General features: G+C 44.9%; 1 protein-coding gene across 2 annotated transcripts; it reads right to left on the reverse strand.

Annotated features, from left to right (window-relative positions):
* Positions 1-1026: 1026 nt before the first annotated feature.
* LOC135054497 (zinc finger protein ZFP2-like) lies at positions 1027-42008 on the reverse strand. 2 transcript variants are annotated; one of them, XM_063957614.1, is made up of 7 exons: positions 41921-42008; positions 41263-41409; positions 31870-32061; positions 30547-30625; positions 29675-29772; positions 28847-29534; positions 1027-2861 (listed from the first exon to the last, which is right to left on the reverse strand). In XM_063957614.1, the coding sequence occupies exons 2-7, from the start codon at positions 41338-41340 to the stop codon at positions 1540-1542; spliced, it is 2457 nt and encodes an 818-aa protein (XP_063813684.1). In that variant the 5' UTR covers positions 41341-41409; positions 41921-42008; the 3' UTR covers positions 1027-1539. The 2 variants fall into 2 exon arrangements, with proteins under 2 accessions (XP_063813684.1, XP_063813682.1); XM_063957612.1 differs by having other exon boundaries at positions 1027-2864.
* Positions 42009-72089: the final 30081 nt, after the last annotated feature.

Consider the following 72089-nt stretch of genomic DNA (forward strand, 5'->3'; position numbering starts at 1 on the left):
TTGAAGAGAGTGAGCTGGATATGGTCGGCTTGTCTATTTATGCCCCACACACAATACAATTCAATGGTCCCTACAATCTCATTGTTCATTGGACACAGGAATTCATCTTTGCATTATAACAAAAGGTCATAGGTTGATTCATACAGGTGGGCTGTGTCTATTCCCAACTGCTCAGGTGGGTGGGAAACTAGGTTTCCCGCTGCATGGCTAAGTAAGTGCAAATAATAGTAAATGGACATAAACTTCTTATGTCCATAACTATTCGCACGAGCGATAGTTAAAATATGTAACGATTGAGTCGCACGCTATGAACACATAAACTCTACCGTAAATGCGCACACCGTGCGCCTGCGGGTGCACGTGACAGCGGGTATGCGCACGCAAGGGAGAGCGTACGCATGCGCAGCGCGGACATGTATGAGGTGCAAAATATGGCAGTGTGCATAGTGATATTTTTCTGACTTTGACACCACCATAAAGTAATCACCACAGCGCCACACAGTAATCACGCCACCGTAAAGTAATCACACTGCCATACAGTAATCACCACACCGTCATAAATAATCGCACCACCATAAAGTAATCGCCACACCGTAATCACACCACCATAAAGTAATCACACTGCCATGCAGTAATCACCACACAGCCATACAGTAATCACACGGCCACACAGTAATCCCTACACCGCCAGTCAGTAATCACTACACCGCCACTCAGTAATCACTGCACCTCCACACAGTAATCAATCACCACACCGCCATACAGTAATCACCACACACTAGTTTCCTAATATAACATTGCAGTGACGTTGGGATAGAGAGGTCAGTGTGATAGAGAAAAGGGAATGGTAGATAAGAAGTTACCTTCGCGGGCAGGTGTACAGTGCAGACTTGCTCACATGACTCCGGGAATGAAACAGGACTCTTAGAACTGAACGTACATTTCACATTTACTTTCTCACCAGTGACGTTCCCTCAGCAAACAATATTTTTCCTAAAACGTACGTTTCACATTCACTTCTCACCAGTGACGTACCCCTCAGCAAACAATATTTTTTCATAAAATATTTATTTTTGTTGTTGCATTGTGAGTAAAGTTTTTTATATATTTTACCCAGGTCTGAATAAGTTATAGTTTAACATTTTCTATACATATTATACAAAGTGTGCCCCCAAACTTCCCAACCTCTTCTACGGACAGTAACCTGTTTTGATTTTCTACTGGAGAGCCCTCAGCATCCTGGGAGAGCAGCTCAGCCTGTGCATCTTCAGAGGCACTCAAGACTCTCCAACATGGCCTAATTTGCAATGATGGTACCGATGTATCAGCAATTATACGCTGCTGGACGGAAATAATGCAACAGCACTGGGCGCCCCTATGCTTAGTTAGCATCTGCCCATATTAGCTTATACTTGCAATTGCATACGGCAAGATAGCAACAGCAAAAACTGCACCTGAATGAGCCACACAATGCTGTTTAATTTTTTAATAAAATATTCTCACTTGCAAACACACAAAGTACCTCCTGAGTAATTCCACTTACTCAGGACATGGAAATGGCTTCTCACCTGTGTGACTTCTCTGATGTGTAACAAGAGATGATTTCTGTGTAAAACATTTCCCACACTCAGGACATGGAAATGGCTTCTCACCTGTGTGACTTCTCTGATGTATAACAAGACATGATTTCTGTCCAAAACATTTCCCACACTCAGAACATGGAAATGGCTTCTCACCTGTGTGACTTATCTGATGTCTAACAAGATATGATTTAAGTGCAAAACATTTCCCACACTCAGGACATGGAAATGGCCTCTCACCTGTGTGACTTCTCTGATGTGTAACAAGAAGTGATTTCTGTCCAAAACATTTCCCACACTCAGAACATGGAAATGGCTTCTCACCTGTGTGACTTATCTGATGTCTAACAAGATATGATTTAAGTGCAAAACATTTCCCACACTCAGGACATGGAAATGGCCTCTCACCTGTGTGACTTCTCTGATGTGTAACAAGAAGTGATTTCTGTCCAAAACATTTCCCACACTCAGAACATGGAAATGGCCTCTCACCTGTGTGACTTCTCTGATGTCTAACAAGATGTGATTTCTGTCCAAAACCTTTCCCACACTCAGAGCATGGAAATGGGTTCTCACCTGTGTGACTTCTCTGATGTGTAAAAAGACTTGATAGCCTTGTAAAACATTTCCCACACTCAGAACATGGAAATGGTCTCTCACCTGTGTGACTTCTCTGATGTCTAGCAAGAACTGATTTATCTCTAAAACATTTCCCACACTCAGAACATGGAAATTGTCTCTCTCTGTGACATCTCTGGTGTTTAACAAGAACTGATTTATCGCTAAAACATTTCCCACACTTAGAACATGGAAATGGTCTCTCTGTGTGACTTCTCTGGTGTCTAACAAGATTTGATTTCTCTGTATAACTTTTTCCACACTCAGAACATGGAAACAGCCTCTTAACTTTGTGATATCTCTGATGTATACATAAAAATGATTCATATCTTAAGCATTCCCCAAACTGAGAACATTGAAGTGGCCTATTCCCTGGCTGATGGGTAACAGGCTCTGTGCTCTGTGTTGAACATTCAGCATCTATATTAGAGGGACACACTGTATCTACTGTCAGAGCTGTAACAGATGCATCAGAGATATCAGGAGAACATTCCCCAGGATCAGAGGAACCAGATGATATATCTGCACGGTGATGTTCCGGATGTGTAACTGGGGTAAGAGGGATTTCTTCCGTAGAATCTTGGGTGTCATTCTCTTCTTCTATTTCACCATCTGGAAATATAATCAGAGGATCCTCTGAGACATTCCGGCTGCTACATCCATCTGCTGGGAATAATATACATATATGGAAAACGTTTGTCCAAAAGTTGACATTTTTCAATACAGACTATGGTGAAATGTCACCAAATTGCCATCACATGGGCAGATGTTGGGAAACCATCAATATACATATATATATATATATATATATATAAATAATATTCTACTATGTATCCCGCACCAGACTGAAATAATTTGATTATATTAATAAAAGTACATTGAAAAACAAAAACCAGCTAGTATGTGTATTCCTCCTCTGGGGTTATGAACTTTAGGATGCTGGAGGTGCTCCTGCAACCAAGAAAACCAAACATTAAACAATGTGTTTGTTGCAAAGAAGCAACAAGAAGAATAGATTGCTTTTTGGAGCACTCTTTTATAACAATATTTCATTTGCAAATCGTATGATATGATTGTAATAGTTTAAAACGTAACCTTTAATTCATACTCCTAAAATAAACAGGGATTTTCTGAATAACATTGACTATTGTGTAAATGTCATTCTGTAAAGGCATTGAATTCAATTGTATCCCTTATAAAGAATAATGACATATCTTATATTAGATCTGTGTGAGAAATAATTATACGTCTTGTATTAGATCGATATTACACTTGTGGTAAAAATATTCATAAATCTCAATACATATATAAATATATAGATCGCAGCCATGAAAACCATTTGATATTACTATCATCAGCAAACAGATCAGTATCATTTCTTTTACTCTAGATCTGTATCCATAGCTATCAACATTCCATTCAAGTCTATTCTCAGCTATGTATACCAATATCATAAACCTGTTTCAAAAATGTATCACTATGTTCATCTGTATCATTCTCTGCCAAATTCCTAGATACATATGTTACATATCCAGCATGTTTCATTTAGCCACAGATTTCTGAACCAGTGTGTCAAAATTGTTCCAATCTGCTTAAAATCGCATTATTAGGATAAACACTTTTTATACAATATATCACTATGTTTTTCCTATATATATATATATATATATATATATATATATAATGTGTGTGTGACAATTCAGCACGTGGACTGTGGACTCCAACCTACACACCAGCCCGTCTCCTAGTTCTTGCAGTTCTCATGTTACTATGGTGATTGTTTTGTTTGGTTCAGTGGAATTAGCCAGGAACTTCGCAGATTCTTAAATGGTGCCCGGCCGTCAGGCTGATTCCCAGCAGACACCAGGGTGGGAGGAAGAAATTTCCCCCGGTAGACATCTGCAATATCCAGCCACAGTGTACAAGGCTGACCTGCCCATATTACATCATCAATTACATGACCCCTGACCAATAGCCATGCTCCACAAACCCAAGGCAGCAGTGGGGAGAGGAATAGAGGTTGAGTCATTCTGTGCACTGGACTGGAGGTGAGAGGTTGACCTCTCCCAGTTCTGGAGAAATGTTAGGAGATCCCGGCTGGGGAAGGACTTGAGCATGTGGGTAAAGCTGCTGTACCGCTGGAGTGAGATGTAGTGTGTACCTGAAGGAACCAGCAGGTGGATATAAAGCAGCTGTATACAGTACGATTGGGACAATGGGGGTAATTTAGAGTTGATCACAGCAGCAAATTTATTAGCAGTTGGGCAATACCATAGTGGTCATTCCGAGTTGTTCGCCAGCTGTTTTCATTCGCAGAGCAGTGCTTAAGCAAAAAAGCGGCGCATGTGCGACGTACTTTGACAACAGCCGAAGTAGTTTCACACAAGTCTAGCGAAGCTTTTCAGTCGCACTGCTGGCCGCAGAGTGATTGACAGGGAAGGGGCATTTCTGGGAGGTAACTGACCATTTTCAGGGAGTGTGCTGAAAAACACAGGCGTGTCAAATACAAACACAGGTGTACCTGGGGAAACGCAGGCGTGGCTGGCCGAACGCAGGGCGTGTTTGCGACGTCAAAACAGGAACTAAATAGTCTGAAGTGTTCGCAAGCTTTGTTCGTTCGCACTTCTGCTAAGCTAAGATACGCTCTCAGAGGGCGGCGGCTTAGCGTTTGCATGGCTGCTTAAAGCAGCTAGCAAGCAAACAACTCGGAATGAGGGCCCATTTGCACTGCAGGTGGGGCAGATATAACATTTGCAGAGAGAGTTAGATCTGGGTGAGCTATTTTGTTTCTGTGCAGGGTAAATAATGGCTGCTTTATTTTTACACTGCAGTTTAGATTTCAGTTTGAACACACCCCACCCAAATCTAACTCTCTCTGCACATGTTATATCTGCCCCACCTGCAGTGCACATGGGTGATCATTCCGAGTTGATCGCTCGGTATTTTTTTTCGCAACGGAGCGATTAGTCGCTAATGCGCATGCGCAATGTCCGCAGTGCGACTGCGCCAAGTAAATTTGCTATTAAGTTAGGTATTTTACTCACGGCATTACAAGGTTTTTTTCTTCGATCTGGTGATGGTAATGTGATTGACAGGAAGTGGTTGTTTCTGGGCGGAAACTGTCCGTTTTATGGGTGTGTGCGAAAAAACGCTACAGTTTCTGGGAAAAACGCGGGAGTGTCTGAAGAAATGGGGGAGTGTTTGGGTGAACGCTGGGAGTGTTTGTGACGTCAAACCAGGAACGAAACTGAGTGAACTGATAGCGGAGTAAGTCTCGAGCTACTCAGAAACTGCTAAGAAGTTTCTATTCGCAATTCTGCTAATCTTTTGTTCGCAATTCTACTATTCACTCCCAGTAGGCGGCGGCTTAGCGTGTGCAAAGCTGCTAAAAGCAGCTTGCGAGCGAACAACTCGGAATGAGGGCCTTGGTTTTTTCCAACTGCTAACAAATTTGCTGCTGCAATCAACTCTGAATTAGGCCCAATGCCCCTGGGTGAGACTGGACAGATCTGAGGTAACTGCCAGTGAAGGTTGGGGACTTTGTAGGGGCTGTTATGGTAAATTCCTGTCATGTTGGTAAATTCTCAAACCAATGTTAATATTGATGTAGAGTTATTAGTTGCGGTAGTGATAAATAATTTTTTTTACTCTGCAGTAAAGGTAGTTATGTAACATACGCTTGCATCTATCTATATAGGGTCGGATTAAGCCGGGGGGGGGGGGGGGGGGGGGGGTTGGGGGGGTAAAGGAGGCGTATATGAGATTGTACTTACCTCCCAACATGACATTCAAGGAGGGACAAATTGCTCTCTACCTGGACTTCCCTCTTAATACACGATTGGCGTCACCGGTGTTGAACTATTTTATTGATAAAAAACCCAGGTGATTGCAATCATAAATTAAGAGGGAAGTCCAGGTAGAGAGCATGTTGTCCCTCCTGGAATGGGTCATGTTGGGAGGTATGGATTGTGTATATAAAATGTAAACCAATGAAGTATATTAGATGTAAACCAATAGTGTAATAATGCCTGGGTGCTGTTTATAGCTCTACCTATAACTGTGTTATAAAGTTTTCTTGTAGTGAAACAAAGACAAATTAAACAACCTTAAATCACACATAGAGCAATAAAATCTCTAAGTTCTCTATCAGGGTCCACAGTGATCCACAGGATCTACCTTGGGATATGATGAAGTGACAGCGGATTGGGCACCAAACAGTTAAGCTTTTCAGACTCCAAGGATGCATCGGGCCAGCCCCCTATATGCCCACCTCCTGTCTCAGGTAATTCAGTTTTTTGCATGGTGCAGGAGCCAGTCACGTTGTACAGTTGAGCTGCTAGAATTTTTTTGCAGCCACAAGCTTTGTTTTGTTATAGTGCGGCGGGGTACACTGGTGCGTCTGAGTTTATCAGACGTTTGTTTGTCGCATGGTCACACATGGAAGTGGGGTTTAAGTCTCCCTGTATCCCGCTCTTTCTGAGGCAGGTGATACAGCACTGAGTTCCTACCTACCCTGGGCGGTACGAGTAGCGAGTAGGTGCCTGATGCAAATGAGCATTGTGAACTGCTGTATTATTAGCTGTGCATCTGAACACATGCAGTGTCCGGTTTAAGGTAATGCAGTATTGTTCTTCCTACCTACTTATATGTATTATGTAGTTGAAATGTTCTTATCTAGCAGTGTATATTAATGCATTCTTGTTTTTGAGACCGATTGCTAGTGTGATTGCTGACTCTAACTCTGTTATATGTTAGCTGTCCCTTGTGTTGTCATATCCTCAATGCTGGTGCGAGGCAGGTGGGATCTGATTTGATTTCACTTTAGAGTATTAAAGTGAATACGGTCACATTTATGCATATATTACACTGGTGTGGTTAATATTTTTGCTATGTCCACGAAAGGCAAAAGTGACGAGGTACCTACATTAATATCATGTTTGTCCTGAAAATCTGGGTTAACAACCCAGGATCTGGTACAAGATGACTTGTGTGCAAAATTGCTCTAGTCTGCATAAAAACCTTCTGAATAGACTGGCCCCTAGTCAGGGACCTTTTCAGTCACAACCTCCCTGGGCAGCTTTTGCACAGACGTTGTCTAACTTAGCAAACCGTATGACACCTGCTACAGTACCAGGGATGGTGTTCCAACTTAGCCCTTACATGCAACATCCCACATGGGTTATGCCACATCCAGTGTATGAGTTAGATCAGTCCTCAGCTGCTTTTCAGCAAAATTTAGCGGATAGGCCCAAGGAGGGGAAGTCAGATAGACAGGGTGCTTCGTCCTCAATGTCTACTCGATTTTCAGAATCAGATGATACTTCAGGTGATGAAGCTGAATCTTCCCATTCTGAATCTGCTTCTAGAGATAAGGAGCACTCCTCATCAGTGGATATACCTGATTTAATTCAGGCTGTTAAATCCATTTTGTCAATTGAAGAGGCAGCAGAGCCTGTGTTTTTAAAACTAAGTCCTAGAGGATGCTGGGATCCATATAGTATCATGGGGATGTACCAAAGCTCCCAGTATGGGTGTGAGAGTGCTGAGGTTCCTGCAGAACAGACTGACCAAACTTAAGGTCCTCAGAGGCCAAAGTACTGAACTTGTAGAACTTAGCAAACGTGTTCGACCCTGACCAAGTAGCTGCTCGGCAAAGCTGAATAGTTGAGACACCCCGGGCAGCCACCCAGGTAGAACCCACCTTACGTGTAGAGTGGGTCTGAACAGATTTTGGACATGCCAAACCTGTTGTAGAATAAGCATGCTGGATAGTAGGCATGATCCAGCGAGAAGTTGTCTGCTTAGAAGCAGGACACCTAATCTTGTTGGGATCATAATGTCACGATCCGGGTATCTGGACGCCATTACTTACCCTTCAGATGCCTCCTAAGGCGGGCTCAGCGTTCCAGGACCGGATTCCGCTGTTCCTGAGTTTCCACATGCAGAGTGTCAGAGTGGTGTTTTCATCAGCCGCGGCCTCCGCTGTGCCCGCGTGGTTAAATGTGCATGTATCAGCCTGGCGTCTCCTGTCTCCGGTGGCCGGCGCCGCCATTACTGTTTCCCAGACCACATGGATTACAAACCAAACTTCCCTCCAAGTGTCTGCATGGGCGCAGCCATCTTGGATTCTGTCATCTGATCATTTCCACCAATCTGCTGTCTGTTTTGTTGATTTGCATAATTGCCTAGCCAACCCCTTCCTTGCTGCAGGTATAAGTAAGCTGTGCCTGAGCAAGGAAGACGTCAGTGCTTTGGTTGTCAAACCTAGTTCCTGTTTGTCTCTCTCCTGTGATTGTCTTCCAGGTTCCAGCTCCTGTCTCAAGACTTCCACCATAGAGACCCGCACCAGCATTCCACCTGCCGTGTAGCCTGACTCTCCAATCCATTGTGGATTCATCTGTTTCCAGCTACAACATTACCTGCTTCCAGCTCAGCTTCCAGCAGAGTACAGCTTCCCTTAAAGGGCCGGTGTCCTTTCTACACTTTACCACTCTCCACCGGTATTATTATTTCTCCGCTCTCAAGTTCTACATTTCAGTTCATATTTCATCGCTCCCAAGTTCATTTATTATTTAACTGGTTCCAGCCAGTATCCACTCCGTGCTAACAACAGTCTGGTTCCAGCCAGTATCCACAGCAGCTGTTTTACCTTCAGCAACCCAGCTTTTCCTGGAACACCAGCTGGCACAATCCTGGGTTATCTCCACTGCTACAGTCGGGCCTGGTAAGGACTTTCCATCTAGAAGATCATAAGAACTATCTCACACTACCAGTGCCCTGTGGCTCCTGCCATCCTGTAGTACTCAGGAACTGTATTTATTCTTTGCTGACTTTCACGTTTTCTTTTACTGCTGCTGTGTTGCGGAGTTGTCATAATAAACATCATTGACTTTTATCCAAGTTGTCGTGGTCACGCCTTCGGGCAGTTATTATTCATGTTACTTACATGTCCAGGGGTCTGATACAACCTCCCAGGTTCCGGTACATCTCAGCCCCTACAACTGAGGCTGCCTCCCGTCAGCTCAGGCCCTCAGTTGTGACAGTAAGCACTGACCAAATGAATCCAGCCGGAGACCAGGATCAAGCGGCCAGGCCGATGCAAGAACTGGCAGCCCGACTAGAACATCAGGAGGCTGCACAGGGCCACATCATCCGCTGTCTCCAGGATCTCTCTACTCGGCTGGATGGGATTCAGACAACTCTCCGTGGATCAGGCGCGTCTGGTGCGTCAACCACAGTGACCAGCTATAACCCCACCCACCTTACCCATTTCTGCTCCACGTCTTCATCTTCCAACGCCAGCAAAATTTGACGGATCTCCAAGATTCTGCAGGGGATCTCTCAACCAGTGTGAGATTCAGTTTGAGCTACAACCTGGCAATTTTCCCAGCGACCGAACAAAAATTGCCTACATTATTTCTCTTCTCAGTGGCTCAGCCCTTGATTGGGCATCACCGTTATGGGAGAGGTCCGACACCCTGCTATCTTCTTACACTGCATTCGTGTCAACATTCAGGCGCATCTTCGACGAGCCAGGCCGGGTAACTTCAGCTTCGTCTGAGATTCTCCGTTTACGCCAGGGATCACGTACTGTAGGACAATATCTTATACAGTTCCAGATCCTGGCATCCGAACTGGCATGGAACGACGAGGCCCTGTATGCTGCATTCTGGCATGGTTTATCCGAGCGTATTAAAGATGAGTTAGCTACCAGAGACTTACCCTCCAAGTTAGATGAGCTAATCTCACTTTGTACGAAAGTTGACTTACGTTTCAGAGAGAGAGCAACTGAGCGTGGAAGATCATCTGCTCCAAAATCTTCTGCTCCTCCTCCTCGCCAACTGTCACCAACTAAAGATGAACCCATGCAAATTGGCCATTCCCGTTTAACTCCTGCTGAGCGCCGAAGACGTCTCTCCGAGTTTCTCTGTCTGCATTGTGCAGCTCCGTCTCACACCATTAATGCCTGTCCCAAACGTCCGGGAAACTCCAAATCCTAGCTCGCCAAGGAGAGGGCCGGCTAGGAGTAATGATCTCCTCAAGATTGTAAACTCCCAGTCTCGCTTCAAGTTGCTCAACGTTATCAGAACGTCATTGCCCTCCTGGATTCCGGAGCAGCTGGGAACTTTATTACCGAAGCCTATGTTAAACGGTGGTCCCTACCCACCGAGAGACTTCCTTCGTCTTTTTCCTTAACTGCTGTGGATGGCAGTAAAATTTTGGATACAGTTATTTCTCTAAGGACTCTACCAGTTCGTCTGAGAGTGGGAGTTCTTCATTCCGAACTTATTTCACTTTTAGTGATTCCAAGAGCCACACATCCTGTGGTCCTGGGCCTCCCATGGCTCCGTCTTCACAATCCTACAATTGATTGGACGACTACGCAAATCCTGGCATGGGGTTCCTCCTGTACTAAGACATGTTTGTTTAAAGTGTTGCCTGTCTGTTCTTCCTCCCCCAGGTCGTCTGATGTTCCACCTCCTCCATATCAAGATTTCACGGATGTGTTCAGTAAAGCTTCTGCTGATATCCTTCCTCCTCATAGAGAATGGGACTGCCCGATTGATCTCGTTCCAGGGAAGGTTCCACCTCGAGGCCGAACTTATCCGTTGTCTCTCCCCGAGACGCATTCTATGGAGGAATACATTAAAGAGAACCTAGCAAAGGGGTTCATTCGACCTTCTTCTTCTCCAGCCGGCGCAGGCTTCTTTTTTGTAAAGAAGAAAGATGGTGGTCTGCGGCCGTGCATCGACTACAGAGGTTTGAACGACATTACCATCAAGAACCGCTATCCTTTACCCCTGATTACTGAGCTCTTTGACAGAGTTAGCGGAGCTACCATCTTTACAAAGTTGGACCAGAGAGGTGCATACAATCTCATCCGGATCCGTGAGGGTGACGAGTGGAAGACCGCATTTAACACCCGTGATGGACATTATGAGTACCTCGTCATGCCCTTCGGATTGAGCAATGCTCCAGCTGTCTTCCAGCATTTCGTCAATGAGATCTTCAGAGACATTCTATACCGTCATGTCGTGGTCTATCTAGATGATATCCTCATTTTTGCCAACGATTTAGAGGAACATCGTTTCTGGGTAAAGGAGGTTCTGTCCCGTCTCCGTGTCAATCATCTCTACTGCAAATTAGAGAAATGCGTCTTTGAAGTCAAGTCCATTCCGTTTCTAGGGTACATTGTGTCCGGTTCCGGACTAGAGATGGATCCTGAGAAACTACAAGCAATCCAGAATTGGCCGGTACCCTTAACCCTCAAAGGGGTCCAGAGGTTCTTAGGGTTCGCCAATTATTACCGAAAGTTTATACGAGACTTTTCCACCATTGTGGCGCCTATTACTGCTTTCACCAAGAAGGGTGCTAACCCGTCCAAGTGGTCTGAAGAAGCCATGCAAGCTTTTCATCTTTTGAAACAGAGGTTCATCTCTGCACCTGTCCTGAAACAGCCTGACATCGACTCTGCTTTCATCTTAGAGGTGGATGCCTCCTCCGTTGGAGTAGGAGCGGTGTTATCTCAGAGGGCTAAAGATGGTCATTTACATCCTTGCAGTTTCTTCTCACGGAAGTTCTCCCCAGCGGAGCGCAACTATGCCATTGGCGACCAGGAGTTGCTAGCCATCAAGCTCGCTCTAGAGGAGTGGAGATATCTGTTGGAGGGAGCTTCTCATTCAATCACCATCCTTACAGACCACAAGAACCTTCTATATCTAAAAGGCGCACAATGTCTCAACCCTCGTCAGGCCAGATGGGCACTTTTCTTTTCCAGGTTCGACTTTAAACTCCAGTTCTGTCCGGGCTCTCAGAATCGCAAGGCCGATGCCCTTTCCCGCTCATGGGAGCAAGAAAATGAGTCAGAGTCTTCAGACAAGCATCCTATTATAAATCCGTTGGCATTCTCCACGGTAGGGATGGACTCTACGCCCCCATCAGGGAAAAGTTTTGTGAAGCCAACACTAAGGAAGAAGCTCATGCATTGGGCCCATGCTTCCCGTTTTGCCGGACATACAGGTATCCAAAAAACCCTGGAGTTTATCTCTAGGTCCTATTGGTGGCCAACTCTGAAAAAGGACGTTTTGGAGTTTATTGCATCTTGCCCAAAGTGTGCTCAACATAAAGTATCCCGCCAGTCGCCTGCGGGGCAACTGGTTCCACTATCTGTTCCCCGTCGACCATGGACCCATTTGTCGATGGATTTTATTACAGATTTGCCCATGTGCAACAAGTTCAATACCATCTGGGTGGTAGTTGACCGGTTCACCAAGATGGCACACTTCATTCCTCTCACCGGTCTTCCGTCAGCTTCCAAGTTGGCTCAAGTATTCATACAAGAGATCTTCCGATTCCACGGTCTTCCAGAAGAAATTATCTCAGATCGAGGAGTTCAATTCACAGCCAAATTCTGGCGAAGTTTATGTCAAGTCCTCCAAGTCAAGTTAAAGTTTTCCACGGCTTACCATCCTCAGACCAATGGTCAAACTGAGAGGGTGAATCAGGACTTGGAGGCCTTCCTCCGCATCTATGTGTCCTCCTCTCAAGATGACTGGGTTCAATTACTTCCCTGGGCCGAGTTCTGTCATAACAACCAGTATCATTCTTCATCTTCTTCAACACCATTCTTCACCAACTTTGGATTCCACCCTAAAGTCCCTGAGTTCCAACCGCTTCCAGCAACTTCTGTTCCCGCAGTGGATATCACCTTGCATCAGTTTGCCAATATCTGGAAGAGCGTACGATCAGCTCTGCTCAAGGCATCGTTCAGGTACAAGAAGTTTGCGGATAAGAAGCGTCGAGCAGTTCCTGCTCTCAAGGTGGGTGATCGGGTATGGTTATCCACGAAGAATTTGAGGTTAAGAGTTCCCAGTATGAAGTTTGCACCTCGCTACATCGGTCCTTTTAAAATTGATCAAGTCATCAATCCTGTTGCTTAAAGACTCCAGTTACCTCCCTTCTTAAAAATACCCAGGACATTCCATGTTTCCCTGTTGAAACCGCTAATCTTGAATCGGTTTCATTCCTCACTTCCACCAACTCCGAAAGTCCAAACTCAACGAGGCGTTGAGTATGAAGTGGCCAAGATCCTGGACTCACGTCACCGTTACGGTCAACTTCAGTATCTCATTGACTGGAAGGGCTATGGTCCTGAAGAACGCTCTTGGACCAATGCCTCTGACGTCCATGCTCCTGCCTTGGTCCGAAATTTCCACGCAAAGTTTCCTTTAAAGCCTAAGAAGTGTCCTGGGGCCACTCCTAAAGGGGGGGGTGCTGTCACGATCCGGGTATCTGGACGCCATTACTTACCCTTCAGATGCCTCCTAAGGCGGGCTCAGCGTTCCAGGACCGGATTCCGCTGTTCCTGAGTTTCCACATGCAGAGTGTCAGAGTGGTGTTTTTATCAGCCGCGGCCTCCGCTGTGCCCGCGTGGTTAAATGTGCATGTATCAGCCTGGCGTCTCCTGTCTCCGGTGGCCGGCGCCGCCATTACTGTTTCCCAGACCACATGGATTACAAACCAAACTTCCCTCCAAGTGTCTGCATGGGCGCAGCCATCTTGGATTCTGTCATCTGATCATTTCCACCAATCTGCTGTCTGTTTTGTTGATTTGCATAATTGCCTAGCCAACCCCTTCCTTGCTGCAGGTATAAGTAAGCTGTGCCTGAGCAAGGAAGACGTCAGTGCTTTGGTTGTCAAACCTAGTTCCTGTTTGTCTCTCTCCTGTGATTGTCTTCCAGGTTCCAGCTCCTGTCTCAAGACTTCCACCATAGAGACCCGCACCAGCATTCCACCTGCGGTGTAGCCTGACTCTCCAATCCATTGTGGATTCATCTGTTTCCAGCTACAACATTACCTGCTTCCAGCTCAGCTTCCAGCAGAGTACAGCTTCCCTTAAAGGGCCGGTGTCCTTTCTACACTTTACCACTCTCCACCGGTATTATTATTTCTCCGCTCTCAAGTTCTACATTTCAGTTCATATTTCATCGCTCCCAAGTTCATTTATTATTTAACTGGTTCCAGCCAGTATCCACTCCGTGCTAACAACAGTCTGGTTCCAGCCAGTATCCACAGCAGCTGTTTTACCTTCAGCAACCCAGCTTTTCCTGGAACACCAGCTGGCACAATCCTGGGTTATCTCCACTGCTACAGTCGGGCCTGGTAAGGACTTTCCATCTAGAAGATCATAAGAACTATCTCACACTACCAGTGCCCTGTGGCTCCTGCCATCCTGTAGTACTCAGGAACTGTATTTATTCTTTGCTGACTTTTACGTTTTCTTTTACTGCTGCTGTGTTGCGGAGTTGTCATAATAAACATCATTGACTTTTATCCAAGTTGTCGTGGTCACGCCTTCGGGCAGTTATTATACATGTTACTTACATGTCCAGGGGTCTGATACAACCTCCCAGGTTCCGGTACATCTCAGCCCCTACAACTGAGGCTGCCTCCCATCAGCTCAGGCCCTCAGTTGTGACACAAAGGACAAATAGCGAGTCTGACTTCCTGTGATGAGCAGTTCTCTTCACATATATTTTCAAAGCCCTCACAACATCCAGGAACTTTGAGGTAATTGAGGTGTCAGTAGCCACTGGCACAATAGGCTGGTTGATATGAAAAGCCGACACAACCTTTGGAAGAAATTGCTGACGCATTCTGAGCTCAGCTCTATCTTCATGGAAAATCAAGTAGCTCTTGTGCGATAATGCCTCCACATCAGACACATGTCTAGCAGATGCCAATGCCAACAGTGTGACTGCCTTCCAAGTAAGAAACTTAACGTCCACCTCCTGTAAAGGTTCGAACCAGTCTGATTGCAGAAACTGCAGCACCACATTTAGATCCCAAGGTGCCGTAGGAGGAACAAAGAGTGGTTGGTTGTGCAGAACTCCCTTCAAGACTGTCAGAACCTTGGAGAGCAGCAAATTGTTTCTGGAAGAAAATGGACAAGCCGAAATCTGGACCTTAATGGAGCCCAAGCGTAGGCCCACATCCGCACCTTCTTGCAGAAAGAGGAGAAAACGTCCCAGTTGAACCAAGCCCTTATGGACCAGTCCGGAGCAATGAGGATCACCTGAACTCTTGTTCTTTTTAGAAGTTTGAGAATCCTTGGGATGAGTGGAAGTGGAGGGAACACGTACATCGACTGGAACACCCACGGAGTTACCAGGGGATCCACTACAACTGCTCGTGACCTGGAACAGTACCTCCGAAGCTTCTTGTTGAGACGAGAGGCCATCAAGTCTGAGGTACACCCCATCGGCTTGATACCTCTGTGAACACCTCCGGGTGGAGGCCCCATTCTCCTGGATAGAGATTGTGTCTGCTGAGGAAGCCTGCTTCCCAGTTGTCCACTCCCGGAATGAAGACTGCTGACAGTGCGTGCCTTCCTGCCCAGATGAGGATTCTTGTTACCTCTTTGACATCGTAGCCCTGCTCTTCGTTCCGCCCTGCCTGTTTATATAGGAAACCGCTGTGATGTTGTCCGACTGAACCCGAACGTCTTAATCTTGTAGAAGGTGCGCCGCTTGTAGAAGGCCGTTGTACATGGCCTTTAGTTCCAGAATGTTTATTGGAAGGAGAGATTCCTGACTTGACCACTTTTCTTGGAAATTTTCCCCCTGCGTGACTGCTCCCCAACCTCTGAGGCTTGCATCCGTGGTTAGAAGAATCCAATTCTGAATCCCAAACCTGCGGCCCTCGAGTAGGTGAGAAGTTTGCAGCCACCAGAGGAGTGAAATTCTGGCTTTTGAGGACAGGCGTATCCGCTGGTGCATGTGAAGATGTGATCCTGACCACTTGTCCAGGAGATCCAGCTGGAAGAACTGTGCATGGAACCTTCTGTACTGTAGAGCCTCGTAGGAGGCTACCATCTTTCCCAGAAGGCGAATGCACTGATGAACCAACACCCTGGGAGTTTTCAAGACATCCCGGACCATTGATTGGATCACCAACGCTTTCTCCACAGGCAGAAACACCTGCTGCTCTTCCGTGTCGAGTATCATTCCCAGGAAGGGCAGTCTCCTTGTCGGTTCCAAATGAGACTTTGGAAGGTTTAGGATCCACCCATGATCCTGGAGTAGTTGAGAGTGCAACAGCTTCTCCTTGGAAGATGCCTTTATCATCAGAACGTCCAGAAATTGAATTTATGTTCACTCCCTGTTTGCGTAGGAGGAACATCATCGCCGCCATGACCTTGGTGAATACCCTCGGTGCTGTGGAGAGGCCAAATGGAAATGTCTGGAACTTATAGCGACAGTCTTGTAGTGCAAACCGTAGATAGGCCAGGTGAGGCGGCCAGATCGTAATGTGAAGGTACGCATCCTTAATATCCAGGGATACTAGGAATTCCCCCTCCTCCAGACCCGAGATCACTGCTCTCAGAGACTCCATCTTGAATTGGAAAACCCTCAAGTAGGGGTTCAACGACTTACCGTTTTAGGCCTTACCGAACCATCCAGTTTTTGGTACCACAAACAGGTTTGAGTAATAAACCTTGTTTTTTTAGAGAGGTGGAACTGGAACAATTACATTTGTTTGTACCAATTTTTTAATGGCTTCCTGTAGGATATCACTTTCTGTCAGCGAAGTTGGTACGCCTGATTTGAAGAATCTGTGAGGTGGGAGTTCTTGAAACTCCAGTCTGTACCCCTAAGGTAACAGTATCAGTCACCCAGGTGTCTAGGTATGATGACGCCCAGACGTGACTGAAGTCTTTTAGTCTCGCCCCTACCTGCCCGATCTACAGGCTGGGAGGGTCCACCATCATGCTGAAGATTTGGAGGAAGCAGAACCTGGTTTCTGTTCCTGGGAACCTGTTGGTGCAGGCTTTTTGGATTATCCCTGACCTCCTCTAAAGAAGGTGGGAGGGGGTTTGGATGTTTACATTTTGCGGTCCGAAAGGACTGCAGTGTAGGCGTAGGTTAAGATTTCCTAGCCGGGGCTGCTGCGGAGGGGAGAAATGTTGACTTACCCGCAGTCACTCTGCATATCAACGCATCGTTAAATAGTGCCTGACCTGTGAAGGGCAGGTTCTTCACACTTTTTTTTTTTATTCTGCGTCCGCAGTCCATTGGCGTAGCAAGAGTCCCCTGCGTGCTAAAACTGCCATGGAAGTAGCCCTTGCATTAAGCAGGCCAATGTCCTTCATGGCCTCCACCATGAAACCTGCAGAATCCTGTATGTGACGTAAAAACAAGTCACTGTCACTCCTATCCATAGTATCTAAGTCCTCTAGTAAGGTGCCTGACCACTTTACTATGGCTTTAGAAATCCACGCACAAGCAATAGTGGGCCTTAACGCCACGCCTGTAGCAGTGTATAGTAGTTTGAGCGTAGTCTCAATCTTGCGGTCAGCCGGCTCCTTTAAGACAGTTGAAATCACCTTTTTAAACAGCCTCGATACAGAAGCGTTTACTATAGGTGGGTTTTCCCACTTCTTCCTATCCTCTTTAGGGAAAGGGAAAGCAATGATAATTCTTTTAGGGATCTTGAAGTTTTTATCTGGGTTTTGACAGAATTTTTCAAACAAGGAGTTTAACTCCTTAGAAGCAGGGAAGGTAAGCAAGGATTTCTTATTTATTGTAATATAAATAATACTTGTTCTGGAACCTTTTCAGAAATATGGAAAACATCCCTAATGGCTTCAATCATTAGCTGCACCCCTTTAGCAATGGATGCATCCCCCCTGCATATCCCCATCACCGTCCCCTGTATCAGAGTCGGTATCAGTGTCAGGTTGCATTATCTGGGAAAGTATATGTTTTTGGGGGTATGTAGGTGGGGTTTTAGATAAAGTAGTGGGAGCTGAATACTTCAAACCCACTACAGATTGTCTCAAAAACTGTATCTTTCTCAGTATGTGACATCCTTGTTGAAATCTGGGATATCATTCCCCTTAAAGAATCCACCCATGGGGGTTTGGATTCAGAAGGCTGAGACAGCACATTGCAGTCCTGAGTACATGGAATAGACTCCTCAGGAGAAGATACACATTCTGCAGCACAAGAAACAGAGTTCCTAAACATGGTAACGTGGATATACACACTTACACACACACACACACACACACACACACACACAGGAAAATGTCAGACACAGTTTCCCCCAGAGTACCTTCAGAGAGTCAAAGAGTATAAGGAGCCAGCCAAACAGCGCCCCTGTAGGCAGTTATCATCATAAAATCCTGTCGCTGACTAACTAACCTTAATAGGGTAGTTAGTACATATATAACACCCACCCCCTTGTCTATAACACCCTGGTACAGCAGAGGTATAGCTGGAGTGATGTGGAGGGCAGCGCTCCCTGTCAGCGTCCTAGTTCCTATGATCTGCAGGGCGATAAGGACGCTGGTGGAGTGCTGGATCCGCTCTGAGGAAGCCCCGCCCCTTGTAATGGTGCATGGTTTCCCGCACAAATAATTTAAACTGGCCTGAGGATTTTAGTGTTAGCAGTGGGATTAGCCCCTGTTGCTGCATGACCAGTGTAGGGAATATCGCGCTGACTCAGGACGCCCCGGAGCGCAGCCTGTCAGAGCTGCACTCCCACCCTTGAGCTGCCATACCCGCCGGCAACTTGCTAACCGGGATGCCGGTGCTGTACTCACCACTCTTCTTTCTTCTGGCTCTGTTAGGGGGTGGCGGCCGTGCTGTGGGAGTGAGCGGTCGCCTCGTGGGCTCGCGATCAGCACCCTCAGGAGCTCAGTGTCCTGTCAGCGGAGTAGAGAACCATTTACTCCTCAGGAAGTTGGTTCCTACTTCCCCCTAAGTCCCACGAAGCAGGGAGGCTGTTACCAGCAGCCTTCCTGTAACGTAACAGACTCAGACAATAATAAAACTAGAAAAACTCCTAAGAGCTCCCCTAGCTGTGACCGGCTTCTCTGGGCACATTTTCTAAACCGAGTCTGGTAGGAGAAGCATAGAGGGAGGAGCCAGCCCACACTATTAAACTCTTAAAGTGCCAGTGGCTCCCAAAGGACCCGTCTATACCCCTTGGTACTAAATGGACCCCAGCATCCTCTAGGACGTAAGAGAGAGCAGAGTTTCCTAATTCAGAACAACTGAAGGAAATTATGCAGGAAGCTTGGGTTACACCCAGTAAGAAATGTAAGATTCCCAAATAGTGGGTTCTTTTTCTCCTTTTCCTACTGTGGACTGTTTAAAAAGGGAGGTTCCTCCCACATTAGATGCACATATAGGGGGTAATTCCAAGTTGATCGCAGCAGGAACGTTTTTAGCAGTTGGGCAAAACCATGTGCACTGCTGGGGGGGCAGATATAACATTTGCAGAGAGATTTAGATTTGGGTGGGTTATTTTGTTTCTGTGCAGGGTAAATACTGGTTGCTTTATTTTTACACTGCAATTTAGATTGCAGATTGAACTCACCACACCCAAATTTAATTCTCTCTGCACATGTTATATCTGCCCCCCCCTGCAGTGCACATGGTTTTGCCCAACTGCTAAAAACTTTCCTGCTGCGATCAACTTGGAATTACCCCGATAGTTCAACTTGTGTGCAAATCTACATTACCTCTGCCTTCAACATCATTAAACAATGGGACTGAAAGAGGGATTTAGGGGTTTTTAAAGACTGTTTTATCCTTAGCAGGGGCAGTGACTAGCCCAACTATGGCCACAGCCTGGGTGACTAAAGTAGTAGCAGGCTGGGCAGAAGCGATGGAAGATGATGTTTCAACAGCTACGAGAAAACAGTTATCCCATATTACATGTATAAAGCAGGCATCTGCTTTTATGGAAGAAGCTGCCCTGGATATCAGTATAGTAGCTTGCCATGCTGTAGCTTCCTCAGTAGCAGCTCGCAGAGCTATTTGGCTATGTGCATGAAAAACTGACTCAGAATCCAAGAAGGTTCTGGAATCTTTGCCTTTTGTTGAAAATATTTGTACAGAATTAGATAATATTCTTGTGTCTGAAGCAGACTCCAAAAAGATGAAGGTTCCCATCACATACAAGACTAAACGCAAGTTTCTGACTTTCTGGCCCTTTTGGGTCCAGGGTAAAGCTAAAGGAAAGGCTTACAGCAAACAGTCTCAGCCAGACATTTTCTGGTAAGGCTAGGAACAGAAACGGACAAGGTAAACAGACATGGTCAACCAGATGCCCAGATTCTAAACCAGAAGACAAGCTGTCAGTTTGATGGCATGGGCCTGCACCTGGGGGACCCCAGGGTTGGAGCGGACTTCTTTTTGCACAGGTTTGGAAAAATTCCACCACAGATACCTGGGTGCAAGAAGCAGTGTCTTGTGGTTAAGCTTTGTCCTTAAGGAAGAATCTTTCTCAAAGATTTTGTTGTACCAGTCAGTCTCCAATGGAATCGAAGGCCCTGGCTCTACAAGTGGCAGTGCAAAAATGACTGCAGTCAGGAGTGATAATGCCGGTTCCTACTGCACAAAGGGGACCAGGTTTCTATTCCAACCTGTTTCTAGTTCAGAAACCAAATGGATCCTACCGACCCATTCTCAATTTCAAGACTCTGAACAAATACATCTGGAAGCATCGGTTCCGTATGGAAACTCTACGGTCTATTGTCCTGGCAATGGAGCCGGGAGACTTAATGGTGTCTCTGGATATCCAGGATGCTTACCTCTATGTATCTATAGCACCTTCCCATTAGTTCTATCTCAGGTTTGCTATCCTACAACAGCATTTACAGTTTCAGGCCCTACCAACTGGACTGGCTACAGCTCCAAGGGTATATACCAAGATTATGGTGGCGATGGCAGCTCAACTTTGTCATCAGGGAACAAGGATTTTCCCATATTTAGATGACTTGTTGATTCTGGCTCAGTCTCAGGAAACTCTGTTACGCATCTCCAAGAGACAATAGCCTGTTTGCAGGCTCACGACTGGCTCATAAATTAGGCAATGTCCTCCTTAGTCCCGTTGCAACGGATGACACATCTGGGAGCTGTGCTGGACACCAGTCTTCAGAGAATCTTTCTACCTCTGAACAAAATAACCTCACTACAGATGAGGGTTCAGAAATTGCTACACAGTCGCAGAATATCCATCCATGCAGCAATCCCATGACTAAGTGCGCATGCACGAAACGCGTTGGGTGTTTTACAGCTGTTTTGGGAGGAAATAAAGACATTGGGCACGCCAAGCCATAAAGGAGACCCGCCGCACTGAGCATCTGAGAAGCCGCTAATAGAAGCGCCCGGCTCCAGCACGCAAAGCCGTAAGAAGACCTGCCGTACTGAGCCGCTGCACTGAGCCGCTGAAAGGAGCGTACGGCTAATAACAAGCCCCGGTCAGAGAACAAACGGAGCATAAAGGTTAGAACTAGGGATAGTTTAGTATTCAATTAAGGTCTATAATAAAGGACTCCTTCCCCTTTTTTTGCCCTTACCAAACAGCAATTTATCACAAAAGAGCTTAAACATTTTAGTTTTTATTTTAATTTTATTTTTTTATTGTTATATTCTATTTCTTGCTGCTTCTTTCCCCTCTGCATCTTTCCTCTCTAGCATTGTTCATCTAGCGCTTTGTTTTTCTGAGAACTGCTTTATCTGGATAAAAAAAAATCAGAAATGGGGAACGACATGACAATGCCCCTAAATCTGACACTCTTCTAGCTGACGCCATGGCCAGTAGATAGAGTACTTTAGCTGTTAACCATTTAAGATCCACTTAATTAAGAGGCTCAAATGGGGCAACTTGAAGGGCTTTCAGGACTAAACATAAGTCCCACAGCACTGTAGATGGAACAAACGGAGGTTGAATGCGCAGCCTTCCCTGGAAAATTACGCACATTCTGAAAGTTGGCAATTTTCTTTTGGAACCATACACTCAATGCCGACACTTGCACTCTCAAGGAAGCCACCTTCAAACATTTATTAATTCCTGCCTGAAGGAATGCTAAGACCCTGGAAACTCTGAAAGACGTAGGGTCCATTTCCGTTCAAAATACCAATGAATATAGGCCTGCCATATTCGGTGATAAATACGAGATGAGGAGGTTTCCTTGCTCTGAGCAGTGTTTGATTTACCTGTTGTGAGAATCCTCTTGACTTCAAGATAGAGGTTTCAAAAGACACGCCATCAAAGACAGTCGATCCAGATGTCTGTGATAACAAGGACACTGCGTCAGTAGAGCTGGACGTTGAGGTAGCAGCAATGGAGCATCCATCGACATCCTCTGCAGATCTGTATACCAAAGTCTTCTGGGCCAAGCCAGAGCTTTTAATATCACGGCACCCTTTCCTTGCTTTATCTTTCTCACCACCCTGCGTAATAGGGAGATTAGAGGAAACACATAAGCTAGATGGAAATTCCATCTCATCGATAAGGCGTCCACAAAGATCGCTCTGGGATCCTTTGTTCTTGAACCCTATGCGAGAACTTTGTTGTTCAGACGGGATGCCATGAGATCTATCTCTGGCAATCCCCATTTGTTCACTAGAGTCTGGAAGACCTCCGGGTGTAGAGCCCATTTGCTTCCCTGAATGGCGTGTCGACTGAGAAAGTCGGCTTCCCAGTTTAGGACTCCTGGAACAAACACTGCGGACAAGACAAGGGTATGTGACTTACCTCGTTCTTTGCTTTCTGGCTGTGAGTTCCTCCCTGATGGTTGAGGTACGCTACTGCCATTGCATTATCCGAGCGGAGGATCTGAACTGGTTTCACCTGAAGGATGTCCTTTGCTGGAATCAGAATATATATATATATATATATATATATATATATATATATATGAGATCCAATATAGTTATTGGCAGGCAACTTTTTCCCTTGGTCCACTGCCCCTGAATCAAATCCTTCCTGACATCGTTCCCCAGCCCTGAAGACTGGCATCTGTTGTCAGACTTTCCCAATCTGATATCCAAAAGGGTCTCTCTTTCTCCAGATGGGATGTCTCTAGCCACCAGGCTAATGACATCCTTATTTCCAGAGTAAGGTCCATCGTCTGCGTTTTTGTCTGATGAAAACCATTCCATTTGGTAGGGATCAGATGTTGCAAAGTGTCATGATCCTGACTGTATTTCTTATATTCTGAGGCTTACCTCAGCGTATCCTGTAACTTGCATCTGTTAAGCTCACCAGGAAGACTGCAAATCTGTGTTTGCTTACCTTGATTAGCCACCTGAGTAGGAATTCCTCTAAATAATCAGTAATCAGCTGTGTGCAGCATTTTGATTCTTCACTGTGTTCATTCTGGAGTTTAGTCCTAAAAGTCAGCATCCTCTGTTCATTTGCAGAAGTTCAGGCTTCAGTGTTTTTTCTGCCTGCTAGGCCTCACTCCACATCAGAGCCTAACCTAGAGTATTGACATGACAGGGTCTGATCACCTGACCTGGAGCTATCCAATCCTGTGCCAGCCTGAGACTCTCTGAATCACCTGAATCTGTTCACCAATCACCAGGAAGTATAAGTAAAGAGACTTGTGTTACAGAATCTGGCAGTTCCCTGTGTCACACGAAGCTGAGCTCCCTAAGAGGCAACACTATTACCTTAATTCCTGTAAAACTCAGCTCTTTTGCTACCCAGTCTGGATTACAGTTGTGTTACCAGTTATATCCAGTACTCTTCAGTCTCGTCTTAAAGACACAGCCGCAGTATTCTTCAGTCTTGTCTTAAAGTCACAGCTACAGTCTTCAGTTCTTCTTCAGCCTCGTCTTAAAGTCACAGCCACAGTCATTGTTCTACCTACAGTTGCGTTTCCAGTTATATTCGGTAGCAGCCCAGATTACAGTAGCATTCCAGTTAAATTTGTACCCAGTCCGGTTCCAGTCTCACCGGTAACCAGTCCAGTTCAACGTCTTCAGCTCTCCTCCCAGATCTGCATAACTCCAGAGAACCTATTTCAAAGCAACCTTGAGTACACAAACACTTACTCCTGTGACAGTATATACAGTTCATTCTCACCAATACATTCACCATCCTGCTATCAACACCAAGTCCCTGGTGAGTCTGTGGTCAGGATACGGCTCCCTCTGCCGAGGCCCGGGTTCGATCCCCGGTCAGGGATTGCCCCTTACTACTTAATCTCACTGATTTCCATGGACCAGCCAAATATACACATAGACCTGCAGTTACCCGGACGTCACATAGACACCGGGTTCCTAAAAACTACAGTCTTGACACAGAGGTCTCTGATAGAACTGAGCATACTCTACCATGTCGAATGTTGACACCACCAATCCCATTACATGCGTTGCTGCGTGAATGCATACCTTCCGACTGTGTAGCAGCTCCTGAATCCTTGAATGAACGTTGTCTATTTTGTGCAGAGGTAAAACTACTCTCTGAAGGCTTGAATCCAACACAGCCCCCAAGTGAGTCATCCTCCATGACGGAACCAGAGACGATTTTGCCCAATTTATGAGCCAACCGTGCTTCTGCTCTAATGTCTGCTGCAGATGACACAGAAGAAACTCCTGAGACTGTGCCAGGATTAAAAGATCGTCAAGGTATGGAACAAATCTTATCCCCTGCTGGCAGATAAGCTGCCATTACCACCATGATTTCGGAAAATACTCTGGGGGCTGTGGCCAATCCGAATGGCAGAGCCTGGAACTGAAAATGCTGTTGGAGGATAGCGAACCTAAGGCTATAGGAACATGTAGGTAAGCATCCTGGATGTCAAGGGACACCATAAAATCCCCTGGCTCCATGGCCAAAATGATGGAACGCAAAGTTTCCATATGAAACCAAGGCACCCAAATGTACTTGTTCAGCACTTTTAGATTGAATGTGGGCCGAAACGACCCTTTTGGCTTCTGGACTAGAAACAGGCTGGAGTAGAAACACTGGTTAATTCTTTACCAAAAAGAATATATCCAGTAAAAGGCAAAGACTCCAGAACTTTCTTGGATTCTGAATCAGCTTTTCATGTACGTAGCCAAACCGATTTGTGAGCAGCTACTGCTGAAGCTGATGCCTGAGAGGCAATTGTACCCATATCCAAGGCTATTTCTTCCATAAACATCGCTGCCTCTTTTATATGTGCAATATGGGATTTTTGTTCTCTAGATGTCATTGGAAGATCTTACTCGAATGCATCAGCCCAGGCAGCAACTGCCTTCCCCATCCAGGCTAAAGCCATGGCTGGTCTTATGATTGCCCCAGACATGAAAAACATTTTTTTAGAAAACCATCAACTCTCATATCCGTGACATCATTTAATGATGTTGAAGGCAGAGGTAATGTAGATTTTCGCACCAATCGAACAACATGCGTATCTACTTTTGGAGCCACCTCCCTTTTTAAATGGTTCCCAGCTGAAAGAGGATAATTGGAATTCTAAACTTCTTACTGGGCATAACCCAAGCCTCTTGTATAATTTCCATCAGCTGTTCTTGCCCAGGGAACTCAGTCCTACCTGTTTTGGGATGTTTAAACACAGGTGCCTTAGATTTTAACACAGGCTCTGCTGCCTCCTCTTAGAATAGAATGGCTTTCATAGCACTAATTAGCTCAGGTATGTCCTGACGCCTTCCTCCTCGTCTCTGTATGCAGAACCGGAGAGTGATGAGTCTTCATCCTCTGACGAATCCTCATCTGAAACAGGTGTAGACTGTGAAGATGTTGTTTCAGGTCTATGTGATTTACTTACTACTGCCCTTTCAGACTGTTTATTGAGAGGCTGCTGCTTCCCCTGCTGGATGTAATAAACGCCAGGTGGAATGCTGCATGTAAGGGTTAATAGTGTAACCTAGGGTGTGGTTCATTGGGTCGACATACATTAGGTCGACCACTGAAGGTCGACATGCATTAGGTCGACATGGTCACTAGATCGACATGGAAAAAGGTCAACATGAATTTTTTGTAATTTTCCTCATAAAGTGACGGGGGAAAACCCAATTAGTGCACCGCTTTGCTCGCCCTGCTTCGGGCAAGGTTACTGTTCCCAATTGTAGTCCACGTGGATCGTTAAGTATGAAAAAAGGTGAAAAAAATTGTGAAAAACCCATTTCAACTTTTTTGCATGCTGACCTAGTACATGTAGACCTAGTGACCATGTCGACCTTCAGTGGTTGACCCAATGTATGTTGACCTATTGCTTGTCGACCTAACGACCGCCTCCCGTGACCTATCCCTGGTACAGAAGTTGGCATTATCCGCTCAGCTATACTGGATAATGTCTGTGCAAAAGTAGCCCATGGGGGATCCACTTGCACCTGTGCCTGCCTTAGATTATTTAAGAGGCTTTGGTGAAAGCTAAAACAATTTGTATACAAATCATTCTGAACCAGATCCTGAGAGGTTAACCCAGCTTTGCAAGAAAACATGACATGACATGAGTGTCGGCGCTGCCGTGAGTGTATTTTCCTCACCCTTGCAGCTCTTAGACATGATAAATAATCACACACCTGTACAGTGTTAACTACACAATTTGTGACTGTAATCACCTAAAATTTTGTTAAAGTGACACACAATCTAACCCTACCCTGCTTTGCACCAGCACTGAGGATCGGAATACACAGAAAACTGACAGAAGTATAGTAAAGTCAGCAATCACAATAGCTATCAGTCACAAGTTATACATTAGTATAAAAAAGCAATATGAGCACATCATCAACTATAAAATACATTTCAAGTATGTAGGAGACACATATTACTGCATTACCTTATATAGGAGTTTTAAACATAGTCGCACAGCGAAAGAAACAGCAGCAATAGTTTACAGACTCATATGCATCCGGCACTTATCCAACCATTCATACTCATAGGTAGATAGAGACTAAGGGCCTAATTCAGACCTGATTGCTAGGCTGCGTTTTCGTACAGCGGGCGATCAGGTCTAAACTGCGCATGCACCGCAATGTGTTGGCATGTTGAATGGGTACAAAGCGGATCGCCACTCAGCGATGGGTTTGTGCAAACTATCCATTCACAAGGAGATTGACAGGAAGGCGTATGTGGGTGGCAAATGACCGTTTTCTTTGAGTGTTTGGAAAAATGCAGGTGTGTCCAAGCGTTTGCAGGGAGGGTTTCTGACGTCAAGTCCGGTTCCGCACAGGCTGATGTGATCGCAGAGGCTGAGTAAGTCCTGGGCTACTCAGAAACTGCACAAAATCTGTTTGTACTGCACTGCTACACATGCATTTGCACACTTGCAAAGCAAAAATACACTCCCCTATGGGCGCGCGACTTTGTGAACGCAGGACTACAAAAGCCCCTAGCGAGCGATCAGGTATGAATTAGGCCCTTAGCGCTGTATCACCCGGCTCAGGAGAGTGGGATACAGGGAGACACACCCCGCTTCCAGGATCGATCAATTATGTTAGTGAACGCTAAGTGGATCCAGACGCTAAAAGTGTACACACTCGCCCTGTGAACCTATAGTGAACACAGACACTCAGTGAACACAGACGCACCGGTCACACAGCCGCCTATGCTGCGACCAAGTTTCCTCATGATAACGTTCAGTGAACACAGACGCAATGGTCACACAGTCCCGCCTATGTTGCGACCAGATCTTTCGTGGTAGCGCTTAGTGAACACCGACGCAGCGGCCTGTGCTGCGACAGAGTCCCCTCTGGTAGTGTCTGAGATGGAAGCGAGAAAACAGTTCATGGCGGTAGACTCAGCGGAAACCGGTCATGAACCGGGGGGGAAGGGGAGACCAGGAGAGCATCTGACTCCCAACTGCTGACGTCAACCCTAGGGATCGCGGTCTCATGCTATTCCTGGCGCCTATAATCCCTAAGGCCTAGCGATGGAGCACCCTCGGTGGCAGCCACGTCAGCTGCTGTTTGGTGGTCTCCTCCCAAAACAGTGCGGCTGTGTCCGTATTCGATGCATGCTACACGGAACCGATGCCTTACCTTCTCCCCGTGCTCCGGCGACAGCCCGGTAATGTCTGATGGACCTGCTAGTATATCCAACACAGACGCCCGCCGAAACAGCACTGTACTCGTGGGTAAGTGTTGTCGTGACCCGGCGGAGAGTTGTTGGAGCGACTCTTTCCAATATGCGTATAAGACGCTGTTTAGTAAGATCACTCAAAACATAGTAAGACTATAAAAATAAAACAAGAAAGCTTGGGGCTGCTAACAATCCAGCAGCCCTCTGACCATGGTCCAGCTCCTGTCGCTCCAAACAAAACACTGATTTGCCTGAGCCAGTGGGTGGGATATATGGACAGGCATGTTGCATCCTGGGAGCCCAGAAAGCTTTTGATCATTTGGTGCCAAGCCGCTGTCGCTCCATCATATCCCATTGTTATCCTGTGGATAACCTGTGGACCCTGCGGGAGAAAAGGTAGGTGTGAGCACACCAAATGGCTGCAGAGTGGAGTCAATCTGGAAGACTGCTGCAGTCAGGACAGGCTGCAACCTGTGTATCCAGCCCAAGTGTGGTTGGGAAAGCCAGTCAGGCTGCAGTGGCAGTCAAAGAGCTCAGTGCGCCAGGAAGCCACTGGGAGACAGGAGGTCAATGTCTAAACCTACAAGAGACAGGGAAGACCACCAAACTCTGTGACTGAACTTCTGCTGCTGTGACGAAGCCAGACCAGCGAGTCTTAAATGTGAGTAGTCTGGGAAGCCAAGGAAGGCTGAAGGTTGGGCTATACCTGCAAAAAGCTGTGTCTGGATCCTGATTATGCACCTAGACACTGCACCAATACACCCCTCAACCAAGCTAATTACCACAGATCATTTCATCTCATGTTTATTACTTACCTGTGCTGGTATCTGTAGGGGTTGTCTCCTTCTTACACTGCTGATCACCCCTCACATACGTTTCTTCTTCACCCTCTATATCTTCTTTCTTTATATCAGTCACATACGTCTCTTCTTCTCCCTCTATATCTTCTGCCTTTATATCAGTCACATACGTCTCTTCTTCTCCCTCTATATCTTCTTTCTTTATATCAGTCACATACGTCTCTTCTTCTCCCTCTATATCTTCTGCCTTCATATCAGTCACATACGTCTCTTCTTCTCCCTCTATATATTCTACCTTCATATCAGTCACATACGTCTCTTCTTCTCCCTCTATATCTTCTGCCATTATATCAGTCACATTAGTCTCTTCTTCTCCCTCTATATCTTCTGCCTTTATATCAGTCACATTAGTCTCTTCTTCTCCCTCTATATCTTCTGCCTTTATATCAGTCACATATGTCTCTTCTTCTCCCTCTATATCTTCTGCCTTCATATCAGTCACATTCGTCTCTTCTTCTCCCTCTATATCTTCTGCCTTCATATCAGTCACATACGTCTCTTCTTCTCCCTCTATATCTTCTGCCTTTATATCAGTCACATTCGTCTCTTCTTCTCCCTCTATATCTTCTGCCTTCATATCAGTCACATACGTCTCTTCTTCTCCCTCTGTATCTTCTACCTTAATATCCATCAGATCTTCGCTCTAAATAACCAATAAAATAATAAAGTCTGAATTCATTGAGAGTAAACAGTGTGATATCAGTGTATAAAACACACAGCTCCACTACACATCATTAAAAGACAGTCACGTTGGTATATTGGTGAGACCTTAAATCCACCTACCTCAACCTCCTGTGGGATCCTGTGATTCTCCTCTGTACAATCCTGGGAATACAGAGGACGGGGACATCTCTCTGGGGTATCTCTGTTACTGGGCCCATCTGTAGGAGACACACAGTGACTGAGTACAGTGTATATATGTGATTATCAGGTGATGTGTGTATATAGGTGGTTATTCCGAGTTGTTCGCTCGCAAGCTGCTTTTAGCAGCTTTGCACAAGCTAAGCCGCCGCCTACTGGGAGTGAATCTTAGCTTATCAAAATTGCGAATACACACCTCTTAGCAGTTTCTGAGTAGCTCGAGACTTACTCGGCATCTGCGATCAGTTCAGTGCTTGTCGTTCCTGGTTTAACGTCACAAACACACCCAGCGTTCGCCCAGACACTCCTCCGTTTCTCCAGCCACTCCCGCGTTTTTCCCAGAAACGGTAGCGTTTTTTCCCACACGCCCATAAAACGACCAGTTTCCGCCCAGAAACACCCACTTCCTGTCAATCACATTACGATCACCAGAACGAAGAAAAAACCTTGTAATGAAGTGAGTAAAATACCTAACTGCATAGCCAATTTACTTGGCGCAGTGCGGACATTGCGCATGCGCATTAGCGACTTATCGCTCCGTTGCAAGAAAAAAATAACGAGCGAAAACTCGGAATGAGGGCCATACTCCAGTGTCCCCTAGTGGATGAAGGAGAAATAAATGATGATATTTGTAAGTGAAGACATAGGCAATGGCGTACTACCTATATAAAAAAACATTGGATCTGACTTATTTTTAAAGTACAAATAAAATGTGATTTTGACAACTCGGATTGACCACCATAGGGCCCCCATACCTGCTCTCCCCTGTACAATACATGACAGTCTCCTCTTACCCAGTGATGTGAGGGGCCGGTGATTCTCCATCATCACGTCCTTGTACAAATCCCTGTGTTCCTCTATATACTCCCCCTCCTGCATGGAGACATAGACAGTGACATCCTGACACCTTATAGGAACCTGACACAGAGTGATACAGTCATCACCCAGACACATCCCCCGGTGTTACTGTATAATGTCCCATTCCCAGCAGTCACCTCTCCAGTCATCACCCAGACACATCCCCTGGTGTTACTGTATAATGTCCCACTCCCAGCAGTCACCTCTCCAGTCATCACCCAGACACGTCCCCTGGTGTTACTGTATAATGCCCCATTGCCAGCAGCCACCTCTCCAGTTATCACCCAGACACGTCCCCTGGTGTTACTGTATAATGTCCCACTCCCAGCAGTCACCTCTCCAGTCATCACCCAGATACATCCCCTGGTGTTACTGTATAATGCCCCATTCCCAGCAGTCACCTCTCCAGTCATCACCCAGACACATCCCCTGGTGTTACTGTATAATGCCCCATTCCCAGCAGTCACCTCTCCAGTCATCACCCAGACACGTCCCCTGGTGTTACTGTATAATGTCCCATTCCCAGCAGTCACCTCTCCAGTCATCACCCAGACACATCCCCTGGTGTTACTGTATAATGCCCCATTCCCAGCAGTCACCTCTCCAGTCATCACCCAGACACATCCCCCGGTGTTACTGTATAATGCCCCATTCCCAGCAGTCACCTCTCCAGTCATCACCCAGACACATCCCCCGGTGTTACTGTATAATGTCCCATTCCCAGCAGTCACCTCTCCAGTCATCACCCAGACACATCCCCTGGTGTTACTGTATAATGTCCCACTCCCAGCAGTCACCTCTCCAGTCATCACCCAGACACGTCCCCTGGTGTTACTGTATAATGCCCCATTGCCAGCAGCCACCTCTCCAGTTATCACCCAGACACGTCCCCTGGTGTTACTGTATAATACCCCATTCCCAGCAGTCACCTCTCCAGTCATCACCCAGATACATCCCCTGGTGTTACTGTATAATGCCCCATTCCCAGCAGTCACCTCTCCAGTCATCACCCAGACACATTCCCTGGTGTTACTGTATAATGTCCCATTCCCAGCAGTCACCTCTCCAATCATCACCCAGACACGTCCCCTGGTGTTACTGTATAATGTCCCATTCCCAGCAGTCACCTCTCCAGTCATCACCCAGACACGTCCCCTGGTGTTACTGTATAATGCCCCATTCCCAGCAGTCACCTCTCCAGTCATCACCCAGACACATCCGCTGGTGTTACTGCATAATGCCCCATTCCCAGCAGTCACCTCTCCAGTCAGCAGCTGAATGATCTTGTTGGTGAGTTCCAGGATCTCCTGGTCATTGCCTCTCTCATGTATCAGTGAGTAAAATGGAGGCACCGGGATGGAGCTCTGGGTCCTGCTTAGTACTCCTGACACAAGGGGGCGACTGCTGGTTGTCTCATACTCGCCAGATGTCTTCCTTACTACTGTGTATTCCTGTGTATTGGGGGAGAAAGCAAATATCACTGCACACACTGCCTGATCGCCCTCACTTCCCCAGTCATGTCCCTGTATAATTGCTATAGATATAAGTGCTGTCACTGAGACACTCCCAGATCCCCTCACCTCACCAGTCATGTCCCTGTTGTCTCGGAAGTAGTAGCTGGAACTGATATTTCCGGACTGGATTCGGTTTGACAAACGGGCTCTCCTGGATGGAGGTGGACTAGCTGGATGAAGTTCCTTCGCATGTAGTGAAGCAATAATCAAGACTGAAGAAGCTCTTAGTAAAAGAATAAAAGAAGGTAGCACTTAGAACTCATGCTGGACTGTCCCCAGACTGGGGCGGGTGTTGAAACCAGTGTACCGTGAACCGTGTCAGGACTGAGTTCACGCTGGCCGGCATGAATTTGCGGTCAGCTGGACAAGGCTGAGGCAGAACGGAACATCTGCTGAACACGAGGAGCCTCAGCTTCCAAACTGGAGGTGTGGAGACACAGGATGCCTGTAGTGGAACTGCAGGATACATGATAGCAACCAGGTTCTAAGCGCAGGAATCTGGGAGCATAGAGCACAAGCTTGCAGACTAGCTGTGGCACACGCTGCACAGGCATCTGAATACAAGATCTCTAAAAGGTGGATTCTCACCAGACTGAGTGGTCTACACAAGAGTAGACAAAAGTGTTTGTTTAAGATTACAACCAGGCGTCCCCAGGAGTGATCATCCACAGCCAGGCGAGAGATCCACATACGTCCTGCTACCTTCACCGAGGCGTTTCGATAACAAAGGTTATCTTCCTCAAGGTGTGAGATCTTGTGTTGTTCACTAATCCAAGAGGTATTGCAGATGACCATAACGCCTCGGGAATCCACTATTTCCTTAAGCTCGAACTCTATTCCTCTATCAGTAAGGACTCTAGATCGAGGAAGCTTCTTTTGAAATAGATTCTGAATTAAAGGCTTCAGAAGAGAACTATTGAATGAGTTTGGAACTCATAAATACAAAGTGAGCTTGAGTTTAAAGGCCACTGGATTGATGACTTTTTCAACAGGAAACGGTCCAATGAAACGAGAAGCGAATTTCACTGACGGAACTCGGAGCCTTAAATTCCGAGTAGACAGCCACACTAGATCTCCAATTTTAAGACTGGGCACTGCTCGTCTCTTTTTGTCAGCGTGAAGACTTGGGAAGAGCCGTATGTACTTGCTTCCAAATTTTTGAAAATTAATGAACAGAAGAATCAACTGCTGGGAGGTCTCGAGTGGGTAGGCTAAGAAATTCTGGAACTTGTGGGTGCAGGTCATACACAATGAAAAACGGAGTGGTTTTGGAGGAGTGATTAGAATTATTATCAGCAAATTCTGCCCATTGGTGTAGGTCTATCCAGTCATCTTGAGAAGATAAGTATAAGCGAAGGAAAGTTTCCAGGTCCTGATTAACTCTTTCTGTCTGAACATTAGTTTGTGGGCAATATGCAAATTGATTTGAAATACAGAACAAAGAGACTTCCAAAATTTGGCTACAAAACTGGACACCTCGATCAGATATCATTTCTGTAGGCAATCCATTTAACTTGAAGACAGTAGAAATAAAGAGCCACACTAATTCTGGAGTGGAGGGTAATCCTTTGAGGGGAATGAAGTGAGCCATTTTTTAAAAAAAATTAAAAGCAGTCAATGATCACCCAAATTGTAGTGAAATCTTTGGTGTTAGGTAAGTCCGTAATAAAATCCATTGACAAATGGGTCCATGGTCGGAGAGGAACGTGGAGTGGACCCATGGTGCTTGACAGGATATTCTATGCGAAGAACACTTGATAAAGGAAGAAATAAAGTCAGAGATATCAGATCTCATGGAAGGCCACCAGTAGGATCGCTGCACAATCTCTGGGATCTTGTGGATTCTAGCATGGCCAGAAAACCGTGAAGCATGAGACCAGATAAGAAGTTTTTTTTTACGAAGATCAGGTGGATCAGGTCTTCCCAATAGGAGGTTGAACTGTGGTTGTGGTAAAAACTGTTGGGCTTAGCACTAGACTAGGGAGGTGGACTTACAAACTCTCCTCAGGGCAGAGGGACCAGGATAACACATCCACTTTTTTATTCTGGGAACCGGGGGTATATTTACGAAGATTCGTATTTGTGTCGATTTGGTGGGAGTTTAATCTCGAATTGTATCGGTCGTGTTGTTTTTTTCAACTTTTTGAAAAAAGTGCATGTAATTTACTAAGCTACCGAGCTGTCTTCTTTTGTATTTTCCGATGTCCATGTGATTCGTATTGTCGGGCAGTTTTTTACGGGAGTGATTGGTAAAACACTGCCGGACTTAACACAATGAATCCCGGCCGGATCAGTGAGATCCGTGCAGGGCTTCATTGTGTGCATTACATGAAGTGTGGAAAGTGGTAAAAATAGAAACAAAGTTTGCGTGGGTCCCCCCTCCTAAGCATAACCAGCCTCGGACTCTGCGTCCGGTCCTGGTTCAAAAAATACGGGGGAGAAAACACGTATGGGTCCCTCGTATTTTTTAAACCAGCACCGGGCTCCACTAGCCAGAGAGATAATGCCACTGCCGGGGGACACTTTTATAATGGTCCCTGCGGCCGTGGCATTACCCCCCCAACTTGTCACCCCTGGCCACCCCAATTAACTTTGCGGTTAACCGCAGACCTCAAATTTCCCATCATTGGTTATAATGGAGCTGCGCTAAGCTTCATTGTAACCAGTGCGCTCCTTCTTATTGACAGTTGCATGAGCACACAGCCAATCAGGAGAGTGCCATGAAGTGGCGCTCCCTGATTGGCTGGCGGGACCTTCACTGACAGAAGTCACGGGGGGTCCCGCCGGTTGGGGAAAGGGGTTCCATGTGTTGACATGGAACCCCTTTAGTAGCGTGGACCGGGTTTTTAATTTTAATTTTATTTTAAACAAGTACGTGGATTACAAAGTCAATGAAGAGGACAGAACGACGCCGGATTGTTTGTAAGTATAATTTCTATTTACAGGTACCCTGTGGATTCTATGTGGACAAAGGGACCGAGGTGCTCCGTGTCAACATAGGTAAGTATGTCTGTGTGTAAGTGTGCATGTATGTCAATTAAACTTGTACTATCACGGTGTGTGTTGTGTATTTTTGGGGGTATTCTTATTGTAGTAGAACTACAGGTACCTGCGGGCCCGTTATTTTCCCGCATGCTGGTACTTGTGGTTCTCCAAGTACCAGCTTGCGGAGGAGGCTTGCTGGGACTTGTAGTTTTTCTACAAAAAAACATATTCTTTAAATTTACACAATGGCTATCAGCCTCCCATCCACCGCCCACAGATGGGGGGGGGGGGGCAGCTTCGGGCTTCACCCCTGGCCCTTGAGTTGCTGGAGGGGGAGACCTCTTGATTTAAGGGGCTCCCACTCCTCCAGGGTACCCCGGCCAGGGGTGACTAGTTGGGGGTTAATGCCACAGCCACAGGGACCTACATCAAAGTGTCCCCCAGCTGTGGAATTCTCTCTCTGGCTAGTGGAGCCCGATGCTGGTTTAAAAAATACAGGGGACTCCTACGAGCTTTCCCCCCCATATTTTTTGAACCAGGACCGGACACAGAGCCCGAGGCTGGTAATGCTTAGGAGGGGGGACCCCACACAATTTTTTTTCCGATTTTTAACCCATTCACACCCCTTCCTACTGATAAGCATGCATGGATCTCACTGATCCGTTCAGGTCTATTTGAAAACTGCTTTTTTTTTTTTTCTACCAATTCTAACATTTCCCGTCAGTGTTTGGCTATTGCCAGCAGTAATTGTGAATATGAATTATTAGTAAATTACCGAGTTGTATAAAATAACAGGGGTGTTTGACAGATGGTGTATTCATTCGTATTTGTGAAGTCTACAGTTAAAACAAATACGAATGCCCTCATCACTGTGTTTAGTAAATTCCACAGATGACTCTTTGAAAGAAAACCCCCAAATCGAACAAAATCGGGAGCTTAGTAAATATTCCCCTGGGATGGTATGTTAGTGTGAAATCGAAACATGAAAAGAAAAATTACCCAACAAGCCAACCAGGGATTGAGACAATGGCGGTTCTTCAAGAAGATTACATTTTGTGGTCAGTATAAATTGTCACAGGTTGTTGAGATCCTTCCAGAAGATTTGTGCCATTCCTCTAAAGCAAGTTTCACGGCCAAGAGTTCTTGTTCGCCAATTGCATAGTTTTTTTTTTCAGCTGTCAAAAATTTCCTTGAGAAAAACCCACAGGGATCGAATGAATTATCTGCAGCCCTCTGTGAGAGGACCACCCCTACAGCCTCTGAAGAAGCATCCACTTCCAGCAGAAATGGTTTGCTGGTATCCGGTTGCTGGAGCACTGGGGCTGAAGTGAAGGCCTCTTTGAGAAGTTGAAACGTGGATACCGCTTCAGGTGACCATCGTGACGGATTGGCTCCTTTTCGGGTGAGAGCAACTATGGGATCTACTATAGTTGAGAAACCATTGATGAATTTATGGTAGTAGTTAGCGAATCCAGGAAACCGTTTGTGGTAGGTTGGGTCCAGTTAAGGATAGCAAGAACTTTCTCTGGATCCATTATAAGACCGGAGGCGGAGATTATGACCAAGGAATGGAATGGTGGTTACCTCAAATACACACTTCTCCATTTTGCATTTAAGTTGATTTTATCGCAGTCTCTATAGAACCTTGCAAACTTTTTGGCGATGTGACTCTATATCTGATGAAAAGATCAGGATGTCATCCAGGTAGACCACTACAAACTTGTAAAGCATGTCGCAAAATATTTGTCACAACTGAGGGTTTTGGCTGACAGGAGGAAGCCTCAGTTGTAGGGGCTGAAAGGAACTTAAACCGGGGAGGTTTAATAAGACCCCTGGACATGTAAGTGTTAAAGGAAACCCGAAGGTGTGACCATGACAACCAGGTAAAAGTAAAATAAAAGTTTATTAACAGACTCCGTGTAATAACAGACAGCAAATAATGGCAATGGCAAATAATATAGTTCCTGGAACACTTTTACCATGGAAGGTATCACAGAGCACTAGTAGGTTAAAGAACAGCTGTTAAAGTCCTTTGATGAAATAACCTTACCAGGCCTGGCTGTAGTAGTGAAGATAGCCAAGGAACATGCCAGTAGATGTAATGAATAAAGTTGGTAACTTGAATAAGCTGTTGTATTTGATGGATAGAACCAGACAGGTGATAAAGTCACGGAGTGAGTTCTGGATGGAACCAGCCAGGTGATGAAACACGGAGTGGATACTGTAAGATGCTAGGGAGCGTGGAAACAGAGGAGTTGAAGGATGGTTACCGGTGGTAGTGGATACTGCTGGTAAGTAGGGATCCGCTGGAACAACACCGGCACTTTAAAGGAGCTGGAATCTGCTGGAAGCGGACTGCTGGAAGCAGATGAGTTAATAGCTGGAAACTGGGAGCTGGATCAGCCACGGAGGACTGCAGAGTCAGGCTGCACCGCAGGATGGTAGGCAGGTGCGGGTCTCTTAGTGGATGCTGGAGACAGGAGCTGGAACCTGGAGAAACAACCACAGGAGAGAGAGACTGGAACAAGGTATGACAAACAAAGCACTGACCATTTCCTGGCCCAGGCACAGGATACTTATACCTGCAGCAAAGCAGGCATTGGCTGGGCAATTATGCAGATTTCCAGAGGCAGTGGATTGGAGGAACTGAGACATGTGATTGGATCCAACATGGCTGCACCCATGTTAGAACTTGGAGGGAAAGCTGGTTTGGAAACCATGTGGAAAAATAGCAGTAATGGCGGCGCCGGCAGCAGAGGACAGGAGACGCCAGTTTGACAAGTGTATGCTGAGACTCGTGGATGACAGCGGAGGCCGCGGCAGACATGAAGCATCACTCTGACAACCTGCAACTATAACACAGGAGCGGCGGCGGAGGCCGCAGAGGATGGGAGACACCATGCAGGATTTAAACATGGCGGCGCTGTTACAGCGTCTCAGCGTGACAGGAGGGATATGCAGCATGTAGAGACAAATGGGATCCGGCCTTGGAACGCTGAGCCAGCCTCAGGAGACATCTGAAAGGCAACTAATGGCGTCCAGATACCCGGATCGTGACAATATTTAATTGATAAAATGTTGAAAGACGGCGGGAGCATTACTATGGCCAAACGGCAAAAATAAACACTCATAGTGCCCATCTATGGTGATAAATGTAATCTTCCATTCATCACAAGCGCGGATCCGGATTAAGATGTAAGCTCACCTCAGGTCTAGTTTAGTAAAGACTGAGGATCCTTTGACTCTATCAAAAAGTTCTGTGATCAAAGGCAGTGGATAGCGGTTCTCAACTGTGATCTCATTCAGACCCCTATATTCTATGCAAGATCTTAAGCCCCATCCTTTTTCTTCACAAAGGGAAACACGGCTCCATCCGGTGAAGTGGAAGGAGGAATGAATCCTTTACTAAGGTTCTCCTGCATATATTCAGACATGGATTTGGTTTCTGGAAAGTACAAAGGGTAGGTGCATCCTCGCGGTGGTAGCAACTCGATTGCGTAGTCCCAATGCCTATGGGGCGTCAAGAAGTCAGCACTTTGTTTACTGAAAACGTCTCTATAAAGCAGAGCACTGAATAGGTAATGGGTTTGAGAGATCATAACTGGTATTCCGAAGGGGACGGCCTGCGAGCACACAAGATGAAAGACAGGATTGGTCCCGAGAAAGTTTGCATGTTTGTCCAGTCGAATTTGGAATAATGTCTCAGAAGCCAGGAAAGGCCTAAAACTGTTCCATGGGAAGCCTTGGAGATTACTAGAAGTTCTATTTGTTCCACGTGAAGTGCCCCTTCCCGAATTTGTAGAGGCAGGGTCCGACAGGTGACTGTTCCATGGGTAATACGATTATTATCCACAGCTAGGAGAATAATGTAGTGTGCCAACGGCTGAGTGGGTATTTGGTGTTTCTAAACGATATCGGACTAAATTAAATTCCCTCCGGCTAGGGAATCTAGAGGAGTGGGGACAGAAATTATTTCATGTGATAACTCCAACAGACAAGGATCTCGGAGTCAGAGTTTTTGGAGAATGAGAAAGGACTCCTAACCTGGCTTTTCCTCGACCAGTTAGGAACTGAAGTTTCCTGGTCTCTGTGAGCAGGAGGCTACGAGGTGCCCAGACTCCCCAATGTACATACACAAGTGTTTGCGACGTCTCAGCCACTCCTCTAGTGTTAAACGAGCACAGTTGATTTGCATGGGTTCTTCAATGGCTTCCGTGAATGATGGGATGGGAGGTGGAGTAACCCGAGACTTGAAACGTTTGACCCAGTTTTTATCAATCTCACGTTCACGAAATCTCAGGTCTACTTTATTACATAAAGAGATCAATTCTTCCAATGTGGTAGGAAGATCACGGGTCACCAAGTTATCTTTTAGGCGCTCAGACAGCCCATTCCAGAAGGCGGAGTTGAGGGCCTCTTTGTTCTAAGGGAGCTCTGAGGCGAGTGTCTGAAACTGGATGACATATTGTCCCATGGTTCGATTTCCTTGGCGGAGACGCTGAAGAGAGTCTGCCGAGTTCAAAGATTTTCCTAAATGTAGCAATAAATCGTGTATGGTCATTCAGAATAGGATCCTCGCTCTTCTATAAGATTAAAACTCATTCCAATGCTGGCCCAGTTAGCAGGGAGACGATGTAGGTCACTTTAGTTTTTGACGAAGGAAAATTAGCTGGCTGCAGCGTGAAATGAACATCGTATCGATTCAAGAAGCTGCGACACAACTTAAGATTCCCATCTAACTTGTTGGGGGTTGGCAGCCATAAGTGAGATGGTGAATAAACTACTGTAGAGGGGACGACTTGGCTGACAGACGTTTCTGTGCGAACCGAGGAATGAACTCTATCCAACGAGGACTGAAACTGTGTTACTTGTCACTGAGTGGCTTCTAGTCTCTCCAGATGGGAGGCAAAAGTTTGCAGGAGGTCTGTACTCAGGACCTTAGCTCCAGACGGATCCATTTGGCCACTGCAAACTGTCACGCATGTACTACCTGGAACTGATATTTCCGGACTGGATTCTGTTTGAGAAACGGGCTCTCCTGGATGGAGGTGAACTGGCTGAACGAAGTTTCTTCGCATGTAGTGAAGCAATAATCAATACTGAAGAAGCTCATAGTAGAAGAATAAAAGAAGGTTGCACTTAGAACTCGTAATGGACTGTCCCCGGACTGGAGCAGGTGTTGAAACCGGTGTCCCGTGATTCATGTCGGGACTGGGTTCACTCTGGTCGGTACAAATTAGTGGGCAGTTGGACAATGGTTGAGGCAGGACGGAACAGCTGCTGAACACGAGGAGACTCAGCTTCCAAACTGGAGGTGCCGAGACACACGGATAGAATGCCTGAAGTGAAAATGCCAGATACAGAATAGGAACCAGCTTCTAAGAGCAGGACTCAAGACTCATGGATACACAGAGCGCTAGTTAGCAGACTAGCTGTGGCAGACGTTGCACTGCCATCTGAATGCACCAAGCTGGACCCAGAAATACCCTGCTATCCCATGGGATTGGTCACACAGGTGCTGCCTAGATACTGTCCACTGATTGGCCTGTATTAATACTATACATATAAGTGCTGTCACTTTGACAATCCCAGACCCCCTCGCCTTCCTAGTTATGTCCCAGTATTACTATTATATATAGGCGATGTTACTGTGAAGCTCCCAGATCTTCTCACCTCCCCCAGTCATGTCCTTGTATAATTACTATAAAGGATGTCACTGTGATAATTCCAGATCCCCTCACCTCCCCAGTCATGTCCCTGTATTATTACTATAGATCAGGCATTCCCAACCACGGTCCTCAAGGCACACTAACAGTGCAGGTTAAAGTGATATCCAGGCTGCAGCACAGATGACTTAATTAGTAGCTCAGTGATTTTGATTTAACCATCTGTGCTGCAGCCTGGATATCACTAAAACCTGCACTGTTGGTGTGCCTTGAGGACCGTGGTTGGGAATGCCTGCTCTAGATATAAGTGATGTAACTGTGACGCTCCCAGATCCCCTCACATCCCCAGTCATGTCCCTGTATTATAACTATAGATATGTGATGTCACTGTGACGGTCCCAGATCCCCTCACCTCCCCGGTCATGTCCCTTGATATTATAACTATAGCTATAAGTGATGTTACAGTGATACTCCCAGATCCCCTCACCTCCCCAGTCAGCAGGTAGATGATCTCCAGGGAGAGATTTATTATCCTCTCCATCTTCTGAATCTTCTCCGTGTCCATCTTCAATGATCAGTGAGAATACAGAACGTGTAACATATAATAAACACTCTGGTTCCTCAGTTTGGGATCCTAGAAATAAATTCAATCTAATATACATCACAGAGAAGACATGTAACATAGTCAGATATGTAACACTGAGCGACTAGTAAGTCTCCTTGTCCCCAGCCATAGGGACGTGGTCAGTGATTCCCATAAGTTCATAAACCAGCCGACATCACAGGCTCCTCCCCCTGAATAATAACAACAACAGGACATCACAGGCTGCTCCTCCTGAATAATAATAACAACAACAACAACAACAACACACCACTGGCTGCTCCTCCTGTATAAAAATAATAACAGGACACCAGAGGCTGAACCTCCTGTAGAATAATAATAACAACAGGACACCACAGGCTGCTCCTCCTGAATAATAATAATAACACTAATAATACTACTACAGGCTGCTTCCCCTGTATAGTAATAATAATACATACATGTATATTAATAATAACAGGACACCACAGGCTGCTCCCCCAGTATAATAACGTGACACCACGGGCTGCTCCTCCTGTATAATAATAATATATAGCACCATTACCTGATGTCTCCTCTCTGCTCCTTCCCACCTAGAGACCCGGATGTTGTTATGGAGCACAGGGGGCGGGGATTAGGCCGGGTGGAAGGTGATACGCGGAAGTGGAGTGGAACGCACAGGATGAATGCGTGGTGGACCGCACGGACCGGAAGTGAGCGGAAACGCGGCAGTAGGGTGGAACGCACAGAGCGGAAGTGACGTGTCCCGGGCTCCGGAGGTGTACCGCTGCAGAGGGCTCCGGCCTGGGGTTCCCAGCTGTGTGTGTGGGGGATGATTAGTGATATAGGGGGCGGTATATGAGTGCAGGACCCCCCTCCCCCGCGGTGACTGCTCTGCATGGTAACCCCTTAGTGACCAGTCTTCCTGTTACCATGGTAGTGAGTGTCCCCATGATGCAGCCCTTGTACAGCACTAGGTGGGTGTCAGTGACTGAGGACCCCTGACACTCATGCAGCTGCTGTTACATCATGCCATGGCGCTGTGACGTGTAGGTGCACACGGTATTAGCCTGTGGGGTGTATGTGCTATTAGTGGCCACATACACATATTATGGTAATATAGCAGTAGCTCTCCCTATCAGAGACCGGTTACTACACTGTCACTGAGCGCTACTGAGAGTGCCGCCGCAGTGATGTCACTGAGCTGGGAGTGGCCATGTAGATCCCCTAATAGCCGCCTCTGGCTCCGCACAGACCCAGTGATAGTGGTGCCAGGGCTAGTAATCTCACAGGGTCTCTCCTGCAGCCCCAAACACCCCTCAGTCCCACTGTGTAATATAGCGGAGAGACGTCAGCCATATTGTGCCTCTCATGTGACGCCGTTAAACTGCACACACCCCCAGTCATTTACTATACAGGAGGTGAGGATAATGGTGACATACACAGGCAGCAGTCTCACTCACCTGCCCAATCCCTCTTGGACTGTCTCCACTCGCTCCACTCTGCAGCCCATAGGTCAATTCCAGAATACATTCTATTCATATATATTGTGACAGGAATCACATAGACCGTTCATAGCGATATAGGTTCACCTTAGTACAGGTCCAGTGGTTCTAATGTCCCCGACCCCTCCTGGATGCTAGTCACCATCAGAAGCATTGTTCCCTTGTGCCTGGAACCCTTTTACCACACTCTTACAGGTGCCTGCAATCAACTGCTTATCAACCACAAGTAACAGTAACACCTGACCTGAATTCTTATTATCCATAATCATGTTATTCTAAATCCATGTCAGATCCATGCTGTCTTCTCCACACTCCTCTCCACTTAGCTTCCACCACCCTGGTGTAGCTAAGAGTTTTCCAGGTGAGCTTTCCATCTGGTCTACATCTATTTGTGCCACCCATATGGGAAGATACCCCTCAGCTAGCTTTCACAGATCCTTTTCTTCACCGCAGGGTTACTAGGAGGGTCAGGATCAATAAACTATCTAGACGGGGGACATCTGTATTGAGGTGCTGTTTCCCCAGACGATGATGCACCTCAAATTTGACCAGCTGTAGGGACAGAAACCAGCGAGTCACAAGAGCATTGCCTGCTTGTGTGCATCCACTATAAGGGTGCATGGTCGGTGATTAGCCGGAATTCATCCCAGCAAATAGTATCTCAGTGACTCCACTGCCCATTTAATCGCCAAGCTCTCCTGCTCCTCAGCTGAGTACTTGTGTTCTCTGAGCAGCAATTTCTGGATAAGATAGAGGATGGGTTTCTCTTCCTCTTCTACCTCTTGGGAAAGCACTGGCCCCTAACCTGTCCAAGAGGCATCAGTCTGCAACACAAACTGCTTTCTGAAATCAGGGGCTTGCAACACAGGCTCTATGCATAAAGGTTGCCTTGAATCCTGCCAAGCAGACTCTGCAGGCCTAGAGGTTCATTCAGACCTGGCTGCTAAAGTGGCAAACCGTATATGCAGCAGCCACATTGCGGCAGACTTACACATTGCGGCTGTATTGTGAATGACGGCGGTTGGCAGCAACACAGCATTGGCTGAATGGGTTGAAAGGGGGCATACTATCTTGTCTGGGGACTGTTTCCTAAGACATTCAGTTAAGGGTGCCGCCCTAGTGGTAAAATCACATATGAACCTACAATAATAGCCCACCAGACCAAGGAATGTCCTACATTGCGTCTGGCTTAGGCCATGTGAGGACTGCTTCCGCCTTGCTGGGTTGAAGCTTAACTTGCCCTCGGCCTACAATATACCCCAGATACATTGCCTTCACCATTCTGATAGCACACTTCTCCAGGTTAGCTGTGAACCTGTGTGCCCATAGACTGTAACACTGCCTCCACCTTTGGAAGGTGCAACTTCCAGTCAGAGATAAAAAGGACATTGCCATCTAAATACGCTGCTACATATTCCCTGTGTGGCCGGAGCAAACCAAAGGGCAGCACTTTATACTGGAACAAACCCTTTGGGTCAGAGAATTCCATATTTGCTTTGCCAACTTCCATCAGAGGAATTTGCCAGTACCCCTTCGTTAAATCAATGTTAGGCTCTTGGGACGATTGCTGCTCCCACCCTTTTAATAGATCTAGTATACCTCTGGGTTGTCTACCATATTGGAATTTGAAGGGGCTAAAGCCCGAAGAGGCTTGGGGTACCTCTCGAACTGCAAACATCACATGAGGTAAGAGTAGGTCCCAATCTCACTTCTCCTGTGACACCTCCCTGTTATCATCTGTTTAAGTGTTTGGTTAAAGCATTCGACCAAGCCCTCTGCAGGTGGTAAACCAAAGTGGTAATTCTAGCCACCTTTAACAGACGACACAGGTATTTCATTAACTTGGACACAAAAAGGGTACCTTGGTCCATCAGGACCTCTTGGAACTCCCAGACAGGTATACAGCATCAGCTCCCAGGCAATAGTGCTAGCTTTCATGCTATGGAGTGTTATGGCCTCCGGGTACCTGGTGACATAGTCCACCATCAATATATACTGATGCCACTGGCCCTATCAGATCCATACCTATTCACTCAAAATGCATGAAAATGGTAGGCAGGGGAACCAAAGGCCCCTCTAAATTCTGTCTGGGGTGCGGTCTTTTGGAACATTGGGCATTCCTGGCAATATATTTTTACTGTTACATAAATGCCTGGTGTCAGGAATCGACTCACCATGGTCTCATCTGTCCGCCGGTGCGGACTCCGTCCAGGGTCCCTGCGTACCACTGTCCTCCGCACCTCTGCCATCAGACGTCATCCTGGGCCTGGGAGCGCTCCTGTGACAGCGGGCGTGTAGCACGCCGCGTTCCCGTTAGGCCGCGGCATGGGCGCCGCCATGACAGTCTCCATCGGTCAGAGCACGGCGTCCAATCCGGTGCTTGGCCGCACCTACTTTCCTCACTCCCACCAATGACTGCACATCAGGGGGTATATCAGGAGCTGCGGGATCAGTCTGCAGGCATCCTGAACTTTGTGTCACTCCTGCGACCCATGTGTCTGGATCTGGTTCCTGTTCCTCCGTGTTCCTGGATACCTACTTGTTCCTCCGTGTTCCTGGTCATCTACCTGAGACTCCGTGCTCCTGGTTATCTTTCACAGCTCCGTGGAACTACAAGCCTCAGCAACACCTGCTTCTGTTTACTGGCTTCACACTTATCATCAACTCAGTGTGCTTCAGCCTAAGCAGTAGAGACTGACTCCAGGTGTGTTCCATCTCCCCACCTGTGATGCAGCTTGCTTGCTGCTAGTGCCTCATCACCTGCACTGTGGACATTGTCAGTCTCCTGCCTCTGCTACCAGGTTTGCCATTCATTACCATCTCTGCTGGCTCCACGTTTTAAACTGCTCTGGTTCCAATACCAGATTATCTTCTACTAAGTTATCATTCATCAGTTTACATTCATCAGTTATTATTATTTACCAGTCATCATTCATCAGTTACCATTCATCCATTTGCCATATCTCTGTTGCCATAGACTTTCAGCTTCCACGCTGCACTATTGACATTTGCATTTCTTATTGTTTATTTTCTGCTGCCTTTGTGAACTTTCTGTTTAATAAATATCATTGCGCCCATGCGCAGAAACTTAATCCAGCCTCCTCGCTTTCTCCCTCCTACCTCCACTGACCCACTAGCGCCCCCTCCGGGGACACAGACAAAACCAAGTCTGACACCTGGCTAGAAGAACCATATATGGATATGTTGGAGAGTTTTCTCCTCCTCTAAATGGCCACCCCATAAATTCATGTGAGCCGCCCTCAATACCAGCTGCTTGTGTTTCCAAATAATTTACAAATCTCTATACACTAACAGCGATAAAAGTTCTGTTTCTATTAATAATTTTTTTCTTTTTATTGAAACGGCGGTCAGCCGTATTCAAGGGTTGGGTATGGTATACCGGCAGTTAGTCTACCAGCAGTCAGAATACCGTCAGCGGCATCGTGACTGCCTATAATACTGACAGGGGCGCTCAACCAAACTAACACTGACCCTCCCTCTAACTCTCTCCTCCGGCAGCCTAACCGTAACTGTCCTCCCACAGCCTAACACTCCACTTTTGTAATCTAACCCTAAACTCCCCTCCCTGCAGCCTAACCCTCCCCCATCATCTTACGCTCCTGCAGCCTATCCCTCACACTGCAGCCTAACCCTTCCCCCACAACCTAACCCTCAATTCCTGCAGCCTAACCCTCCTGCAGCCTAACCCTTCCTCCACTTGTATCTCCAACTGTCTCTCTGCTATCTCTTCTTGGATGTGAGAGCGCTTTCTTAAACTTAACATGTCTAAGATTGAGCTGATCATCTTCTCTCCCTCCCGCATAACCTCACCTCCAACAAACTCATTATCTATTGATGGTACTACTATCTCCTCTAGCCCCCAATCCTTGACTCCTCTCTCTTTCAAACCACACATTCAGCACCTCTCACAAACCTGTCATTTTTTATCTCAAAAACATTTCCAGGATCAGACCCTTTCTCACCCAGGATGCTACTAAGACCATTAACCACTCACTGATCATTTCTAGACTGGACTACTGTAATCTCCTAACTGGCATCACTGACATACCTCTCTCCACTCCAATCTATCCTCAGTGCTGCAGTCCGGCTCATCTTCCTCACCAAACATACTACGTCCACCTCCCCTCCTACAAGCCCTTCACAATCCATTCCAGGCTTCTCACATTCAGTTACAAAGCCCTTACCCACTCCTCTCCCATTTACATCTCTGACCTTATATCCCTTTATATTCCCACCCGTCCTCTTTGCTCTGCTAATGCACATCACCTCTCCTGCCTACTGATGAGTTCCTCCCACTCCTACCTTCAAGATTTCTCTTGTGCTGCTCCATTTCTCTGGAATTTTCTACCTCACTCCCTCAGACTCTCCACCTCTCTACAGAACATCAAACGGGCTCTGAAGACCACTTCTTCACCAAACTCAGCCAAAACTCATCCTAACCCTCTGTTCCACGCTCATTGTCTACCCCATTTCTATCACCACTGTGTCTGCCCCCCCCCTTTAGATTGTAAGCTCTCACGAGCAGCGCCCATCAGCCCTCAAGTGCTTATCCTTCTCTTACTTAAACCACCTCCAATGGCACCAAATCTCGTGGTTTTCCGCCACCCTGATACTTAGGTCAGTGTTTATAAACCCTGTACTTGTCCTATATTGTTTTCAACTGTAAGTCACTATTTTCCTGTTTTTATTATTTAGTTCATGTACTCTGTAATTGGGCGCTGCAGAACCCTTGTGACGCCATATAAATAAAGAAAAAGAATATGGAGTCATACTTTTTGAAAAAGTCACGTGACCGCAATGAAACGTGTTAAGGACTCCGCCCCTACTTGTATTCTCATCAGTGACCTGACCTCAGATGTTTCCAAGTGACGTGTAGCCGTGTCTGGAGCGGTTACCGCAGCGGGACCTGAGGACGCTCGGGCAGCCAGTACATTGAGAGACTGCCAAAGAACTTCTATTGTGCACGGCCAGTGCTACGTGTGGAAATCCCAGCTCCCTAAGACTAAGGGGGTAATTCAGAATTGATCGCAGCAGCAAATCTATTAGCAGTTGGGCAAAACCATGGGGGTTATTCTGAGTTGATCGCAGCAGCAAGTTTGTTAGCAATTGGGCAAAACCATGTGCACTGCAGGTGGGGCAGATATAACATGTGCAGAGAGAGATAGATTTGGGTGTAGTGTGTTCAATCTGCAATCTAAATTGCAGTGTAAAAATAAAGCAGCCAGTATTTACCCTGCATAGAAACAAAATAACCCACCCAAATCTAACTCTCTCTGCAAATGTTATATCTGCGCCCCCTGCAGTGCACATGGTTTTGCCCAACTGCTAAAAAATGTCCTGCTGCGATCAACTTGGAATTACCCCCCATGTGCACTGCAGAGGGGGCAGATATAACATGTGCAGAGAGAGTTAGATTTGGGTGGGGTGTGTTCAAACTGAAATCTAAATTGCAGTGTAAAAATAAAGCAGCCAGTATTTACCCTGCACAGAAACAATGTATCCCACCCAAATCTAATGCTCTCTGCATTACTGTTAACAAATTTGCTGCTGCGATCAGATCTGAATGACCCCCTAAGTGCATTACACGGTTATAAAGGTCACAGGGTCATACAGTATACTGCCATACAGTAATCACACTGCCACACAGTAATCACCACACCACCATACAGTAATCACACTGCCATACAGTAATCACCACACCACCATACAGTAATCACACCGCCATACAGTAATCCCCACACCGCCATACAGTAATCACCACACCACCATACAGTAATCCCACTGCCATACAGTAATCACCACACCACCATACAGTAATCACACCGCCATACAGTAATCACCACACCGTCATACAGTAATCACACTGCCATACAGTAATCACCACACCACCATACAGTAATCACACTGCTATACAGTAATCACACCGTCATACAGTAATCACCACACCGTCATACAGTAATCACACTGCCATACAGTAATCACCACACCACCATACAGTAATCACACTGCTATACAGTAATCACCACACCACCATACAGTAATCCCACTGCCATACAGTAATCACCACACCACCATACAGTAATCCCACTGCCATACAGTAATCACCACACCACCATACAGTAATCACCACACCACCATACAGTAATCACACCGTCATACAGTAATCACCACACCGTCATACAGTAATCACACCACCATAAAGTAATCACACTGCCATACAGTAATCACACTGCTATACAGTAATCACACTGCCATACAGTAATCACCACACCGTCATACAGTAATCAATCACCACACCGTCATACAGTAATCACCACACCGTCATACAGTAATCAATCACACCACCACACAGTAATCACAGCACCATAAAGTAATCACACTGCCATACAGTAATCCTCACACCACCATACAGCAGTAATGACATAGCAAAACAGTATGGTTAGGGTGTGTTCCAGAACAGGCGCTTAGCAGCTATGGTATAGCAGACCTCATGAGATGTCACCACATCTCCAAAACAACAAATACTACCACAAAATCAGAGATCTGTGTTTATAACCACAGAGCTTTAACACAAAATTATAGACAAATAAAAATCACCATAACGTCCCTTAATGAAGGTTCCTGTGATGTAGTCCTCAAAGCGAATGTTCTGATGGAATTTCTCCAGAGTATAGTAACATGTAAGGGAATAAAAATAAAGACCAATGTGTAGTAGATTCCTTTTATGTATCCACAGTTCTTAGTGTATTTTTTATATGATAAAGAGGTGGCTTAGGAGCATACTCCACTCACACCTTGATTAAGAAGCTATAAGCCCATCAATGTTTCTTTGGCCAATGCTTGGCCTCACCCACTTGAACTACGCCCGGCATGATGTTTTAGGATGGTAATATATATAAATGAAGCGTACCCAAGAACTCGCAAGGTGGGTGTTAAACACATCAAGGTATCTCTAGTATGGAAAGGAGGGAAATATGGGTCCACCCAAGCGTACCCCAACTCACAGTGCTCGGTGTGATGATACTCCCATAAAGGTATCTTTCAGTTCTGTTTCCCGGACTGTGTTCATAAAGTGGTAATGTTGGCTCCCCAAAGAAACTCACTCTCCTCAAGTGGAAGCAGGGGGGTACACAAATGTAACAAAAATCACAAACATGAACACTTAAAATGGATCCATCTGTAAAATAAACAAATAGAAAAATAGCAGCAAAAATTGGCAAAGGGGTTAAAAGTTCCAAATCAGCAGAAAAGTTTTTGTTTGAAATATCCAATAGGTAAATAACTACTCACACTCCTGTTGTCAACATGTTTCAGCCCTGGCCTGGGCCTTCATCAAGACATAATGGAGTGTGGCAGTTGCTTGATATTTAAAGGGCATGTGCCCAATAGAAATTCAACAGGAAGTGATGTCATAATTTAGTTACTTAGAATTGGTTATTATTATGTGGTATTTATCCTCTTTGCCATTTTCACAGCAAACAGATCACAGTGTTACTCATTCACATTCTTATAAACATCTATTACAATCCTGTGGAGACACTGAATAGGCAAAACTATAATAAAAACATTCACGTCGGCCGGAAATTATGGGTCCCGGGCATTCTGGGAATTGGAGTTTCTGTGTATTATAAAATGGACAGACATCCTCGATGCAACATCCTGTCCCGGGGCATGTGGGAAATGTAGTCCACTGGAGTCCGATTGCCTACATTCAGGCAGGAAAGTGTCAAACCCGGAAGTGATGTAATCCCGGTGAAAGGATCCATGGGATGTGTAGTTTTCCATTAGAGGCCGCATACTATGATGTAAAGAGTCCCGGAATGAATAAATAAAAGATACATAGTGCGCCTATAAAATAAATATAAAGTGCACTAGTGAGCTCCCAAATGAATAGAGATTACATATGACTTAAAAACCATATTGATTCGCATGCACTAAAAATAATCATAAACAAGGCTCAAAGGTCTTGATGTGCGTCCGATATATGTTAAATTACATTTACACGTAATGGCATACACTATGTTCTTTGTATCACAGGTAATAAAATCCTTTATTTCTACAGTTTTCCCATTGATGTTGCATCGAGGATGTCTGTCCATTTTATAGTACACAGAAACTCCAATTCCCAGAATGCCCGGGACCAATAATTTCCGGACGACGTGAATGTTTTTATTATAGTTTTGCCTATTTAGTGTCTCCACAGGATTGTAATATATGTTTATAAGAATGTGAATGAGTAACAATGTGATCTGTTTGCTGTGAAAATGGCAAAGAGGATAAATACCACATAATAATAACCAATTCTAAGTAACTAAATTATGACATCACTTCCTGTTGAATTTCTATTGGGCACATGCCCTTTAAATATCAAGCAACTGCCACACTCCATTATGTCTTGATGAAGGCCCAGGCCAGGGCTGAAACATGTTGACAACAGGAGTGTGAGTAGTTATTTACCTATTGGATATTTCAAACAAAAACTTTTCTGCTGACTTGGAACTTTTAACCCCTTTGCCGATTTTTGCTGCTATTTTTCTATTTGTTTATTTTACGGATGGATCCATTTTAAGTGTTCATGTTTGTGATTTTTATTAAATTTGTGTACCCCCCTGCTTTCACTTGAGGAGAGTGAGTTTCTTTGGGGAGCCAACATTACCACTTTATGAACACAGTCCGGGAAACAGAACTGAAAGATACCTTTATGTGAGTATCATCACACCGAGCACTGTGAGTTGGGGTACGCTTGGGTGGACCCATATTTCACTCCTTTCCATACTAAAGATACCTTGATGTGTTTAACACCCACCTTGCGAGTGTGAGTTCTTGGGTACGCTTCATTTATATATATTATTATCCTAAAACATCACGCCATGCGTAGTTCAAGTGGGCGAGGCCACGGCATTGGGCGAAGAAACCTTGATGGGCTTATAGTTTCTTAATCAAAGTGTGAGTGGGGTATGCTCCTAACCACCTCTTTATCATATAAAAAAATACACTAAGAACTGTGGATACATAAAAGGAATCTACTACACATTGGTCTTTATTTTTATTCTCTTACATGTTACCATACTCTGGAGAAATTCCATCAGAACATTCGTTTTGAGGACTCCATCACAGGAACCTTCATTAAGGGACGTTATGGTGATTTTCATATGTCTATAATATTGTGTTAAAGCGCTGTGGTTATAAACACAGATCTCTGATTTTGTGATAGCAGTAATGACATGGCCACACAGTAATCACTACACCGCCATACAGTATTCACACTGCCACACAGTAATCACACCGCCATAAAGTAATCACCACACCACCCTACAGTAATCACCACAACGTCATACAGTGATCACACCATCATACAGTAATCACCACACCGTCATACAGTGATCACACCATCATACAGTAATCACCACACCGTCATACAGTGATCACACCGCCACACAGTAATCACACTGCCATACAGTAATCACACAGTAATCACTACACCATCATACAGTAATCACCACACCATCATACAGTAATCACCACACCGTCATACAGTGATCTCACCATCATACAGTAATCACCACACCGTCATACAGTGATCACACCGCCACACAGTAATCACACTGCCATACAGTAATCACACAGTAATCACTACACCATCATACAGTAATCACCACACCATCATACAGTAATCACCACACCGCCATACAGTAATCTCTACACCATCATACAGTAATCACCACACCATCATACAGTAATCACCACACCGTCATACAGTGATCACACCGCCACACAGTAATCACACTGCCATACAGTAATCACTGCACCGCAATACAGTAACCACACAGTAATCACCACACCGTCATACAGTAATCACACCACCATAGAGTAATGAAACCGCCACAATAATCATCACACCGTCATACAGTAATCACACTGCCATACAGTAACAACCACACAGTAATCACACCGCCATACAGTAATCACACCACCATACACAGTAATCACCACACCGTCATACAGTAATCACACCACCATAAAGTAATCACCACACCGCCATACAGTAATCACACCACCATACTGTAATCACCACACCGTTGTCAAAGTCGAAAAATATCATGCTGCACGTTGCCATATATTGACCTCATGCGCTTGCCCGCTGCACGTGCACGTTCTCTCCCGTGCGTACGCATACTCACAGTTGCGTGACGGCGCCTCCACGGCCGTGCGCTTAGACGCGTGGTATGTGTATTTACGGTAGAGTTTGTGTGCGTCTGGCAGGCGACTCAATCGTTACATAGTTAATCTGAATAGTATGTTTTATAGGTAATGTTCCCCTTAATAATAACTGTAAGTTTGTTTAATGTAACTGGTCAGTGGACAGAGGAATTCATCTTTGCATGATACGAAGGGTCAGACAGGGTTTGAGCGGTGGTGTTTGGTACCTAACTAAAGAACATTTTATTAGAAACAATCCGGTGCTGGTTAGGTAAAGATTAATCACTCCTGCGTACAGTTATGCCTATAAGTAGTTTCTGGACATTTACTATATTTGCAGTTCATTATCCATGCGCCGGGAATCCTGAGATTCCCTCCCACCTGAGCAGTTTGATATAGTCACAGCCCACCTGTTCAAACCAACCTATGACCTTTTATTATAGTGTGCAGAGACATTCCTGTGTCCTATGAACAGTGAAATTATAGGTCCCTTTGTAGTGTACTGTATGTAATGTATATAAGGACAGCCAGCCAGGACCAGCTCAGTCTTCTCTCCACAAACGGTTTTCATCATTGACTAACTCGGAGCTGGTTCCAGGACTGCGCAGCAATCATTCCCCACGTGTGTAAGTTCTCTGTAGCCATTTCATTCTCTTTCTGTGTTAGCCTTTTACTCTCTCTCATTGTATGTTATTGTTTGCGATTGTGCCGCTATTGTGTATTTATGTGTAGTTATTCTGTTAGATATTGATGTTAGCCTGTAGCGTATAAGATGTTATCTGTTTTCCCCTTTTTACGTACTTAAATCTCGTTAGTAAAGGTTTTGGAGCCTTAGCCAAGTATTGTGTGTTTATTACATTGCTGAGGGTATTCGGAGCGTCTTAATCGCTCAAGCAGCTTTTATATTAACAAGGTTAAGTAGCATTATATCCTAACAGTACTTCAGTAGTAAGGTTTACAATATGAACTCAATCTTTCAGTGTGTTGCATACAAGGTTTACTGAGTGTCATCTCGTGAGCATCTGCGCCGCTCGTGTTCCACTCGCGGGCTCAGCGTACGCTACGCTAGCAGCATAACATTATGGTAGTCGGACGCCTATAGCGTGCTCGATACCAAGCGTAAGCCGTGAGCGAACGTGCCGCTCGTGCGTCTCGACCACAGATTAGCGTCTAGTACGCTAAGTGCATACCCTTACGGTACCCCATACGCCAATTGCGTACTGAGTCTCTTACCCATTTATAGTGAATGTTATAAGGTAAAGAATCTGCTTTATCAATTGGCGGCTCGTCCGTCCTCCACATATCCGCACTAGCGAACACAGACTTTATCTGTCAGCAAAGGGCGGGAAAGTAGTATCCCTTCGTATCCGTATTAGTGGTGAGGGATACAGTAGTGCTGACTAGATAAGCGTCTGTTTCGCTACGCTGTAGGAGTGCTGGTGGAAACCGGAACCGGAAGGTAAGAACAGTACGCTATTGTCTTTTAAAAACTGTTTATTTCTGTTTTGCATACGCACACACACACGAACGCACACACCTGTATTTCTTTTTCCATTTGTATAATTTCACATCTCGCCTTCCTGTTTGCCATTTATAATTGATAATGTGCTGAGAAAGATTTGTTGCTATTGGTAGTTAAAAGTAAAAAATAATACTTTAAGCAGTAATTTGTAAAACACGCACACGGCTTTGCCTAAAGATACAAGGAAAGATCTGTGTGGCGTTTGGTAGATGATTACAGTTAAAGATCATTTACATTGATATAAACGTGTTAGTTGTATTTCTGTGGACATATCTGGCTGGCGTACACGTGTCTCCAACAAAGGGTGAGACTAGTGTACGCGACGCAAGGGCCGACGCACGGAGCGTATATTACGCAACGGAGCGTCTGGGTACGCCCACGTGATACAAATCACACAATAGTATTGTTTTAGTAGGCGATACGGAGGCAACGTGATAATAGCGCAAGTCAATCTCAGTGTCCTAAATTTTAGCGTAAAGATCCTTCTCTAGTTGTAACTCTTTTGGGACTAAGACTGTGATACTGAATGAAAGGAATTTCTGTACAGAAACGAAAGTAAAGAGTATATGCGGTGAAAGAGTGTATATATATATATGTTTCTCATTTTGGTTGGAACCCCCGGAAGTCGAGTTCTCGTGAGGTACATCCGTGAAAGTGATGGCGCATGGTGGCTTGGGAGGCATCCCTTGTTAAATATTGAAATAAGAGCATTAGAGTATAGCAGACCAGGAGGTCTACTGTAGCGGACCAGGAGGTCCAGAAACAGACCAGGAGGTCTAGGTACAGCAGACTAGGAAGTCCGCTATAGATAAAGTCAAGAAGCACAACCCCAGGCGGGTTGGTGCGGTACCCATATAGGCCATTACGCTCTGGCTGAAGGAATTTGCAGCCGCAATTTTAGATTCAATTGGTCGTTCTGCACATAAGATTAGTTGCTTATGTGCAGTACGATTGTACCGCATGAAATTGTGTGCATTAGTTTGTAACTTGACCCAGTACCATTTGCATACACTAGAGCGGTCATAAACGCTATTTGTACATTCTAACGTGATTTGTGTAATTTTTTTATTTTAAGGGAGGTTCGCTGGTCACTCGGGAATTCTCTAACAACCGATACTTGCTGGGGACGGGTAACCTACTCCCACACGCCCCAGTAAATAAAGGTTCATAGGGGCACTAGGTTGGGTACAGCAGCTCTGAGTCAGTGATTGAAGTACTGGCCAACGTGGGCGGAGAGTGGGTGAAAGCACTCGGTTGAACTTTCACCGTCAGCTTACCCCGGGCAACTTGGTTTTTGTAAGGCTTCGCTGAAGACCCTGATTTGAAGGTCAGAGGTAGTGAAAGCAACACCTGCAAAGATGGGGGCCAGTTGTTCAGGTAGGGGGCGATCAACCCTGGTTCAGGTTGATTTAGTAAACCGGCCAATAGGGTCGGCAAGGTATATCATGTGTGAGAAATACGGTTCCCACACAGAGGTTTTGTGCGATGAATGGGAAAGGATGACTGTGCATGATGGGGAAAAGTTCCCACGGGTAGGCAGTTTAAGCCCCGAGGTGTTACAAAATCTAAGGAGAAGGATATGTCTCATTAAATCTGCAAAGAGACGGATCAAACATTATGACTATTTACAGTTATGGCAACAGGAGGGTGAAATACAAAGAAAAATAATATTCCTAATCAGGAATTGAATACAGGCGCTTTAGAAATATGACCACTCTGACAATAATTAATAAGTGCTGCTCTCAAAAGGTATTCTGTTATACCTGATCAAAACTAAAAACTATAAATATCTATAATAGAGAGCGCAAACATATATAATAATAAAAACAATTTATTGTTAATAAAACAGCATAGAATTAACCATGAGAATCACTGCTAGTGAGCCAATTAGTAAGTATATAGTAACAATTACTCATACCATATAATGTTAGATGAGAATAATTATAAAAATAGTCCCTTATTAGATGTAATTAGGGAATTCTTCCAGTATATCCAAAAGTGAAAATATGTATAAATATCGTTCCTTATTATCCAAGAAAATCATAAGGTCAGCTGAATCCCTGTTGTTATGGACAAATGCCTGCAGTGTTCGAGATTGCCTCATTAAAGATGATAATTTTAATGTGATAGCACACACAGATTTTCCAACTGTAGAATGATTAAAAGTTCCTTAACAACGTATTTTTGACACCACTCTGCCGTTATCAAGATGATAAGTATTTCTCACCAAGGTGCAGTATAAGAAGCCGTATCCTATGGCACAAGGATGTAGCGGCTAAGCGGCGGTGGATGTTAACGTTGGTGCCGGGTCCTATAGCACAAGTACCAGACGGCACTGGAGAAATGGCAACCAGCCAAGTTGGAGATAGTAGCGATGAGGCACTCCTGGAAACACTGACAGGTCTCACGTACAGCTGAATGTAAACATCCTGGAACCAATGGTGTATTAATCTTGCGGCTCTGCAGTACCGTATCCAAACTCCTTGACGCGTTTCTCCGGCTTAGATCATGCCGGTTTCCTCAGAAGGTTATTTTTATAATTATTCTCATCTAACATTATATGGTATGAAATACAAAGAGGATTGGCTCAAGCGGCTGGATCTAACCCTATCAGAAAACTGATAGCCACCGCTCCCCCACCACCATACATAACAGGAGAGAAATTGGCTGCAGAGAATTGCTCACTGGTGTATGATAAACAAGCACTTAATAAATGTATAGATGTTAAGAATAAGATTGTTGATGCTAGTACTAACCCGTGCAAACTTTCCCCAGGATTGTGACCAAGAGGATGAGCCCACAACAATATCAGCACTCTCTCTAGCAGCCACCATAGCAGAAACAACAGTAAGCACGGCCCAGCCGGTAAGAGCGGTATCAAAGGCCCCTAGCGGAGGGACAGGTGAGGTTGTATCGACCGGTAAGTACGGCACTGTACACTATGCAGAAACCATTACACCACATGTTGTAGAATCTACTCACAATGATATTATTGAACTTAATCCTGTCAGGGTAATTGCAGTGCCAAATGGGAGAACTGACACTTCAGGAGTCACTCCTGTCAGAAACATCGCCATGCACTGCCCCTTTTCCCGAACGGAATTAAGATCAATGGTGTCTGAATTCCCTGATCCTAGGAAGGATCTAGTTGCAAGCCAGAAGTACATTAGAGAGCTAGGAAATACTGTGGAGCCCAATAACAAAGACTGGCGGACATTGCTGAGGGCATGTTTACCCTCTAATGTCGATTCCGCAAAGTTTATAGCTGACTGTAGACTAGATGAAGAGGTACCCCTTACTGAGGAGTACAATCAAGATAATGTGAAGAGAATTAATTTGCAGCTAGGAGTATATTTCCCTGCTGTTGTAAAATGGAGCAAAATTTTTTCCATAAAACAAAAAGAAGGGGACACTGCTTCAGAGTATATCCATCGGGCACTACAGGAAATGGCTAAGTACACTGGTATAGAAGACATCAAAACAAATGTACATCATAGGGAAGTAGCAGTTTCTGTGTTACTGGATGGTTTAAAATAAACTTTAAGGACTAGAGTACAGACCACTAGATCAAATTGGAGAGGTATGTCGGTGGCTGCTTTGGGAGAGGCCGCTATGAGGCATGATCGGAATATCACCAGACACAGGGCGTCACAGAGTGATAAGCTGATGGCCGTAAGTATACAGGCTCTAACCACAAGTCCACTTCAGCAGAAACCTCAGACCCCTGTGGGTAAGTCAAATGTGGTAACTTGTTATTTACTGTCATAAGGAGGGACATTTTGCACGAGACTGTAGATTGAAAAATGTACAAAAATCATACCAACCCCCTAGACAACGACATGACACACGAAATTGGGATCAAGGACCGCAGAGACGGAGTTATGAGCCACACACAGGGGAAACAAAAAGGTATCCCCCAAGAAGAGACTGGCAAGTCTCTGATAGTTCCCATTTACCCCCTTCACAGGTAATAGCTGCCAGCACAATGCAGGGAGATCACCACATACAATAGGGGTGGGGCCATACCTGTAATCTGCAAGCAGTGAAATTGATTGCGAGCCTTGGAAGTGAACCCGAGGTCACAATTGATGTATCTGGTAGATCTCTAAATTTCCTTGTAGATACGGGGTGGCCAAGTCAGTGATAAATTCGACCGTGGGCATGAGAACCACTGGTAAAACAATTCCAGCCATGGGAGTAACGGGAGTAGTACAACACTACCCTTTAAGCAAACCTGCAGATATTACGATAGGGCCTTTGCACACCAAACATTCTTTTCTGCTGGCTGCATCGGCTCCGACTAATCTCCTAGGGAGAGATTTACTGTGCAAAATGGGATGCGTCATATATTGTACTCCTGAAGGTGTGTTCTTGGACATACCCGAAAACCACGCTCAGGAAGTGCAGGATATGTTAGACTCCCCAACAAGATTAATGTCACACACTGTTGTTGCAAATAGGTGTCCGTCCAAGGTAGAGGAAATGATTTCCCAGATACCGGAATCACTTTGGACCAAGGATGGACAAGACACTGGATTAATGGCAAACGTAGCCCCAGTAGTTGTACAAGTAAAAGATGGTAGGATAGCTCCAAAAATCCCACAATACCCCCTGAAGCCAGAGGTGGAGTTAGGAGTTTACCCTGTAATAGAGCGCTTGCTACAACAGGGCATTCTGGTAAGCACAAGCAATAGTCCCATCTTCCCTGTTAAAAAGAGTGGGGGGAGGAGTTACAGATTAGTGCAGGATCTAAGGGGATCAATAAAATAGTTGAGAGTCAATTCCCCGTAGTGCCAAATCCAGCTGTCATCCTTATGCAAATTCCTCCCACTGCCAAATTTTTCACTGTGATTGACCTCTGCTCCGCCTTCTTCTCGGTACCTCTGCACCCTGACAGTCAATACTTATTCGCATTTACATACAGAGGAGTTCAGTACACCTGGACTCGCTTACCACAAGGTTTCATAGACAGTCCAAGTATTTTCTCCCAGGCCTTGCATGATTGTTTACAATCTTTTCAACCTGAGAGCGGATCAATATTAATACAATACGTAGACGACTTACTGCTATGCTTCGGATTTGCTCGAATCGTCCCTGAGAGATACGAAACAACTCCTTTTTCATCTTTCAGACACAGGACACAAGGTTTCCAAAGATAAGTTACAGTTATGCCAGACCAGGGTGAAGTATTTGGGACACTGTCTGACACAAGGACTGAGACACCTCACCGCCGATAGAATTCAAGCAATTCGTGACATGACCCTGCCGCAAACCCAGCAACAGATTAGAACGTTTTTAGGAATGTGTGGGTATTGCCGTAACTGGATCCCAGGTTTTTCCATACTAGCCCTACCTTTGCAGGAGATGGTCTCATCAAACAAACCCGATCGGATTTCGCACACAGACGAGTCTGAGATGGCATTTGAGTGACTTAAACAGTGCCTAACGTAGGCACCAGCATTAGGTATGCCAGACTATGGGAAACCCTTTGAGCTGTACGTAACAGAGAGTGCTGGGTGCGCAGCAGGTGTCTTAACCCAGAAGCATGGTGATGCCAGCAGGCCGGTAGCCTACTATAGCGCCCAGCTAGACATGGTAGCGCGATCCCTCCCCACATGCTTGCGAACTGTTGCAGCGATAGCATTGCTAGTAAGTAAAAGCGAAGATGTAGTGCTAGGACACAACCTCACAATTCTACAGCCCTACTGAATTCTGCCCAAACCAGGCACGTCTCATCAGCACGGTTCACAAGATGGGAATTGGCATTAATGGCCCCCGTAAACATCACTATAAGGAGATGCTGCGCATAAAATCCTGCAACGTATCTCCCAGGTGTGCCTGGACAGGCACAAAGGGTGAAGGATGAGAGTGATGGTGAAGGAGGATTTAGTACAGGGGATGACACGCATGATTGTATGGAATATTTGACCCAAAATTTCACGGCAAGACCTGACATCAGTGACAACCCACTGGAAGATGTAGATTTTACTTTCTACACTGACGGTAGTTGTCACAGACAGACAGACTCAGGAGACTTGTGTACTGGATACGCAGTCGTAGATGACCATGGTACCATAGAAGCGGAACCGCTAGGCCCACCACACTCAGCACAAGTTGCTGAACTGGTTGCCCTAACCAGAGCATGCGAATTGGCTAAGGGCAAGTCAGCCAATATCTACACCGATTCTAGATACGCCTTCGGAGTAGTCCATGATTTCGGGGCCCTATGGTGCCTCAGAAATTTCATGACGGCAGCTGGCACACCCGTAGCGCATGCAGCCCACATCAAAAGACTTCTAACAGCGATACAGGAACCCGACAGAGTTGCTGTTATCAAGTGTAAAGCTCACACATATAGCCAAGACCCGGTATCACTTGGTAACAGCCGAGCAGACGAAGCTGCTAAATCAGCAGCCGGTACCCCCATACAAAGAGACAGCACACAACTGATGGTATTTAATACTGTAAACATACAGAAATTATATGAAATGCAAAATTTGTGTTCACCACAAGAAAAGGCAGTTTGGAGTCCTCAGGACTCTGGACAGATGGACAGGGTAAGCCAGTGGCACCCAGAGCATACCTTCCAAGTCTAGCGGAAGCGGCACATGGGCTAACTCATCTAGGCAAAGAAGGAATGTGTAAGTTGGTAAGAGCCTATTGGTGCGCGCCAGGATTTTCTTCTCATGCGGGTAAAAGAGCGATGACATGTCTCACCTGCTTGAGGAAGAATATCGGTAAGGCAATACCAACAGAGCCATCCCATATCCCTCCTACAGATGGCCCTTTTCAGGTGATACAAATTGATTTCATACAATTGCCACCATGTAGAAATTTAAAATATGTAATGGTCTGTATTGACGTGTTCTCAAATTGGGTTGAAGCATTCCCCGCGGCCACAAATACCGCTGTGTTTACTGCAAAGAAAATTGTGCAGGAATTTGTGTGCAGGTATGGTATCCCTAGAATCATTGAGAGTGATAGGGGTACCCATTTTACAGGTGAAGTCTTTCAAATAATGGGGGTAATTCCAAGTTGATCGCAGCAGGAATTCTGTTAGCAATTGGGCAAAACCATGTGCACTGCAGGGGAGGCAGATATAACATGTGCAGAGAGAGTTAGATTTGGGTGTGGTGTGTTCAATCTGCAATCTAATTTGCAATGTAAAAATAAAGCAGCCAGTATTTACCCTGCACAGAAACAAAATAACCCACCCAAATCTAACTCTCTCTGCAAATGTTATATCTGCCCCCCCTGCAGTGCACATGGTTTTGCCCAACTGCTAAAAAATTTCCTGCTGCGATCAACTTGGAATTACCCTCAATGTGTAAATTGATGGGAATTAACAGTAAGCTGCACACTCCGTACCGCCCTCAGGCGAGTGCGAAGGTGGAAAGAGTAAACAGCACTATTAAAAATAAATTGAGCAAGGTAATGACTGAAACAGGACTGTTATGGCCCGAAGCTTTGCCAATTGTATATACAGCATCAGAACCACTCCCAGGTCCCCTCTTAATCTGTCTCCTTTTGAAATTTTGTTTGGTCGACAACCCCATGTTATGATTAACCACCAGGATGATTTGAAATGTAACAATGAAGTAACCGTTAAGTACTTGGTTAAGATGAGTAAGCAATTGAGGAATCAGAATGATAATCTAAAGTTGGTGATTCCTGATTTGCCAGAAAGTAATTGTCATGACATTGAACCTGGGGATTATGTAATGATACTGAATTTTCTACGCTCAGGTTGCCTTATTGACAGATGGGAAGGACCATACCAAGTCTTATTAACCAGCACAACAGCATTGAAGGTTGCCGAGAAGGAGACTTGGGTCCATTCGTCTCATTGTAAAAAGGTTGCTGATCCAGAGAGGTCCCGTGATAAAGAACAGACGGTAGAGGTTGTATCACTAGAGTGTCTGTTCAGGGAAGATTGAGACGACACCTGAGCGCTGAGAATAATAAGACCGGAAGCTTGTCGAGCCAGATTTCTTTTTCCCATTTGTTATTTTCTCCAGTTCCCACCTCCCTCCTATTTCCTTTCCCCCTTCTTATTTTTCTCCTTTTACTCCTCTAAGATGGACTTGCCCCAAGAGACTGTGATCCAGATTTTCCTGTTGACCCTGTTGTTGACCAGAGCAGTCTGTTTCGGTGAGAGTACCATGGAGGTCGAGAAAGGATCTGGAATGGGTTCTGATAACCAGGATGGAGGCGTAGTTTTCCAAGAGCAGCACAATCACAGAGTAAAGGTGAGTATCAGAAAACGATCTGATAGCATTGACAATAGAAGGAATTGTGAAGGATTGTTAGCTGAAGAAAACTGCATCTGTAGGCATTGTGACAGTATAGTTGAGGATGGGTGCATTAAGAAATGTCAGTCCAGTTTTAATATCCACATGGACCGGCATCCATTGAGTGACTATCACTCCTTAGTGGGTAAAGTGTTAAACCAGACAGACTGTTGGGTATGCTCTCAAGTACCTCAAGGTCACAGCAAATCAGGGCTAGTACCATTCCCTTTAACTGTAGGAGAGGTACTTGAGCTAAGTGGTGGGAGGCCGGTGGACAAGAGGTTTAATATCTCTAGTCCTCCTAGTTTGCAGCTCCACCAGTATCATGTGGATAGATCCTTAGTATGCTTTAACATTTCCAATCCCCGAAAGCCGGGAAATTGGGAAGTGTCATGGAGTAATCAAACCATGACCTTTTCATACAGACCCGACAAAATGCCCATAGACACAGAACTTATACGCCAGATAGCCGACAATGGAAGGTTCTTCCGGTATAGGTACACTTTAGGAAGTAGGACCATGCGAGTTGGAGAAGTATCACCAGGATACTGTGCACATATCGTACAACCCAATACATGTACTAGACAGATGTGAGAATTAGGGTTAGGAGATTTCACATGGAAAATTTGTAACATGGTAATGTCATACTCCATCCCATATGTTCTCCCCGATGATGCATATTTCATATGCGGGAGGAAGGCGTATAAGTGGCTTGCCCCAAACTCAGAGGGATTGTGTTACATTGGAAAAGTACTGCCTGAAGTAATGACTGTATCCCATATCAAAATGAAAGACATTCACCGCGGTGCCCAAGCTCTTTATACTCACACTCATTACGAGCACGTCGTTAAAACGGCACCTGACAGAAAGAACAGAGCATCTGGCCTCTGACCTGATCCATGAATCCACCGGGATTCAAGTCCTACTCGCGTTAGATATCACTCGTACCACCAGAGGAGTGATAAACTTTAGATATATATCTGCGCTAGCAAATTTGTTAGACAATATCACCGAAATGTATGACGACACATTCAGGTATACTGGGAGAGAGTTACAAGCCTACAAAACAGAAGTGGTTCAGCATAGGATGATTCTCAATTACCTCACAGCAGTGACAGGCGGGTATTGTGTTACCCTAGCAACTCAATATGGAATAAAGTGCTGCACGTACATTACAAACAGCACGGAGGACCCAGCCGAGGTCATAGACCAAAAGATGGATGACATTTTACAATTAAAGTGGGAGTTCCGAAGGAGACACAATCTCACTCTCGCTGCTGTGAGTAATGAGCTGACCAGTTGGGTGTCATGGTTGAACCCACGAAACTGGTTCTCTGGTTTAGGAGAATGGGCCCAAGGTATTATAATGGACGTAGGGAAATTTCTTTTGTGTATCCTGGGAGTCGTCGTATTGGCTGATCTGATATTTAGATGCGTTCGGATTTTAATGAAGTGTAAAGGTAAAACTAGAGTGATGAGTCTGAGGAGTGAGGACACTGTAATAACAACAACTAATTTGGTTTATGATCCAACGATAGAGACAATGTTGTGATGAAAATGTGATTCCACGTCCGCTTCTTTCACCCGTTTCTCCTTTGTTTTCCTCCAAGGTACAAAGACATCCGCTTGGAAGAAGAATTTGACAACCTCTTTTATACAGACCATTGATGAACTTTTCATACAGACCCCCAATATCCCTAGTGACTTTAAATTTTTACGAAAGCCCAAATACTTTAGATACTGTAATTTTATGGACATTGAGAAAGCTTTTGTCGCCATTTATAGCAAAAGCACCGAGAGACATCAGACAACATGTACATCAAGACAAGACATCAGACAAGACCTCAATCGGCGAATGCATACTAAACTCACATAGTTTATGACTGCATTTATAATAATTGTTTCTTATCCTCATTTCTACAACCTTCAGGTAATGACACACATAGTCGACAGGGAATATAGACACATATATCAGCATTCACATGTTCCCACCCATTCATGTATCGTCAACTAAATGTGCTCCCCCATTTGTTGCAACCAAAAGCCGAAAGAGCTCGGTAAAGTTTGACAGCCCATCCACAGACCCTTAATACGGGATAAGAAGGATTCAAATGTATACTTCGCAATACCTCGAAGCTTGATTTAAAACACGTACGGCACGATGATACATGACCCCTCAAACATGGATCCATACACACATGCTTCTACTATCTCACTAGGTCATACTTTTCCCACCTTCTCCTCTCCTCCCTTTACCCAATCATAAAAAGGTATTTACGTGATGACATATATTTTTCTGTTTGAATTGTTTTAGGAAGTGGCAGTTATTGATGACTGCCAAAGGGTGGACTGTCAAAGTCGAAAAATATCATGCTGCACGTTGCCAAATATTGACCTCATGCGCTTGCCCGCTGCACGTTCTCTCCCGTGCGTACGCATACACGCAGTTGCGTGACGGCGCCTCCACGGCCGTGTGCTTAGGCGCGTGGTATGTGTATTTACGGTAGAGTTTGTGTGCGTCTGGCGGGCGACTCAATCGTTACATAGTTAATCTGTATAGTAGGTTTTATAGGTAATGTTCCCCTTAATAATAACTGTAAGTTTGTTTAATGTAACTGGTCAGTGGACAGAGAAATTCCTCTTTGCATGATACAAAGGGTTAGACAGGGTTTGAACGATGGTGTTTGGTACCTAACTAAAGAACATTTTATTAGAAACAATCCAATGCTGGTTAGGTAAAGATTAATCGCTCCTGCGTATAGTTATGCCTATAAGTAGTTTCTGGACATTTACTATATTTGCAGTTCATTATCCATGCGGCGGGAATCCTGAGATTCCCTCCCACCTGAGCAGTTTGATATAGTCACAGCCAACCTGTTCAAACCAACCTATGACCTTTTGTTATAGTGCGAGGAGACATTCCTGTGTCCAATGAACAATGAGATTATAGGTCCCTTTGTAGTGTACTGTATGTAATGTATATAAGGACAGCCAGCCAGGACCAGCTCAGTCTTCTCTCCACAAACGGTTTTCATCATTGACTAACTCTGAGCTGGTTCCAGGACTGCGCAGCGATCATTCCCCACGTGTGTAAGTTCTCTGTAGCCATTTCATTCTCTTTCTGTGTTAGCCTTTTACTCTCTCTCATTGTATGTTATTGTTTGCGATTGTGCCGCTATTGTGTATTTATGTGTAGTTATTCTGTTAGATATTGATGTTAGCCTGTAGCGTATAAGATGTTATCTGTTTTCCCCTTTTTACGTACTTAAATCTCGTTAGTAAAGGTTTTGGAGCCTTAGCCAAGTATTGTGTGTTTATTACATTGCTGAGGGTATTCGGAGCATCTTAATCGCTCAAGCAGCTTTTATATTAACAAGGTTAAGTAGCATTATATCCTAACAGTACTTCAGTAGTAAGGGTTACAATATGAACTCAATATTTCAGTGTGTTGCATACAAGGTTTACTGAGTGTCATCTCGTGAGCGTCTGCGCCGCTCGTGTTCCACTCGCGGGCTCAGCGTACGCTACGCTAGCAGCGTAACATTACGGTAGTCGGCCGCCTATAGCGTGCTCGATACCAAGCGTAAACCGTGAGCGAACGTGCCGCTCGTGCGTCTCGACCACAGATTAGCGTCTAGTACGTTAAGTGCGTACCCTTATGGTACCCCATAAGCCAATTGCGTACTGAGTCTTTTACCCATTTATAGTGAATGTTATAAGGTAAAGAATCGGCTTTATCACCGTCATACAGTAATCACACCACCATAAAGTAACCACCACACCGCCATACAGCAGTAATGACATGGCCACACAGTAATGACTACACCGCCACACAGTAATCACCACACTGTCATACAGTATTTAACACCACCATACAGTAATCACAACGCCATAAAGTAATCACCACACCATCATACAGTAATCACACCACCATACAGTAATCACCGCACTGCCACACAGTAACAACCACACAGTAATGACCACACCGTCATACAGTAATCACACCACCATAAAGTAATCACCACAGCGCCACACAGTAATCACACCACCATAAAGTAATCACACTGCCATACAGTAATCACCACACCACCATAATCAACACACCGCCACACAGTAATCACCACACCGTCATACAATAATCGCACCACCATAAAGTAATCGCCACACCGTAATCACACCACCATACAGTAATCACACGGCCATACAGTAATCACACGGCCACTCAGTAATCACTACACCGCTACTCAGTAATCACTAAACCGCCACTCAGTTATCACCACACCGTCATAGTTATCACACCACCATAAAGTAATCACACTGCCATACACTAATCACTGCACCTCCACACAGTAATCAATCACCACACCGCCATACAGTAATCACCACACACTAGTTTCCTAATATAACATTGCAGTGACGTTGGGTTAGAGAGGTCAGTGTGATAGAGAAAAGGGAATGGTAGATAAGAAGTTACCTTCGCGGGAAGGTGTACAGTGCAGACTTGCTCACATGACTCCGGGAATGAAACAGGACTCTTAGAACTGAATGTACATTTCACATTTACTTTCCTCACCAGTGACGTACCCCTCAGCAAACAATATGTTTCCTAAAACGTACGTTTCATATTCACTTCTCACCAGTGACGTACCCCTCAGCAAACAATATTTTTCCTAAAACGTACGTTTCACATTCACTCACCAGTGACGTACCCCTCAGCAAACAATATTTTTTCATAAAATATTTATTTTTGTTGTTGCATTGTGAGTAAAGTTTTATATATTTTACCCAGATCTGAATAAGTTATAGTTTAACATTTTCTAGACATATTATACAAAGTGTGCCCCCAAACTTTCCAACCTCTTCTAAGGACGGTAACCTGTTTTGATTTTCTACTGGAGAGCCCTCAGCATCCTGGGAGAGCAGCTCAGCCTGTGCATCTTCAGAGGCACTCAAGACTCTCCAACATGGCCTAATTTGCAATGATGGTACCGATGTATCAGCAATTATACGCTGCTGGACGGAAATAATGCAACAGCACTGGGCGCCCCTATGCTTAGTTAGCATCTGCCCATATTAGCTTATACTTGCAATTGCATATGGCAAGATAGCAACAGCAAGAACTGCAACTGAATGAGCCACACAATGCTGTTTAATTTTTTCATAAAATATTCTCACTTGCAAACACACAGAGTACCTCCTGAGTAATTCCACTTACTCAGGACATGGAAATGGCTTTTCACCTGTGTGACTTCTCTGATGTGTAACAAGAGATGATTTCTGTGTAAAACATTTCCCACACTCAGGACATGGAAATGGCCTCTCACCTGTGTGACTTCTCTGATGTATAACAAGATATGATTTCTGTCCAAAACATTTCCCACACTCAGAACATGGAAATGGCTTCTCACCTGTGTGACTTATCTGATGTCTGACAAGATCTGATTTCTGTCCAAAACATTTCCCACACTCAGAACATGGAAATGGCTTCTCACCTATGTGACTTATCTGATGTCTGACAAGATATGATTTCTGTCCAAAACATTTCCCAGACTCAGAACATGGAAATGGCCTCTCACCTGTGTGACTTCTCTGATGTCTAACAAGATATGATTTCTGTCTAAAACATTTCCCACACTCAAAACATGGAAATGGCCTCTCACCTGTGTGACTTCTCTGATGTCTAACAAGATGTGATTTCTGTCCAAAACCTTTCCCACACTCAGAGCATGGAAATGGGTTCTCACCTGTGTGACTTCTCTGATGTGTAAAAAGACTTGATGGCCTTGTAAAACATTTCCCACACTCAGAACATGGAAATGGCCTCTCACCTGTGTGACTTCTCTGATGTCTAGCAAGAACTGATTTATCTCTAAAACATTTCCCACACTCAGAACATTGAAGTGGCCTATTCCCTGGCTGATGGTTAACAGGCTCTGTGCTCTGTGTTGAACATTCAGCATCTATATTAGAGGGACACACTGTATCTACTGTCAGAGCTGTAACAGATGCATCAGAGATATCAGGAGAACATTCCCCAGGATCAGAGGAACCAGATGATATATCTGCACGGTGATGTTCCGGATGTATAACTGGGGTAAGAGGGATTTCTTCCGTAGAATCTTGGGTGACATTCTCTTCTTCTATTTCACCATCTGGAAATATAGTCAGAGGATCCTCTGAGACATTCCGGCTGCTACATCCATCTGCTGGGAATAATATACATATATGGAAAACGTTTGTCCAAAGTTGACATTTTTCAATACAGACTATGGTGAAATGTCACCAAATTGCCATCACATGGGCAGATGTTGGGAAACCATCAATATACAGAGACTAAATATATATATATATATATATAAATAATATTCTACTATGTATCCCGCACCAGACTGAAATAATTTAATTATATTAATAAAAGTACATTGAAAAACAAAAACCAGCTAGTAAGTGTATTCCTCCTCTGGGGTTATGAACTTTAGAATGCTGGAGGTGCTCCTGCAATCAAGAAAACCAAACATTAAACAATGTGTTTGTTGCAAAGAGGCAACAAGAAGAATAGATTGCTTTTTGGAGCACTCTTTTATAACAATATTTCATTTGCAAATCGTATGATATGATTGTAATAGGTTAAAACGTAACCTTTAATTCATACTCCTAAAATAAACAGGGATTTTCTGAATAACATTGACTATTGTGTAAATGTCATTCTGTAAAGGCATTGAATTCAATTGTATCCCTTATAAAGAATAATTACATATCTTATATTAGATCTGTGTGTGAAATAATTATACGTCTTGTATTAGATCGATATTACACTTGTGGTAAAAATATTCATAAATCTCAATACATATATAAATATATAGATCGCAGCCATGAAAACCATTTGATATTACTATCATCAGCAAACAGATCAGTGTCATTTCTTTTACTCTAGATCTGTATCCATAGCTATCAACATTCCATTCAAGTCTATTCTCAGCTATGTATACCAATAACATAAACCTGTTTCAAAAATGTATCACTATGTTCATCTGTATCATTCTCTGCCAAATTCCTAGATACATATGTTACATATCCAGCATGTTTCATTTAGCCACAGATTTCTGAACCAGTGTGTCAAAATTGTTCCAATCTGCTTAAATTCGCATTATTAGGATAAACACTTTTTATACAATATACCACCTGACGAGCATGCAAATCTATGCTATTTCATGATATTCTGCAGACAAAAAAATGATATTCTAAATTGTTCAAGTGTTGTTTAATGCTGGATATCATGCTGTTTAATATATAAATATCTCAGTCATGTATTGTAACATATCGGGCATCAATTTTTTCAGGAAATCCTATATACCCCCATGTTGGGTGAGATGGTGTGAAAACAGATAACAGTACATTTCATCAATTAATACTCCTGTGTAGCCAACTATTGCTATAATCTTGGACACCAATGGGTTAAATCATATACAGAATATATGATGACATGATATATGGCATGGTTAAACCTGTGAGTAAAGGAAATTATAAAGAGAAGTACAACCCGAGATGCCGTCCCCCTCATCTGCTGCCCAGTATCATCATAGAGCGGATACTGAGTGAGAGTAAGGGTTATTGCCGGATTGATGGAATGAATAGATTCGGCGTCACTTTGTCATCCTGTGTCTGGTGTTAGGTGGATCCTGTTACCATAGGCATTGCAGGATCCAAATTCGCCAGCAGGAGACAGGTGAGCGCTAGGAAAGTCAGATCACAGGTGTGCAATATATCAAGGCCCTTAGATGGGTCTATTACGTGTAATGCTCAGGCGGCAAAAGCTAAGCTGATGTAATTGTCTACTAGACACATATACCAAGATATTTATTGCCTGCGATTCCTATAATATGGGAGTTACATTCAGGCAGTATTCTCATGACTGGCGTGTTTATGCGCAAAAAACACCCGTCATGATGGTCACTGCTTGTAGATCGAAATTAGATATCACACACTGATATGTATGGTGTGTCAGTAGCCGAAACCTCTCCTACTTAATATTGATTAATTGCCTATATTGCCAGCACGGCTTAAAGTGGTCATCGGCAAACGTATCACCAATAGAATGAAATTCATACATGCAGTTACTGCTGCCAGATATATGATTTATGATTTCAGCGTGCCAAAAAAAACTCCTCTCATTCATCAATACAAAGGTATAATATCAATGCAACTCAAGTTAACCTTTGATGACAAGACTTTCACAGGTAAATACTGCAACTTAAAGTTAAAGCTACACAGGTAGATATAGTGCCGGAATATCAAATGTGTTACCAGTCCACGGATACTCAGCTGTGCTTGCCGTGGATACAGTCAGAGGTGATAATTCCTTCCCTCACTGACGGCTTCCTCCCGCTGTGAGGTGCCGTGACCGTGCGGCTGCGATCTGTAGACTCAGACTGTACGTACGTTTCACCACGTCAGCTTGATCACCAGTCAGCCTGACATGGTGCAAACAGACACCACATTTAAAGTTCTGCTAACCAATCTCTTTCGTTCCTCATTATGTCTCTACCCGGAGATCACCTGTAATTACTCAATTATTGCAAGGGTCTAATCACTCGTGCATCCAGCCTCTATTAATTAGGTCAAATCTATTCAGACTGTGTTATAAGAGAAACCATTAATTAATTATGTTACAATTAATACATTAATTACACAGACTGTAATATTAAGTCACTATTTACTGACTAGTTCTGCTCCCTACAGTAACCACAATATTATGGTCGACGGAATTCACAACATACTGGCAGGATTGTTGCTAAAATAAAAGGATTAATTGGGGCTGTAGAAAATTGGTATGGATTATTAATTGGGGAAATACTAACTCGACATATCTGATGTGTCAGTGTTTATAAGACAGAAAGGGTTCCGACAGGGATTCTATTGGGATTTTATTTGCATTAACATTGTACCAATCAGAAATAAAGAAAAACAGTGAAAAGAAGAAGAAAATAGAGAGAAAGAGAAGGAAGGGAGACGGGAGCAGAAGAACTATTTAGGTGTTCTGATTGGGAGTGTTTGTATGGTTGTGTTCTATATTTTATAAATGCTATAAGTGGGTGGAAGAAAAAAGAAAAGAAGTAAACCTAAACTTACTATGTGTGTGTTAAGATAAATACACTAAATGGTGTGCGAAATCATGTGACTATTATCTATGCATAT

Source organism: Pseudophryne corroboree, chromosome 3 (assembly GCF_028390025.1).
Source record: "Pseudophryne corroboree isolate aPseCor3 chromosome 3, aPseCor3.hap2, whole genome shotgun sequence".
Classification (NCBI taxonomy): Eukaryota; Metazoa; Chordata; class Amphibia; order Anura; family Myobatrachidae; genus Pseudophryne; species Pseudophryne corroboree.

Coding starts and splice junctions, on each gene's coding strand:
- LOC135054497 (XM_063957612.1), bottom strand. CDS start 41,340: ATGGACACGGAGAAGATTCAGAAGATGGAGAGGATAATAAATCTCTCC. Junction 32,062..41,262: donor TCTACCTGCTGACTGGGGAG/GTGAGGGGATCT, acceptor CCCAATACACAG/GAATACACAGTAGTAAGGAA. Junction 30,626..31,869: donor TTCAGCTGCTGACTGGAGAG/GTGACTGCTGGG, acceptor GTCTCCATGCAG/GAGGGGGAGTATATAGAGGA.